Source organism: Ambystoma mexicanum, chromosome 2q (genome assembly GCF_040938575.1).
Source record: "Ambystoma mexicanum isolate Mex_15411 chromosome 2q, UKY_AmexF1_1, whole genome shotgun sequence".
Taxonomy (NCBI): Eukaryota; Metazoa; Chordata; class Amphibia; order Caudata; family Ambystomatidae; genus Ambystoma; species Ambystoma mexicanum.
The window spans coordinates 415930260-416002348 of NC_090924.1; the positions used below are offsets into that span (position 1 = coordinate 415930260).

Sequence of the window (72089 nt, forward strand, 5' to 3'; positions counted from 1 at the left end):
GTAGAGACAGTGAGTATGTTATCTCTTCTAGTTACTTTTAATTTTGGCAGATAAGGCACAATCATATAAAAGGATGTTACCACAATCACACATTTTAATTAAGTGGCGAAGATGGGATATTAGTGCAGTTGGCAATTTAGCTACTTGACCACATATTTGCATTCACTACTAACACTATTTTTAATATTAATATATTTTAATGCTTGGCTTTCAAGCATGCTTCTCAGTGAAACATTAAAACGTATTAAGGTCTCATCACAAACAATGGTGACTCCAGTGAATCATCACAAATAAAGAGAACCATTTACATTTTCTGTCATAAGAAAGGAAGTCTCCAGCATTTGTGAGGCCTCAGCAGCACACGCAGGGAGACTCTGCTGGGCCACAGTGATGGGGTAAAAGAGAGGTCTCCAGGATATCAGGGGCAAGTGGGGTCCAGCAAGGCTTCACAAGCGAGTAAGAAGGGCCTCACACTGACAAGCAGCCCTTCCCAAATAAGCTCTCACGGTTGTTCGTGTACGTATGGCAGCTGCAGCCTGCGTGATACACATCAAAACAGGGGCCTAAAGCTTCCCATGCATGGTGCCAGCCCTGTCCGGTTGCATTATCAAAAGCCATGGAAGGCATTTGACTTGATTGGTTGTACCGATGCTGCTTTGCAGCTGGGTAGCAGATGGGTGGTCCGTTTCTGCTCAACTCATGGAAATCTAAAAATGAATGAGAGTACTGGAGGGGCCTCGACACTCATGAGAGGGCGATTCTCTTCCAAGGGCTTAGGCAGAGGTGACACTATCTTTCTGTTAGTCACATACCTGGTTTGTCAGGCAAACTGCACATCTGCAGTGGCTATTACAAAGCATTCAAAACTAGGCTCTACCTGGTATCCGCCATTCAATTCGCCAGAAAGACTTTGCCAGCACTTACCTCGCCTGCATAATAAGCCATCAAAACATCACAAACATGGTGTAGGTTAAGCACATCACCAATATCATGTGGGTCTTCAGCTCCACTATGAACGAAATACTTTAACATCCAAAATAATGTGCACATTATGTCTATAATTAATTTGAAATAGTTGTCATTTAACCCTGTTGGGGTCCGTTTTAACGCAGATTTATCTTACAAATAATGAAAGCCCTATTGAGTTATGTGCCATTTGGATGCATAGGCCCAGCCATGATTTATTGAACCTGCACCCGTAATTGCATCGTTGCAAAAAGGTTACTGGTAACTTAGGTTATGTTATGGTATATTACATTATGTTCATTTATACCGCACACTGCTTCCATTTGCATGGTCTTCAGGTGCTCACATGGCTTTCCAAGGAAAGTGGGTAGGGTTGGTTAGTGAGGGAGTGAGGGATAGAAAAAGAGGTTGTGCTCATTTGTTGATGTGTGCAGAACCATCAGAAATTGATGTATGTGCTGGGGAGCTTTGTTATGTGCACTGGGATTGTTGTGTCCGGAAGGGTGGCGTACAGTTGTTTATTGTCTGCAGATATTGGGTTTGAAGCATGATTAGAGAGGGTTGTGGGATTGCGTGTTTTTGGTAGGTTGTTTCATTAGCCCTCTAGGATTGTGTAGCATGTGGGAGGTGTGAGGATGTGGAAAAGAAAAGTGGGGGTGGTCGGTTGGTTTCTGGTGATCTCTGGGTGTTGAGTAGTATTATTGTTGGTTCTTCATTATGTATTGTCCAATGTTTGCTTTGGTCCAGGTGTATGGTTTGTAATGTTGCGCGTCTATGTTTACCTCGGTGAGTTGAATAACCAGGTTTGTAGTAATTTTGTAAATGTTAGGTGGTCTTCCGTCATTCTTATTTCCTTCTGTATCGTGTTCCATAGTTTGGCTATCAGATAGGAGAAGGTGGTTTCTCCGAATTCCCTTTTCTCGTAAAGTATTTTTTTTATTTGCTCTATCTTCACTCTCTTCCTGGTTGGTAATGGTTGATTTTAGCTTGGAGAAATTCGGCTCATTGTCTGCTTAGTGATTTATGGGCATTGCAGAGGGATGTGAGGTTAATCTGTTTCTTTACTCGTAGACAGTGTAGACTTATCAGGGCTGGTGTGATGTGGTCTCTTCTATTTAATCTAAGAAGGAGTAGTATTGCTGCGGTATTCTGCCATTCCAAGGAAGAGACTATTTACGTAGTCTATGCTTGATAATACCAAGGAGATGGCTGTGTGGGTTCTGTGTAGGAAATTTAGGTAAGTGAGAATACCTCGTATTAATCACAGGAGGTAGGACATTTCTTTTGCTAATGTGTTGACTTGTGGTTTCAAAGAGCGGCCATTGTGCATGAGCATTCCCAGTTTTTTTATTAATGTTGATGTCTCTGGTTGGGTTCCCACGCTCGGTGGCCAAATCAGGTATACCTGTTTTGCATTGTCTTCCAGTGGGGAGAACTTTAATTCTTTTTTGGTTGGATTTAGCTTGAGAATGTTGTTTGTCATCCAGGTGTTTATGTCGGTGAGGCATTTGTTGAAGGTGTTGTCAGGGTCTCAGTCAGAAGTAATCTTGAAGATGAGTTGGGTGTTGTGTGCTTAGTTGTGGGCTGTCAGTCCATGGGTTTACTGGGTTTAAGATGCTAGAACTTAGTACATATTTAACAATGGCTAAGTCACCCAACAACGTGCAAGCAAATTCATGTCCTGAAATGAGTTTACACACTGGTTTTAGCAGCAATCACACATCCCCTGCCTCACTCCCCTTTCCTGGTGGTTATTTTGGTGGCATCTTTTACGTACTGGGTTTGTGCAACCTTCGACGATTATATGCGATCTTACCAACAGAAAATTCAGAGCGGGACATTTCATTGTGAAAAATATTTTTTTATTTTTTCCATTTGGGGGGTCCCCCTCCCAAGCACCTTGATTTTCTATCCTTATAATGCCACCCCAAACGCATCATGACCCATTTCAACCCCTTACCCAACTAACCTATAAATAAATATATATATATATATATATATATATATATATATATATATATATATGTATATATATATACATATATATATATATATATATATTTAATATATTCTGTATTTTTCAGTATTATGGTTTTCGGTGAAATGTACCACTCTGAATTATTTTCGGTAAATAGACTGGGTACCCCTTCGACTGTAATCCCTTGTTGAGACTGTCACTGAGGAGGTTTAGAGAAAGGAGGAAGGTAAGAACTTGGCAATGCCTTCCTTCTTTTAGTGGTCACTCCAATGCGGAAAGTCTAACCCTGGTGGCAACGTTGATCAGTGATCAAACACTGATGCAGGGCAGGGAGCTGTCTCAAAATCCTGTTGGCTATGCCCAGCTTCTGTCGATCAAAAAACAAAAATGGGCCCAATGACAAACCATTGGGGCAGCAGCATGCAAAATCCAGGTGGTGGTAGTGTTACACTCATTACCATTATCCTTGAGGACCTATAGTTTGAAAGATCAGATCATTTATTTAAAACAATACTTTTTAATCCTTCTATTTTGAGACATATGTATTCAAGTACATAGTCTTGGCACTTTTTTTCCACCATCTTCTTGGATGATTCCCAGGGACGTCATTTCACCAAAATACCAGGTGGAAGTGGAAGTGACATCACATGGCCCTTGACCTCAAATGACACCACAAGAAATGATATCATTTGATCCTACACCCAAGTTACATCAACGGAAGTGATGGCACACGATCTTCAGATGGGTCTAACACCTGTGTTTCCAGGCACTTTCATTTCAGCCAGATATAAGAACCGAGGAACAAAGGGAGGTAAGATTTGTGCATGATCACACATTTGGGGAATATCATTTTCCAGATTCGACGTGGAGCCTATATATAAAAGATACATAATGCAATACTTGTCACAGGGTAAACAAAATCTCTAGCGAAGTCTACAGCTAGAGTAGAAACATCTACAGATCAATGGACACCTAAGTACTCGTTACCTGTGGCATTGATGTGTTAAACAAGGCAAAAAAACACTGACCTTGGGAGGAGTGCACTGTCTGTTTACCCAGGAGAAAAATGTGGCACGAGCAAGGCCTGAAAATGAACTCATTCACCAGGATTTAGTATCAACAAAATTCCCTGGTTATGAATGCATCTATGAGTCAGCTAACACAGCTAACACTATGATAGAAGAAACCTATTGTGTGGGTGTAAGCTTTAGTCTGTGTGTTAATGTATCTTTAAGTTATGTGACAAGCAAGCACATGTTGTCACCCACAACCCAGAGCCAAACATAACACCTTAATGTCCTAGGCTTTAATGCATGACTCTTCTTCAATCTTTTTTAACAGGGTGAGGTGTGGGGAGGGAGGGCTGCACTTCCCTCAAGAGTGGGGCTCAATGCATCAAAGATTTTCAGAGCTCTATGTGTGAGGTGCGTTATTCAATGACTCCCCCAGGACCGGCCCATGAATGAAGTTTCCACAAAGCCCTTTCCAAGAAGGAGTTGGGGAGGGATGGCTCACTTCATGGCTCCCTCATTTCTGAGAGTCTGTGTCCAATGCTAATTTTCTTAAACAATGTTGCACCAGACCAGGATCCTGGTCGAGTTTGCGGCCCCTCTCAACCATTCACATCACACTTCAACGCATTCAAGGTGTGCAGAGCTCAATAAGTGGCATTGCACAACATTTGGAAGGCCCCCTGTGAGCCATGCTGAGGGGCCGCTCACCCACAAGCTCCCTAACAAAGCCCATACATTTCCATGCTGATTCCAACATGCTAGTATTCCCATATAAGAACGTACTCATTTCACTTTGAGATGTTTTTTATAGTATAATTACTGGCACTAGGAACAAAGCTGGCTCTCCCAATATATGCCAGTAATCCTATGTAAGAAACTACACCCATCATTTGGCCATTAAAAGTGACATGTCACAATAAGAAAACAAGTCCAAACTGGTTCTAATGTAAGCCAGTCCAGACCCATAAGAACACTTATCATCCTAGCTTTATTATAGATGCTCAGTTAAAAAAGTCAGGCTACAGTAAGAAATATACAGGCCGCTACACCAAAACCTCAGTCTAGCAAGGTAATACTACTTATCATGCTTGCCTTATCAAAGATGCTGAGTAATACACGTCATGTCACAGTAAGCAATGGCTAGACCAGCTGTACCAAAATGCCAGTCTAGCCAGGTAATGACACACATGAACTTGGCTTTGCCCGAAAATACCAGTAAAACATTCAAAATCAATAAAGGATATGTCAAAAATGTTCTATTGATCCCCGGTATCGTAGGGCCGTACACAAACAAATGCAGGCATCCCCTTTAGACCACCCATACATCTCCTCTCAGATTCATTCACACTGCATTCACCTGACAGGCATGCACCCACCCACTCAGAACATTCACACACTTGTTTACATTCATACTCATTCACCCACCAGTACTCACCCATATTCCTTCTCTCACAGACACTTACACTGGCACCCACACACTCAGAACCTTTACACACATGCACACACTCACATTTCTACTCACTCACCCACCATTCACTCACTCATAAACCTCTAACGTCTACATGCACTGCATTATCCACACAAGAATGCACCCACCCACCCAGAACATTCAAACATACACTATCACATTCCTACTCATTCACCCACCACTCACTTACCCATACACAATCTCTTGTGTCCAATCACACTGCATTCACCACACAGACACGTACCCATCCAGAACATTGAAACACAATATCACATTCATACACATTCACCCACCAGTCACTCACACATGCAGCTTCTCTTGCATCCACTCTCTCTGCACTATCTACACAGGCACACACCCACACACCCAGAACATTCAAACACACACACTATCACATTTCATCTCATTCACACACCACTCACTGACTCATAGCACATACGTACATCTGACACTCACTTAGCACATGCAAAATATGCATCACATTTCTTTTTAAAGAGCCTTCTTACTTGTTTTTTCAGCTTTGTCCCGTCACTCCAGGCCACCCTCGGCTCCTCTGTGCAGCTCACAAACAGGAACCAGGAGCTGGCAGAGCTTCCTGATTCCTGTATATGAGCCGTGAGGATGCTGGAGGAAAAGGGGTTAGATCTGAATGAGGCATGTGTCATGTGTCACATGTCAGCGTCAGCTCCAACCCCTACTGAGCGCTTCCTTCTCACGCTGCAAGCCCCGGCACAGCCTTCACCCTGATGGGTGAGGACTGCGCCGGGGCACGCCAAGACCAATTTTTCAAAGCCTTTTTTTCCTAAAATGTGTGCTCTAAAATGCACCATTTTAACCCATTATTTCAAAAATAATTCTCGGGGGGAGAACCCTGCCCAAACCCCCCTTTATTGATGCGGGTTCCCTCGCTACACTCGGTCGCTGTTGCATGTCTGGACATATATTTACACCTATCCAAACAATTCACCAGCTGCCACTGGACAAATATTAGTGTCAGGAGCACACTACCGACAGAAATGTATGCACAGGGGCTGTCCAGCACATCATTTGGCAAAATTGAAAACCAGACTAATACTAAACAAAAACTAACACAAATAAAGTGCAGAGGATGCACATTTTTCATTTGCATTATTTTGAGAAAATGCACTGCTCACCTTTTTCTAAGAGGTGATTTGCAAATTTCAGGGCAAAGGATGTGCCCTGAAATGTGAAAATCACCTTTATAAAAAAGGTGACCTGTACATTTCTGAAAATAATGCAAATAAATAATGTGCATCCTCTGCACTTTATTTGTGCTCGTTTTCGTGAATTTGCTTCTAAGAATTCTGAGAGCAGTGGTTCTTTGTCATGCTTCTTTTACTGCTGCTAGAAAATGAAAGAAGAGGAAATGTGTAATATATGTCATTATGTGATTGATAGAATCATGAATTTCCATCTTATATTCCTAAAACAATATCAGAACTCTGTTAGGTGTATGTTAAATAATGCTACATGCAGTGCACATTTTGCATTATAGTGCACATTTTCTCTGCAATTATGGTTTACGATCGAACACATGCCACCACAGAGAACAAACCCATTTATTTTAATATTTCATGGAAATGGAGTATGCGAAATGTAGGTTATTTGAATATGAAGGCATTGTTTAAAAATGTATAGTAAGGAATCATGAAACCATTAATGATTACAGTCTAAAACATGGTGTGCAACTGAAGTGGGAAGTAGGTAATGTCGTAGGCCAGATATAACGGACACAAGGACATGGTTCAATAATTAAAAGAATACCTTATCTGCCCTATTTCTATACCAGTCTTCCTTTTCTATGAAACTACAAATGGGTGCTTGTCAGGATGTCTTCCACAAAAAGAAATCATTGGGCCTCATTACAAGTTGGGAGGCAACGCTGAATTTTGTGTTCCTTGTTCCCACAAGGGGGATCACATGCGGAGGGACCCCGCTTACCTTAATCCCTATGGAAGGTATTGCCTAGCAGCAGGGCCGTTTCTAGCCAACTTGGAGCCCAGTGTGAAACACTAGAATGTGCCCCACCCTCCTCTGCACCTCCAGACTGGCACTTTTCACACCCAAACTACACCTCTCTGCCACGTGACAAAACCAAAACCCCTCCTTAATATCAATAACACATTGCTACAAAGGAAGCTGGTTTCAATACATTGTGATTTAAGTAATTTAGAGAAGTAATCTAATGTGAGAACACAGCTGTTGCTGCAGATGTTAATGGTTCTTCTGTCACCTGGTCTTAGAGAAGGCTTTGCCTGGATGCAGTTTCACACTGTCTGTAGTGGCACGCTGCAGTGTGACCAGCCTGCCGGGGTCTGAGGGCCCACTGGCCCTGTGTTGCATGAGTTCTGTTCATAACACCTCACTTGTATTTCACATGGGGAAATACTATACTAATGATATGAATTATTTTATGATAGAAAGCTATCAGGCTAAGATGCATAGTCTGGTACACTCCTTTTGTACTCGTTCAAAATACCTCTGTGAGAGTGGGAAAGGGGACACATATCGCCAATGGGTGTTCCTGCCTGCTTTTCATTAAATTACAGAGCATTTCAGGAGTATAACAATGATTACTAATCTCTATATTTGATAAACAAGTCTGTGATAAAAGGATTGTATGTGTGAATCTCTAAATACTTAATAGACACATGGCTTGGTGCTCATATCACGGTAAACAACACTCACCCTAACATTAAAATGTTTGTAACCATGAACCATACATGGTCATTTGGACAGCTCACGTTTTTGAGTATAAAATGGCTGTAACATCAGCCACTCAAATGGAGTACAAGGGCTCTATTGCTTTTTCTTTCCGGAGAATTTTAGACAAGGAAGGCTGGGTCTCGGTGTGTGCATGCCCAACCCCAATACAGAAACATCTTTAGGGAATTATATCTATAGGCAGGAAAGGATACCCTACAAGAGACACCCAATAAACAATGCACCAAAAGGAGAATTATTTTGAATGAATCTCCAAACAATGCCTTTAATATTTTAAGCTACATCCCTACAGAATGTCTCCTGCTGTGACCGCAGGTTTTAAGTATGTCAGGGAGGAGATTGGGCCTGGGGCAGACCGTTCAAAGTATAGTGTGAATCGAAGCAGACTCTATTTACCAGAACGTCTATGAGGCAGTGAGTGCAAGCAGTCTGAAAGGTCTTCATTTGTTAATAAAATCAATAGGGCTCCTGACTAAAAATATGGTGGCGGAGGGGTTAGAGACTGGCTCATTGATATACAGGAAGAGAGCACGTCTTAAAGTTAAATCTGCAAATTTAATTCAGCTGATCTTTTTTTTTATTAAAAGAAAGTGCAAAGGACAAATGAGCATTAATCACCACCCGAAAAATAACCCAAGAGAGAAGGTGTTCCTATAACGTTGCCAGCAAAGTATAAAAGGTGGGCACCTTTTAAACAATCTATATTGAAATATTCCCCGTAAAGAAAAATCCCAAATATAAGACATGCTTTGAAGACACTAGTCTTGTGTGTCTGCCCTGGGAATTTGAAGACATGAGATCAAATGCTAGCCAAAAACGAGCAAAGACATCTTTCTTTGAATGGGATGTGGGGTTTTGGCTGTTTCTATATTGAGAGCAATTTCATAATTTCCAGCTAAGTCTTCTGACGTCCTGGCTGCTCGTCATGAGAGCTCAGCTCGGGGGTCATGAGACCCCAACTCAGGAGGTTTCCTGGTCTAACCCTGAGCCTAGGGATGGAATATAGTTTCCGCAGTGCTGCGTTAAGACAAACTTTGTGGCAGCACCGCTCCCCCTAGCTCTGGCTCTTTTCCTACACAGGATCCACATAGCAGTTTAGGCGTCACACTAAAAAATACACATACTGCACTGCAAATGACACCATTACGGGGCCATGCTCAGTCCCACATACAGGCAAGCTGCCCCACTTCCATATTAATCACTGTTTAAACTACCCGTCAACACTGTGAAGGTGCGCCTTTTGTAGAAGTTACGCTACAGAAATACAGAAATAAACTGTATGGCATAGGATGCAAGCAACAGCTTGCACCACTTTTATACGGACCATCGAGCTGTCAATCCACTGTTGCGACGTCAGCAGTCCTTGCGCTGCTACCAATGGCAAGTTTATGAACGTTTTTGCGCTAAAATGTGGCAAACTACAATACTCTTGTTCAGAATGTGCCCAGGAGCCTCACTGGGATTATTTTCCAATAAGAACTAATTCCCCATTTGTGCAACCCAAAATTGCACGTTTATTCCAAGCATGGGTTTCTCTGCAGAGCATAATAAAATTCCCTAAATCAGTGTAATACAATCGCAGGATGCTTCCAGCAGATTTCCATGAACAGCTGTTTCGGTGGGGGCGTGGCTAACTGCCATGTAGGGAGGACGCACACTTGGCGAGCTCCGTACGATGTGACCAAGATACGCTGTTAAAATACGTTTTAATGATGACCAAAACATCTGTTTAATTGCTAAAAGTATTGCTGAAGACATTGTGTGGCTCTGTCCCGAGTTTCGTGATCCAGAGTCCCATTCGGTGTGTAACACCGTGTAACGCTGAGCCAGAGAGCCGGGCTGAAAATGGCGCCTGCTGCATGATAGATCGAGGCGGCGCTGCGCTGACTGACCCGAACCACTGGGCTGAATGCTGGCGAGCCCGGATGAGCAGGAGCGCGGATTGAGAACCCGACGCACTGTCTAGCAGCTGCAGAGATGGGCAGGTCGCTGAGAGGGAACAGCGGAGGTGGGAGTACGTATCAGGGCTGACCGGTGCCGGCAATCCCGGAGACCCTGCGTGAGGACCGTGACTTGAGGGGACCAAGAGAGCTGCACTGCGGAAGACGTGCTGGGAACCGATCGCTGCACACAGAGCCTGCGATGGAGAGAAGGAGCTTGGAGATGGTGGTGCTGGAGTGCAGCAGGCGGAAGCTAACCCCTGGAGAGCGGCTGCGGCGGCGCTGCGGCAGGAGGACCCAAACCACAGGAGGCCAGCAGAGGATGGCGGGACGCGAACTCCACGGGAGCAGTTAGAGGGGCCTGGCAGAGCAGCTGGCACAAGGTGAGGGGCTAGTGGTGAGGGGAGACCCAGCAAGATCACTACACCCTTGCACCCAGAAGGCAAAGCGAACCTCCCCCCGCTGGTCCTTGCTGGACTTAGTTGAAATAGAGACTTCGGCACCTAAGCTGCAAAGGGCCTGTAGAGGTAGCGACAGGGCATAAATAGTGGCTGAGAGGAACAGGCGCTGAGAGCTCGGAGAAGAGAGGAGCTGGAAAACAGGGGGTGAACTGGCGCTGGGACTGATGTGGGCCACCCCATAGTGCTGGCCAAGCTGAGAGCCTCGCTGAACCTGAGACTCCACCTTAGTTGGAACAGGGGGCTGTCCCATACATTAGCAGTGTGCGCAGCGGCATCTGAGCGCATGTGAACCAACAGTGCCCTGGCTGGGCGGTGATCCTAAGAGCCAAAGCAGATCATTCGCCCTAAAAGACACCATACAAACCAGGGAAATTCAATAACAACAAAAGAGATCCAGGGTACAACACAATTCAATCGAGGAGAAATACATAAGACAAAACCAAGCGCCCCAGGGCTACAAGGACATCACTGTTTGGTGCCTTCACTACGGTGATAACTGAGGAGGGCACAAAGAGACGACGCTGCCTCACGGCTGTGCAGCAGGCGCAGAAGACGCAGAGCCCCACTTGGGAATCCACAGAGCCCCTTGCCCTTGGTGTAATGTCCTCAAAGGGGGCGAAAGCCAAACAAAAACAGACCACCATGGAGACCTTCGCCACTGGAGGGACAACAAGACCTGGAACCAACATTAAAAATACTGTGGCGGTGCTGACTGAAACTCCTGAAACTATGATCGAACCGGGCAATTCACAGATCCTGGAGGCCATTACGATGCTCCAGACAATGATGGAGAACAAAATTGATGCAGTGGCCATAGACCTGGGCCTATTGCGACAAGATGTCCATGCCATTGCTAGCAGGACGGAAGCACTTCAAACCCAGGTTCGAGAAAATACAGAAATCAAAGCACTCCTTCTGAAAGATGTTAACGTACTGCCACAAAAAGTGAAACAACTAGAAGACTGGGCTGAAGAAGCGGAAGGGCACGCACACCGAAATAACATTAGAATTCTAGGCCTGTCGGAGGGAATTGAGGGGACTGACCCCACTGACTACGTAGAGAATCTTTTGATACAAGAGATCGGAGTGCAGAAACTCTCACAAGGCTTCACCATCAAAAGGGTCCATCGACAGATGGTCTGTTCCTAACATGAGGACAGACAAAGCGGACCTCCTCTGACCCCAGAAGTTATTTGGGTATAGTTAACCCGCCCGTAAGGCGCCAGGAGACCAGTACATGGTTGAAAGGTGCAGAAATGTGTGTCATAACGGGGGAAACCTTGCTGGACACGTTCTGGCACAGAGGAGTTTAAAGTTGGGGAAGGGTGGGTATAAGGGAGTTGTTATTGTGGTTGGGGAAATAAAAAGGGACAAGACAAGACCACCCAGAGCTCCAACGATCATCAAAACCAGCATAGACGCCACCAGACACGCCACCCACAAGAACACATGGGTTTCCATACATTATGGATGACAAGATCAGAATCCTGACGTGGAATGTCAGAGGAATGAACAGTTTTGTCAAGCAACGCAGAATCCACGCACATATAAAGCGAAATAAGGTTGGAATCGCCTTGCTACAAGAGATCCACCTGGATGCAGATAAGCTAGATGCTTTAGCCAAGACTTGGAGAGGGACATTGATAGGCTCCACATACTCTACCTATGCCAGGGGGGGTCCTGATCTGGATAGATCGAACCATTCCCATTAAAGTTATAACCACAAAAATAGATAACGAAGGTAGGATGGCCTTGATACATGAAACTATAGAAGGAAAGGAGGTCTGCTTAATCAACAATTACACCCCCAATCATGACGCCAGTTTTCTTCCATTCACTATACAAACAGCTAAGTCCTTTCAGAGATAGCACCCTGATATGGGGGGGAGATCATAATTGCACCATGGATCCCCGTAAAGACAGATCAGATAACAAACATACCTGCCCATCACCACCTGCCAAAATATTAGCTGCACTGACACAACAGCTCAAACTCAAAGACCTATGGAGGGAGCAGCATCCAGAAAATAGGGAGTACTCATTTTATTCTCCCTCGCATGCTGTCCACACTAGGTTAGACTATTTATTTGTAAGCGAAGAGCAACAAGCTATGTTCAAGGACACACAATACTTAGCCAGAGTCCTATCAGACCATGCCCGACTCATAGCCTCCTGGACGGTGTTTGCAACCAGACCCCCTGTACCTGTATGGAGGCTTAGAAGTGAGGCCTTGCTAGATGAGGCTTTTAGTGAACAGATTAGGAAAAACACACAGGACTTCTGGCAGATAAATGAAAAAAGCGTGCAACATATTGGCACAGTGTGGGAAGCATACAAGGTGGTCATGAGGGGAGAAATGATTTCTGCAATAGGGGGAACCCAGAGATCCATCGAAACCTCATTGGCACACACCGAAAGGGAACTAAGGAAACTAGAAGTGGAGGCCAACTCCAACCCTGAGCATTTGAAGAAAGAGGTTGAGTTTATACAAGCTTGTTTAACGCATTGGGAAAAATTGGGGAAATATAGCTACACGAGACACATTGAAAGACACCACGCCCATGGTGATAAACCAGGGAAATTACTGGCCTGGCTATACAAACGTGAGGCCCCTAGGATGCCCATATGCGGTGTCCGCAACCCGAGGGTGGGGTACTGCACACACAAACAGAAATAAACTTGTTGTTTGAGGTTTTACCAGGACCTCTATGCCTGCACCCCGTAGCCCACAGACATTGAAATAGAGGACATCCTAGACATCATTAAGCTGCCCAAATTAGATGCACAGTTGGCAGATGCTCTAGATGAACCCATTACCCCAGAAGAAGTACTGGTTACAATTAGTTCCCTACCAACCGGAAAAACCCCAGGAACTGATGGGCTCCCAGGAGAGTTATACAAAGCGTATGAAGATGTCCTAGCACCACTCCTAGACCAAGTGTATAATGCCGCGTATGACGCAGGCACCCTCCCAGAAACCATGAGGGAGGCTGTAATTATTCCACTACTAAAACCTGGGAGGGACGGAGAGGAGTGCGGTTCACATAGGCGCTTATCTATGTTAAATAAAGATAACAAGATTCTGACGGCACTTCAGGCGAATAGACTACGTAAAGTGATCCCTCTATTGATCCACCAAGATCAGACGGGTTACCTGCCAGGGCGGACCATTACTGAAAACTTGCGTAACCTACACCATGTCATATACAGCACTAACAACAGACCCGAGAAATGCGCAGTGGCGTCTCTAGACGCCACTAAAGATTTTGATTCAGTCAGGTGGGACTGGCTATATGCCACCATGACGAAAATGGGGATTGGACCAGCCTTCTTAAAGTGGACCAAACTCATGTGTATGGGCCCTATGGCTAGAGTGCGTATGGATAAAACATACTCTGACAAGTGGCATCTACACAGGGGCACAAGACAAGGATGCCCACTTTCCCCCATGTTATATATCATAGCCACCAAACCTGTAGCGGCTTACTTACGACAAGAAGACAGGGATGCGGGCATAGTAATAGACAGGGTAACTCATTTAGTGTCAATGTATGCAGATGACACACTACTTTACCTGAATAACCCTGAACACATACTACCATATATATTGGAGACACTGGATGGGTTCTATAGATACACAGGGATTCAAATCAATAAAGAAAAATCATGCCTCTTCCCCATTGCTGCCTTATGTGAGGACGGAATTGAGAGCCTCCTTGCTATGGCCTTCCAGTGGAGGACCGCCTCCTTCAAATACTTGGGAATTACCATCCACCATAATCCAAAAATTGAACACACTTTGAACACAGTGAAAGCCAAAGAGGGCCTAGAAAAATCAATAGACTTCTGGAGCAAGCTGCCGCTGTCGGTGGCAGGAAGGGCTCGACTTCTCAAAATGGTGGCGCTGCCCCGTCTACTACACTGTTTTAGGCACAGAGTAGCACTACAAGTACTACAGAGAGCCTATGAAAAGGAAGGCCTGAAAATCCCCAATTTCGAACTGTATTACTTGGCAGGTCAGCTGCGACATGTAGTGAAATGGATGGCAGAGTAGACTGTGACAGACACCCGACGTTTACAACCAGCTATCCCTCAAATGCTCCTTAGGGATCTGCTCTGGGCCCCTGCAGGCGCAACACAGAATTGACCCCATTTGGTGAAACTGGGGATCCTGATTTGGAAACGAGTCTGCAGAACGGTGAAAGTAAACGACCCAATTTCCCCCCAGATTCCTATAGCTGCAATAATGTCGAGCAGACCCTGGGGACAAAAATAGTTAAGAAATAGACGAGAACCCTGCGGTGTAGCTACAATGGGGCACCTAGTGAACGACCAGGGGATATTATCTTTTGCTGAATTGCACGAAATCACAGGACTGCCTACAGGACAGTTTCTGCTTTACAGAGCAGAGGTGCAAAAGCTAATGGACAGATGGCCTGACGTCAAGAATCTAGAAATAGAACTTGAGACAATAGAGAATATGCTGAATGTTGCTGAGGGTGGGCATAAAATCTCGAGGCTTTACAAAATATTGTTGGATAGTACAACAAAAGAAGAGCTCAAATGTAAGGCGAAATGGAGCACAACCTGGGCTTGGAATTCGAAGACATGGCATGGGGAACCATAACCCACTATCATAAGAAGGTCTCCAGGAACGCCTGATTACAGCGTATACAGTTCTATTTTACCAATAGAGAGTACCTTATGCCGGAGGTGGTTTCCAGGTTTAAGGGGGCGAGAACCAAAGAATGCCCCAAATGCAATTAACCCAGTGCAGATATGACACACATGTTTTGGGGATGCCGGGTAATACAATCCTTTCGGACACAGATACCTGAAAGGGTGGCGGAGGCAGATATTGCACTGGACGTACAAACTCTGATGGCATGCATCCTGGGTAGATATAAAAAGATCCGGAAGAACAAACCACTAAACAAGCTCAAGGATTTGATTACATACTGGGGAAAAGACGCATTGCTATGGGATGGAAAAACACTAAAGGCCCAAGTGTCGTACTGTGGTGGGAAGACCTTCATAAGTGGGTAACGGCAGAATCTGGGGCGTGGGAGCATGCACTTCGAGAACAGAAGCTGGACACCAGCGAAGACTTACATCAATGAGTGGCGCTCACAGTGCCACTATTCAACCCAAGGGAAGGCGATACTACCACGGATGAAACAAGCAGCTCGTAATCGGAGTCTGGCAACGGCAGAACTGAAAGACAATCAGTGGTCTTGGGAGGGAGAGAGGGGAGGGAAACGGGTTATATATATAAATGATAAATAACGCATTGATGATAATAACAGTTTGGTTGATGTTGCATAAAATCTAATAAATATATTTAGAAAAAAAAAAGACATGAACAGCTGTTTCATCACACAAAGCACTAATCAAACGTTCCAAAATATTACGTGCATAAGTTCCAAAAATGGTGACCCCGGTTCAGATAGTCTCGGACTCACTAATGTTAATTCAGTTCAGAATAGGTAGAGACAGCACCTGCTGCAGTTATTTTATTTTAATTTATTTTATTTTATTTTATTTTATTTTTTGAATTTGTAGAGCGCACTACAGCCCACGACCATCAAGGCACTATAAACAGAACATAAGAAGGTTTAATTCAGGGTTACAAGCCCCAGGGCAATTGTGACCCTCCCCCATCTCCCTGGGAAAATGCGTCCCCGGGGAAACTGCACCCCGGTCAGCTGCCTGATTCGCGTAGGAGGCTAACCTCTCAGGTCCAAAGAGTGTCAATCCCCCTCAGGAAGAAGGGACAAATTACCTTGATTTGTCATAGTAACTTTCTGATGATAAAAAGTTATTCAAATACCTGTCATTATCAGTTTTGTGCGCTATTTTGGAATATGAGTGCATGTTTCAAATTTTATGATGACACATCAGAAGTGAAAGATAGTACTAAGGTATTTAATTTCCAGAAAAACAAACTGTCTTCCATGTGCCTTTTGCTTGTGACGGCAGCACACTTAATACCGCAGACCAGTCTGTAAGGCAGACAGAAAGTCGAACCTCTGTTGCTCTGTGGTACCTTGCTTCTAAGACAAACGCATTGCCCCTGAGCTATCCTCCCATCATTGAGAATTGTCTGTTCTCCATACAAACTGCGGTCCATATTCTTTTGGGACCAATGACAATTCTGAACAAAATAGACAACATTCTGAAATGGGCACCTGCTCACCATCTTTTTTTTTTTTTACTTATTGTGATATAACCACATTTGGGTTTTTTTACACATTCCAATTCAATAAAAAAAAGAATATATATGTACATACACTATTACATTACAAACTGTATCAAATTGAATATTCTTTCATGTATCATTTAAAACCAAGTTCGTCACAGTCTTATAAATTTGACATAATTAAGATGAGAATCATCACATAAGTATCTAAAACATTCTCTATACAACAGTTTTACTCCTTAATTCAACAATTAATTAGCAATGTTCTGACAATATAAAACCTGTAAGATACAAAACCCTTAAAATGTTTAAAGTTAGTTTAGTTTCATGGCCCGCAATCATTCTTTCCCAAAATGCGTCAGAGGGGAAATGGGCACCTGCTCACCATCTGCCTGCCATGCTTAGAACAAAGGCAATGTGAACCCTTAATTTATTGCAGGTTAATATACTCACTATCCATCAAATAATCAATGAAATCCCTGTAATCATTAAGTTTGTTTAATGTATTCCCAACCAGCTGTCCAAGCATCTATATATTTAATCTTAGCAACTCCACTTTGAAAATACTCTGGTTGGCATGTCTGATTTTAGTGTAATACCTGTAATGGTGCTAAGAACAGCAAATACGTGTTTGGGATGACACCCTTTCCATAGCCATTAGTCCCCTCACCATTCTGCATGTTCGCTCCTTTTGGAGTAGTCCATAGCTTCGATGTACACATCTTACAAGAGGTAGTGAGTCCAATTCCTCCTGTGGACATATCCTATGCCTGATTCCCAATAAGCATAATAAGGAGACGCTGCCTGTCGAAACGTAATATGTTGCAGCTACGTCCACGCATCGAAATCTTTAAGAACAGAGGGTTGAACTCTTGTGGCAAGGCCCTCACAGCACAAGGCGACATTGTTGTGTGACGCAGCTGTTTGCGATGAAGGGGTAGCGGCACATAGTGTCAGTGCGTGGTACAGCCGTCGACCATCAGCGACTAAAACAGAAGTAAGGTGCAGAAAGTGGGAGCAGCCACTACTGTTCTCTACTAAAATCCCCAGCCTTGTGCGTACTTCCACCTAACCGTCTGACATAATCTTATTCCATCTCTGGACAATCCTCAGCTCCCCCCTCCAGCAGTGAGCTGTACTTCGTGTTTTGTGCCCTTTTTCTAGGTCCCCTCAGTTGCGGTTACTATTGCCTCACACTCTGACACAGCCCTCTCTTACCTGCATATTTCTATCTCCAACACTATGGACATCCTTGCCTCTGTCATGAGAATCCATCTGAAGCATACCTCCATGTGCAACTCTTGGTATGACTCTGAGCTCACCTCCCTGAAACACAAGTGTAGGGTGTCTGAGAGGAAGTGAAGGTCAGTGGATGCATCCTTCGCCGAGCTGGCCTGCAGCCTGCTCCAAAGGCAATAAAGACTCTCTGTCCTGTCCAAGAAGAAAGCCCACATCCAAGCCCATGTCTCTGCAGCCTCTAACAACATGGCCACACTATTTAAAATCTGCAAGGAGCTGGCCAGTCCTTCTGCAGTCTCCACCCCTCCTGTTCCCCCCTTCCCTGGCTTCTCACTTCACCACTAAAAATCAGGACATCATATCTTCTGTCTTGTCTTCCTCTCCCTCTATACACCTGACAAGGTTTCTAGACAAATCCAATCTATGAAAGTGTTGTTCAAACAGGTGCTCCACTGATCCACCAGAACCATCAAGGATCACATTGACACCCTTGCTGAAGCCTTGGAAAATTCATGCAATCACTCTTTTACCACTGGAACTTTCCCCTCTCTCCTCAAGCACTCCCTTGTGCACCCTCTCCTTCAAAAGCCTTTTGCTGATCCTACCTGTCTGGCAAACTACAGTCCGATCTCTATCACTCCTTTCCTGGGCAAACTTCTGGAAAAGCTGGCCATCTCCCAGCTTACACTCCGCACTGAATCTGTTAGTTGTCTCCATGTCCTTTAGTCTGGCTTCAGAGCAGCCAGAGGCATGGAAACTGCTCTCATGAACACCCCTGAAGATGTGGTCACAACTCTCGATTCAAGCCTTCCTTCTGTCCTCATCCCCATTGACCTTTCCTCTGCTTTTGACACAGTCAATCACGCCATCCTGATCAATTGACTCTGTGAAAATCTGGGCATTTACGGATCAGGCCCTGGAGTGGTTGTTGTCCTCCTTCCTTCTTCTCCGACCCTCCCAGGTCCAACCTGGGTCTTTTCTCTCCACCACCTCTCTCTCCACATGTGGTGTTCTCCAGGGCTCTGACCTCTCACCCTGGCTCTTCAATGTCTACTTGGCCCCTTTGGCCCACCTTATCTCTACCTTCTCCTCTAACTTTCAGTGTTATGCGGATGACATCTTTTTCAGGCTCCCCAAAGCCTCCTCTCATCTCTCGCTCATTCCTGACTGTCTATCTGTGATTCAGGATTGGCGCTCCACCAACAATCTCTGCCTTAATGCCAGTAAGACTGAGATCCTTCTCATTGGGAACCCTGCCCTGCTTTCCCTCTCTCATTCTGGCCATACTCCTTGGGCCCTCTTCCTTCGTCTTCCTGTGAGGCAAAAAACCTTCATGTCATCTTTGACTCCACTCTCTCCTTCACTCCTTACATCACGGACCTTGCCAAGAAGATCCACTACAAGCTGTACCTTTTCAGAGGTATCCTTCCTTTTCTCACTTTCCCCCAGAAGCTCACTGTCTCCAGAGCCCTGGTTCTCTCTAGGTTGGGCTACTGGAACAACTACTTTAACAATCTGCCTTCCTCAACTTTCTGCCCTCTGTAAATAATCCAGAACAGTACTGCAAGACTTGTCCTCAATCCCAGGGACCTTATCTCTCCAGCCCTGAAATCTCTCCACTAGCTCCCGGTGGCTGCAAGGATCAATTTCAAGACTCTCTGCATCGTCCACAAGGCTTTCTGGGGCTGGGGCACTACATCCAACTCTCTCTTCCAAAACACCTTCCTTCTTGAGCCCTTCACTCAGCCACCTCTAACTCTCTGAGGGTCAGACGCTTCTTGAAGCAGATAGTGGGGGGTAGATCTTTCTCCTCTGCAGGTGCCTGCCTCTGGAATGCCCTCCCTGCCCCTCTCAAACTTGAGCCAGACCACCTCAAGTTCCGGAAGAAGCTCAAGACCTTCCTTTTCTGCTATGCTTTCTTTCTCTCTCCCCTGCTCATCTAACTGTCTGCTGCAATGACTTGTGGCCTGGCTACCCTCAGAGTCTCCCAAACACCTCCATCCATTGCTGTTAACAGGTCTACAACATACCTGTTCTGCATGGTCATCAGTCGTAAGGCTCTGAGTTCCACTTTGATGACATTGAATCCTTCTTCTGTGTCGTTGGCCAGCAAGATGAGTTCCCATCTGGTGATCTGAAGCCATTTTGCATTTGCCCTCACCTGGATGCTGGGAACGAGGGACGCGAAGACTGTCTCGACAGAGCTGAACACACGAAATTGATCTGGGATCTGTGCCAAGAGTTCTGATGATTTGGTGGAGAGATATAGTTGGATGACCTTTTCTTTCTCCGCACTGTACTTTGTACATTTTCCTCAGCGATGGCATACACAGGAACTTCTTCAGGCAGTGTTGGAGATGGTTCAATTGGCGCTGCCATGTGTGTGTTTCCTCTTTGGATGTGGCTCTCTGGGATCACCATCAGGGCAGAATTAAGTGTTGCCAGGGAGCACGTGCCCCTCCATGATTGCGGGAGGTGCAAGTATGCTAGGTTTCCGCAAACCCAGTATGTATCCATCATTGCAGCTGTTCCTTTTTTCATGTCAGGTATTATGAGAGTTTTGCTGCAGTTTTTGTTTTCTCCCATGTTCTTTTTACCTTCCCCACGGAAGCAAAGTTTGTATGGAATGTCTTTTTGCAATTTGAAGGGTTTTTTCGATGGTAGTAACCCAAGTGAGTTTCGTTATATGTTCAGTCCATATGGGAGCGCACGTTCTCTGTACCCAGAAAAAGTTTTTCTTCAGACAGTCCTCGCAATGCTTCTGCCACAAGAAATCCCATTTACAGAGGCACAGGGTCTCCTTCATCTCGCATTATGTAGAATCAAAAATACTTTCCAAGCACACACAGTCTCATTCGAACCTTTGCAGAACGAGCGGACATGTTACTCCCGGCCGCACGGAGTCATTTGTTTAAAGGAGCCTTTTTTGGTGATAAAAGGAACACTACATTCAGACACGTGGCAAAATGAAGAAATATTGTGTAAAGCACGAAAAGTAGAAGTGTCTACAATTAAAATGTGTAATCACGAAAACCAAACGTGTATGCTTAACAAATGCTTACAATTCATTTATTAGGAGCTACATTGGGTATGGAAGAGAGACCCCAACGGCAAACGCCAATAGGGTAGATAGAAGTAGAAGTAGAGCGGGTAGTTAGCCTATCTACCGTAGGGGTTCCGAAGCGTGGAGTATTAGTGAGCAAACGTAACAATTTTCATTTGTTGTTCGTTTTGCCGTGTTGCTCATGTCAGTATACCATTTGTTTGTTTGGTGTGGGTGTCGAGGATCATCAATGGTATCAAGGCCAAAGTTATAATGCTCTTCCCATTTTTCTTGTTGCGTCCCTCTCTTTTTCCTTCTGTTGCCACCCTCATCATTGCCCTGGAGAACTTTCTCATTCCCTTAATCATCCCACTCGGCGTACAGTCTAAAATAGCTATCAACCATGTCTTTGTTATGATTGTTTTCTTCTCTAGTGGCTATATTATCCGGTGATGTGATCTCCGCAACTGGTATTGTGGTTGGATATGGGGGATTTTGTACCAACGTGAGTTCTAAGGGTGTTCTGTCATTCATTGAATAAACACTAAAATCGGATTCATTAAACTCATGGGGCTCTTGCGTGGCCTGCGGATTTGTATCATTGAAGTTAATTTTATCATTAGATTTGTTCCTGGGATGTCTGTGGGCCCACATCAACTTAAAGCCATTCCATATTAAATGGGTTCCTTGTTTGATTGACTTTATCCCAAAACCCCCCTTGCTCATATCAATTGAAATAAAAGTTATGGCCCAATATAAAACTAGGCCAAACATTGTTGTAAAGAATACTATTGCACATACAAACAACACACATTCATATGAATAGATAGGCTAACTACCCGCTCTACTTCTACTTCTATCTACCCTATTGTCGTTTGCCGTTGGGGTCTCTCTTCCATGCCCAATGTAGCTCCTAATAAATGAAATGTAAGCATTTGTTAAGCATACACGTTTGGTTTTCGTGATTACACATTTTAATTGTAGACACTTCTACTTTTAGTGCTTATTTTTGAAAAACAATACACGTCTCTATCTTGCGTCCTTCCTTTCTCCCTCCTCGTACTTTAAGCATGGGGAGGAAGAATTGAGGGAGGCAGACTACTCGCAATACAAACAAACAGGGGAGAAGAGTAAGACAGAGAAAAAGAGAGGGAGATAGAGAGAGAGAACATAGAGTACGTTCATTATTTTCATTATATAATTATTTACATTTTAACAGCACTTCTTCATTTTGCATACTGTACTTGACGTTTGTACTTATTAACGTCATTTAGCTTTACCAACAAACACTTTTTTTTAATCATCTCTCATGCATTATATTTGTACACTGTGTTAATTTCTACCATTTTTATGGTCTGCGCAGTCCGTGCTTTCGTGAGCCTTTCGGACATCTGTCAAATGTACCCAATACCTTAAGCCCTGCACTTTGACTGCTGTGGGTATGCAGTATATTAGCTTGTAGGGGCCGTGGAACCTGGGTCCATTCCACCTACACACAAAGCTTCTTACGTACACCATGTCACCTGTCATCAACTGGCAGTCTGGGATGTCTGTGGCTGTTTCTTGTGTGAGTGGGGGTGCTATTTGCTTTGCTATGGCACGTGCTGCTCTTGTAAGATTTCTGAGATACTTGTGGAACTCTTCTCCCAGTACTATGGCACTCTGGTGTGCATCTGGCTGTCTGTGCAATGGTGAGTGGGCTGTTTGCATTCTCCTGCCTGTCACGATCTCATGGGGGGACAGGTGGTGGTCCTTACTGGGCTGATTCCTCATCGCGAAGAAGGCTAAGGGTAAACAATATACCCAGTTCTTTTTGAGTGTATGACACAGTTTTGACAATCTGCTTTTAAACAGTCCATTCATTTTTTCAACAACTCTGTTTGATTGTGGATGATAAATCGTACAGGGCTTATGTGTTATTCCCAACATTGCTGTTATATGCTTAAACATGTCCTTTACAAAATGTGTCCCATTATCGGAACGTATGACATCACAAATACCCCACCGGGGGAACAACTCCCTCACCAAGAATTTGGTGGCACATCGTGCATCAGGATGAGCGCAAGGGCCAGCCTCCACTCACTGAGAGAAGGGACAGACTACAACAATTAAATACCGAGACCCATTACACCGCTCTCCCGAGTCTGCATAGTCTGTATGCAGCTCTCTGAATGGCCCTTCAGGCTTTGGCAATTTGCCTCTGAGTGCTCGCAATGTCATGCCGGAATTGTATGTTTGGCATGTGGTACATTCTATTATTCGCTTTGTAACTTGTTCCTGCAATCCCAGGGCGAACCAATCATTCTGTATGTCTGTGATAATGTGTTGTTTTGCATTGTGGGCGGGGAACTGCATTTGTTGGAATACTACCTCCAATACCTCCAATAAATTTGCAGGCATTACTACCTTAACGGTATTATTTTGTCTCCATAAAAGGTCAGTGGATGACTGGCTACCCTCTCTTCACCCACACTTCCTTTTCCTCACTTGGTGCATCTTGTTGAAGTTCAATAATTTGGGAAATTGGCAATGTGTTGAATCCTTCTGGGTGCTCTTCCTCAATTACCTTTTGTAGTATGTACTCACCTGTAGGGCTCTTTGGTAAATAAGGTGCTTCCTCGGCGGCTGCGTCTGCTGCCATGTTTCCCAATGAGATGACGTCATCACCTCGTGTGTGGGCCTGGCATTTTACGACAGCCACCTTGCATCCATGAATTCTCCTAACAGTGCTGCATGTTGGACTGGGGACCCATCTGCTCTTCGGAATCCCCTCCTACTCCATCTGGCCAATCCTCCATCTACAGTCATTGCCATGTAAGCAGAGTCCGTATAGATTGTCACTGTGCACCCTTTAGCTGTATGCAATGCTTCTATGAGCGCTACTAGCTCTGCTGCTTGGGCTGTGAAGTGAGGAGGTAATCTTTTTTGGACAGTAATTTCAAATTCCCTATCTTCCACCCAAACTACTGCTGCTGCCACATGCTTTTCTCCCGTTTCACTATCTATAGAAGCTGAACCATCAACAAACTAAATTTCTCCTTCTGTTAGTGCATTTTCATGTGCTGTAGGCGTATTGCCATCATCCCCTCTGTAGGTGGCACAATCATGCTGCTCTATGTCCTCTACAGTGCATGCTTCTGTGAGGAATGTGGCGGGGTTTACACTTTTACACTGCATTATATGTATGTCTGCGCTGGATATAATAATCTCGTATGCTGTTGCTCTTTGGGTGGTAAGGGTGCACTTTGAACTTTCCAGGATAGCAAATAGAGAGTGTTCCACATACAATGTGACGGAGCATCCCATCCCATCACAATCATAGAGCTTTTTTCGATCGCGAACGTGGCAGCTGCGAGAGCCTTTTCGAAAGCAAAATGTCCTTGCATTACAGCATCCAGTGTTCCACTATAGAACGCCAGGGGCTTGTGGCCTAGAGATGTTTTCTGTGTTAGCACAGCCGTCATGAGTGTGCTATTCCAGTGTGAGAACAGGTAGAACTCACAATCATAGTTGGGGCTTCCTTGAGTGCCTGTGATAGGGGTTTTGTGTAGGCTGCATAATCTAATATACAGGCTCGGCAGTAATTACACATGCCAAGGAACTCTTGCATCTCTTTAACTGTATTGGACTTTTTTAAACGTTGTTATTGCTGCTGCTCTGTCAGGTATTATTCTTTTGCCATCTTTGGATATTAGCTGACCTAAATATAACACTTCTGTCAGGCAACATTACAGTTTTTGGCTGTCTACTTTATATCCTTTGTGTGCTAACTGTGCTAGCAGGATGATGGAATCTTCCCTACACTCCTCTTCATTCTTGCTGCAAACAAACACATTGTCTACGTATTGAATGATTGGACTGGTCCTGTGTATGTTTCCATGGTCTTCATGCAAAATTCTGTTAAATATACTGTGACTCTCACAGTACCCTTGGGGCAATCGACAGTGTTCATACCTTTTCCCTCCCAGCGTGAACGCAGTTAGGTACCATGAATCTGGGTCAAGTGGGATTCAAAAGAATGCATTCTTCATATCTACCACAGTGAAATATGCGGCCTGTGCTGGGATACTACACAATATTGAAGCAGGATTTGGGACGAGAGGAATTTCTTTCTTTACTAAGTCATTAAGGGGAAGTAGGTCCTGGATCATCCTGCACGCCCCTCCCTTTGCTTTCTTAATCGGGTAAATGCAAGTGTTGCAGGGCGAGTTGGATGGCACTATTATTCCCTGTATCATTAATGCATATATTGTGTCTTTTATTCCATCTTTCGCTTCCGTAGATAAGGGATATTGTTTTACCTGGGGTAAAATTGCTCCGGGTTTGAGATTTATCTTTACAGGTGTTACTGTGTGTAGCAGTCCTACATCGTGCAGGCCTGTGGTCCACAACTGCTGCGGTACCTGAGACATATCTTCAAAGTAGGCTGGTGGGGCTTTGACGACCACTACGAGGGGTAGTGGCACTTCTCTTTTTTGAATTATTACTTCGCAGGGATTGCAATTTCCATCACTATTTCCCCATCATCATCTGAGTCACTGAAAAGGTCCTCATCTGAAAGATCCCGCAGGGCCATATTGGCATTAATGCACAGCACTGTTCTCCACTGGCATCCCTGCATATCCATCGCTATTACTGCTATTCTTTGCGACAACACCTGTATTGCATGTATGTCTAAGGACACCATTGAGCCTGGTACTATCTCTGGGTCTGTGATTGGGCAGAAAATAAACTCTGAGGGCACTCTCCACTTTTTATTTTTCAACTCTGGCACCACTCTTGCTAATATCCTCAGCAGTTGTATGAACATGTCTGGGTCTACAGGTACGCCACGTGTTTGTGGGAAATCTGCTTGAGTGTATATTACCAACATAGCACGGATTGCACATATTCCTGGTGTAGAGCACACTACACCTCTGTCGGTAAAGTATATGGTCATGTTAAGCTTGCTGAGAAGGTCACTTCCCAGCACGTTAATGGGTGAGTCTTGCTAATACAACAGGGGTGCTCGTACAATTTTTCCCCCCACTGTTAGGTCTAATTCTTTATATGGAAGTATATGGAACCTCGACCACCACCCCAGAGAATCCTTGCGTTTCCAAAGTCCAATTAGAAAACAGGAACCTGCCCTCTTTGAGACATGAGTTCTCCGCTCCCGAATCCACCATGAAGATGAACTGTTTGTTTCCTATCACTGCCCCTACCAGAAGTTCCTCTGCTGCGTTAAGGGTCATTGACAGTACTGGACACTCAAGTGTTCCTTGTGGGCTTTCATATGCTGAGTACCTTGGGTGTTCATCAGTATCAAAAACATTTCCCTTTACCACTGCCGTCCCTCTAAATCATGCAGGTGCTCCATTTGCCGTGGTAGCATAGGCACCTCTGCGGGTGGGGGCGGTGTGCTCATGACACTGGGTGTGTTGTGGTGCTTGTTGTGGGGGCGCTTGGCGCTCATTCGTGTACCTAGGGTTGGGCTGATTCTCCTTTGTATTCCCGCCAATTGGTAATCCATATGGGCTTCCAGGGTGGGGGTGTCCATACTGTTGCTCATGTGGGTATGAATTAGTGGGCCTGCTCTAACACTCTCTCATGAAATGTCCCCGCCTCCCGCAATTTCAACATTGCCCTTGTCCTCCTCCTCTGGGCCCTCTGTACCTGACACCTCCTCCCCTTGACCCTCTGAATCCTCCTCTGTTGCCCCGGCCACCCCTCAACGCCACTGTAGTCCCTCATACTGATGTTACCCTGGCCATGAGTCTTGATTATTACCTGCCCAGTTCCCTGCCATTTGCACCTGTATTCCCATCTGTCCTTCGTCCTCCTCCCGCTCTCTTCCTGCTCTGTTAGTTGCTACTTCCGCACTGACCTTCAATAGTTTGCTTTGTACTAATATAGCCTCGTCTGCCAACCGCCGCTGAGCTATCTCCTTTTCTTTTTCTTTGATCCTTTTGCAGTGGTGCACTATTATGCTTTGAATTTCTGGACATCCCTTGGCTTCTATCCCAGCTATTTTATAAAGGGCCTTCTGGACTTCCTTTGGGAGTCCTCTTTTTGTAATGAAATAAAATAGGGATGTCGATTGGTCCCAGGCCGTGCCCGTTTCTGCTCTCTACATGTCCTGCTTTCGGAGAATGAAAGACATTGCATCTTCATCATTTCCTGTTGTACACTGCATTACTGACTGTAAATCGGGTGTGTCTGGAAATGTCTCCCTCAGGGCGTGCCACACTCTCGCTCGTACTGTGTTGAACGAGGCCCCATCATGGCGGTCACAACCCAATGTTATTCCAGGAAACCCTGCCTTCGCCCAGACCCGGCTTGCCTGATCTCCGACTACAGATACTACCAAGCTTTTAACATCCCCCACTGCCAAGGGCACTCCAGCTGTGTGTGTTTTTGAATATGTATATCCACTTGCTGGCTCCTCCAGACAGTGGTGGTAATTGTTTGGCTTTGTCCAGTTGGGCCCATGGTATGTAATTCGGCCTTCCTACCCCCCGTGGATTAGTAGCAGCTGTAGGTTTTTCCCCCCTTTTCCGGTACTCATCTTTTTTCCTTTCTTCCTACTACCGCCATGCGTCCTGTTCTGTTCCTTAACCTCCCTCTCCATTCTTCCATGGGGGACAATCTGTCCCCAAATGAGGCCCCACCAGTAGCAGTTCCCAATCTTCTTCTTCTTCTTCCTCTATGTCACATCAATATTCCTCTTCCCTATCCGGTGCCATCCCCCCTTCCTCCACGTCACGTTCACTATTAGCTGTAGTTATTTCTATTATTCTTGTGGGGGGTGTCATTTATCTAAAATAGTATCTCTCCTTTTTTCCACCCGTCTTCCGCTGCCCTTTCACAAGGTTGAGGCGTCGCGTCCCGTTATGCCCTCGGGGTGGGTAGCCCCCTTGTTCTCCCAAGGCCCTCAGGCGGGACAGTTCTGTTCGAGCCATTGTTTATCGTGAATCTAAATCTTGTGTGAATTTCTCAATATCTATTGTGGGAGTACTCACCTGTCATGCCTTGGCTCTCGTATGGGGGTGGTGCAGGGGCAGATGGCTTTGGTGTGGATGGTGATGTGGATTGTGCTACGTATACTGGGTCACTTTATCCCTCTGAGGGCACTGGCTTTGTCAATAAGGGATATATTTGTGTAACCTCTATCTTATTCTCATTCTGCTCACTTGGTCCTTCACTGCCAGTTGTTGTCGGGGCAGATGCATTACACTCACCAATTTTACCTGGAGGGACTTCCTCAAACAGCCGCCACAAGTCCAATATTTCCCTCCTGTTCTGCAGGTGTTTCCCGTTGTATTTTATAAACAAACATGTGGCAACCATGTCTAGCACAGCTTTATCAAAGGACCCTCCTTGCGGCCATACTTGGGGCAAACCTTCTCCCTTCAATTCCGTGGCGCACTGATCGTGGTATTTCCTTATCTTGTCTGTGTACATTGGCAGAGTTTTACAGATATGAGTTAAGGGCATTTCTGCGCTCATTTTATCAGTCTGGAGTGGTTGTTCAACCAAAAACAAAAAAACCTTTCTCTACAATTCTTGCGCTTCCTACATGACCAGTTCAATATGCTTTACAACATTTCTCAAAACAAAATCGTTTTCTCACATTGGGTTATGCATGAACAATGTCAACTGAAATATTCTCCAACTCAATTCTTTCAACCGTTTTTCATTATCGCTTACCAAGAAAAACAATACCTTTACAAAAAACAACACCTTAAGACATAACACATACAACGAATGACACGAACAACACAAATTCTACCTCCACTTCCCTAATATACCCTGAATGTTCTGTCTCAATATCTTCCCTGTTTCCCCTGTCTTCTCTCCCTACACCCTGTCTACACCTTGTGGGAGTGAAGAAGAGTAAGAAAAGTAGGAAAAAAGCATTTCTAAATACTACTTCGGGTCTTCCTTCGAGACCCCTACGTTATTTTCTTCACCTTAGTTTTCCCATATCCATATATCCAGTGCAAGTCGACATAGCACTATGCAGCGTGCCTTCCACCCCCCAAAGAAAATAGGATCCCTTTATCCTCTTTTCACCTTGTTTTCCGTCACTGTCCTATTGGCCATATGCGATAGAAGGAGAACAGAATAGAATATAGAACAGACCCCAAATTCCCCCTGCTGTTAATGACCTCCCCTCTTATTTACCCCTGCTGGTATTTTACATCCCAAGCCTCCTAATCTGACTCTCACCATCCTTTCAATATCACCCGCGCTTGATACTCATGTGTCTGTGTTGATCCGAGACCCTCCGGACCCAATCGGTCAGGGCGCCGCCCCTCAGTCAAAGACCACGCCCGCCTCCAGCGAGTGGTACGGTGGGTTTTGTAAAAGGGGATCCCGTACCCTTTCACCCTATTGCGTGCGCACGTCTAGGTGTACCGGTTGCCGTTGGCGGGTAGCTCTTGAGGGAGCACGCTCCGGGTCGAAACAGGGAACGTCTCGTGCCAAAAGGACAAAAAGAACGCTATCGTGTCGGGGTCACCAATGAGAGTGAGAAGTCCCCAAAAATGCATTTAATTCTCCCAATAAGAGTCAAACAGGACACATCCCTGGAGGGAATAAGACCAAGACCAAGTGCTGGTGATATCAAAATCGTTTATCTAAAATAGGGCAAGCAGAATCTACTCTGCTCACGCGAGAGCGCTCTGCAGAAAACATGTTACAAATCATTTTTATACATCTTTTGCGTCATTCAAGAGAGTGGAGGTCTAGGGGGCACATGAGGAGTTGGGATTGGTCACTAGGGATGGGCACCTATAGGTGCCATAGGGTCGGAGTGCTGTGGTTGGACCAGGATCACGTGGCGCGATGATGATGCTCCCTGGGTCAATCGGTCAGCTGGGCTCATCGGATTGGCATGCAGTGTCAGTGACTTTTGCAGTGTTACATATTCAATAAGATACTTATTTGCCCTTGTGGCCATGCATTCCCATTCATCCAATATTACACTCTATCTTGTTCTTCATGTTTTAAGGCCTGTGAATCTTGACACCAAAGAAAAGACATTTCTCAAGTATAGGTTAACTATCATTGGGCACAAGTCATAGTGCAGTTCTTAAGTTCATTGTTAGATCTCTTACTGGGTGGTCTACGGTGTTAGTATAACACAAAATATATTGTTCAAGGGGCTAAGACTTTAAGATCACAGTGTGCTCTGGAATGTCCATCTGGTAAAATGAAGTGGCCACTGAATTTAAGGCCTAGATTATACATTAAAGGCATGGGTCACACAGGCACATACCACAATAGTCATAAATCCTATTGTGGGGGTTAAAGGCAGGTTGTTTAAAGATCATTAAATCTCTACTGATCTGTTTTGACACTATGAAGGGTGGAGGAGAATCAAAACACCTTTGCAGTGCAGTTCTGCTTTTCATGGAGAGACGGGACCTTCTGAATGGCGTTTTACATGCAGGCTTCTTTACACATGGCCGTTACATTATGATTGTAATTGACTAGAGCACGTTATCATTTCTCTGTGTGCTCTCGTTGTTATAAAATTCATAATAATGATTCGCATATGCACAGGTTATTTTCCATCCTAAATTAAGCAGTCCACTACTGAATTCTCTACATCCAGGCCCTAATGCATATTCTCGTACTGAAATTATACTGGTTACAACATTTGATTGTTAAATTGCTTTTACACGATATCATGCAGATATTTACATTGAACTTGGAAATGAGGTAGCTTTATGCTGGCATGTATAGTGTTATGTTCTGTTATGCATTCTGTTATTACAATCCATTTCTATTAAACTTCATACTACATGTTCATACACATCATACTTGTATAACTGGAACCTAACATTAGTGCTTTTGATTATACATATGTTATACAATGCACTGGTATGCTTATTGTTCTACTATGACCCTTTCATTGTTTTCACCTACAAGGGAAACAGTTTATGAGCAACTTATTTCGATTGCTTGCGGAAGAGAGACTTTAGTATTTCTCATATTAAGGCGCGAACAACATGACATACTCGAGGGTCGTTCTTAGTTATTTAACCATGTTCAAAGGATATCGGGTTGGTATTCTTTATGGCCTGGGTCTGCTTGGTGGGGGTAGGTTTATAGAGATGAATGGCTTTCTGCTGCCAAGCCTTGAGCTGGGCCGCGACAGGGTCAATGAGGTAAGATGGAAGACAGAAGATAGAGTGCAAAGATTGTTGCATTCGCGCAGCTAGACTCCCATGAGAACCGGGCGGCTGGCGAGATGACAGAATGGGCGAATAGCTTGTTCGCTGTGCACGTCTTACGGGGAGAGCTGCAGCCCTGCGCTCTAATTTCATGGCAGGCCTGCTAGTATGTGAAACAAAATGGAGTCGGTGGCCCACAAAATGGAGTCCAGTCAGACTCTGATCTGAACTGGTCTGAGGGGTCACAGTTCCTTGGGGTACTCCCGCACGGGTGCGCCAGGGCCCTGAACCCAGAGCAGCCGCAACTGGGCCTACCCAGGAAGTGTGCAAATGGAGGGGGGGTTCCGGGGTCCCCACCTCCCACTCAAACTCCCCCTTCTCCCTCCCTGCATTCTGCGTTTCACACTTGCACAATCTGAATGACACAATGCCTAGTAAGATTGTTTGTTTTGTCCTCCCTCTATCTTCCCTCCCTTGTCTTGTTGCACCTAGAAACACTTGTGTACAGGCACGTTATAAATTACTTATCATATCATATCAAGTCTGCTTCAACAAGCTTTTGAAGCATGAGCCAACCGAGAGCAAGGATTTCTAGGAGATAGGTGTTCTTAGGGTGTAATTATTTTGGGGTCGATGTGTTATGAGAGTTATCTGTTTTTTGGGGAGAGGAGGGAGGTCTAAATGATGTGAGCTGATTGTTTCAGGAAGAGTATCTTAATTTACTCCATGGTATTGTGAACGCTCTTTGTTGATTCGTTCAAAAGTGTTTTCCCTAACTGCTTTTTACACGGTCTGTCGCCATTATGAAGTGTGCAGGCTCAAGCAACAAATGCAGTTAAAAGAAGATTACAATAATATAGAAGTGAGAAGACAGTGGCCCTGATTTACAAACGTGTTTTTCAATGAGAATCCATATTATAAATTATGGCCTCAGTCTTGGGTGGCCTTTTTGCGGGGATGTTAGAAGGTTAAAGTAACTTTCGTTTGTTCTGTTGTTTCAGGAATTGTAGATTTTGGAAAGTCAAGTCTCAGGCTTGTAAACAGGGTGAAAACACAGAAGTAAAATAACAGAAGTGACTTGAAATGTGGAGAAATATCACAACAAACCAACCTGACAATACAGTGCAGCAGAAAGAGTAGGATTCTTGCTTTGTTTTCCACTTCCTCAATGGAATCCTACAATTGTCAGCATGCACATTAATGTAAGCCTAAAAAAGTTGCCTCTGAATCTAGAAAGAAACACAGTGAAAGAAAAAGCAACAGCTTTAGTCCTAGTATCTCACAGCATTAGGGCCTGATTGACAAAAATCTTTTAACATGTGAAAGCCCCATTGACATTTCTTTTGTATATAAAGCCATTCTTATTTTTATGCAACCACCCTATTTTTAATCACCAAGCATTTGCACCGATTAAGAAACAACAGCCGATCCTAGTCATTCTCTGCTGCTGTGTCTGCAGCCGTCTAACCCTAACTCACTTTTATGTGTTGAAGTAAAAAAATATTGCAAGCCAGAGCAGAGATCTTTTGTGCTCAGAAAGTCTCAGCAAGGACATGTGTCTGTTGTTTTTTGCCAGAATTAGGATCCATGGAGAATCTTTTTTTGACTGATTATGAATCTTGGAAATTCCGGCCCAATTCCAGCAACGGTGGGTCAATTTCTGACAAGCCAAAACAGTTCAACACTATCTTCGATAATTTTCAGAGTATGCTACACAAAGAAAGAATATAAAATAAGGTTTGAGGAAACTGTGTGTAGAGGTTGACTCGTTTAGAGATATTTTGAGGGAGAACAGAAATGAAAAACAGAATAGAAAGAATCAGAGGATACTATGCAATAAGGCGAAGACGAGGAAGTTTGGGGAAGCCGGAACAGACACAACACATGCTGGTGGGTGTAAATTGTCTATATAATGATGTCAGTCACCCAGGAAAGACATAAGAACAATAAGTGACTTAAACTCTAATATCTAATCTATGTGTTCATTGTACCATATGGTGACACGAACTGTAATTTACAGTATTACCTATTTTCAAACTGATTTCAACAATGATTGCATAGATCATCCTGGGCCACTTTGTCCTACCACTTTTCGGATGCTGAATGATCTTCCTTTCTGTATCATTCCTGCAGGTATACCACAAACACAACTAGAACTATGGCGCCTATGAATCAGACCTCTGTGACAGAATTTCTTATCATCGGCTACTCTGGAATCCCAGAGCTCCGCTCCCTGCTATTCGCCCTCTTCTTTTTGGTCTACTTCGTCACTCTTGTGGGCAATGCCACTGTGATGCTGGTCCTACACAAGGAGCCCACCCTCCACACCCCTATGTATTTCTTCCTGCGAAACTTGTCATTTCTGGAGCTATGTTACTCATCAGTTACAGTGCCCAAGATCTTGTCAAATCTCTTGGCAGAGAACAAGAGTATCTCATTTGCTGGCTGTGCAACCCAGATGTACTTTCTCCTCTGCCTGGGCACCACCGAGTGCTTCCTCTTGGCTGTGATGGCTTACGACAGGTACTCTGCCATATGCCACCCGTTGCAATACCCATTGATTATGAACAAAAGGTTGTGCCAAGGAATGGCTGCTGTGTGTTGGGCAAGTGGATCTTTGCTCTCCTTGGGCAACACAACATTCATCTTCACTTTGCCCTTCTGCGGCCCCAACGTCATTAACCACTTCTTCTGTGACATCCCACCTGTCCTGGAGCTGGCCTGTGCTGACACCTCTTTCAACGAAGTCACAACATTTGTAATCTGTGTGGTGATCCTTCTCACCCCCTTTGTTCTCACTCTCTCGTCGTATGCCCGCGTGGCCTCCACTGTTCTGAAAATGCGCTCTGTGGAAGGGCGGCGCCGGGCCTTTTCTACCTGTGCAGCCCACCTGACCTCTGTCAGCATTTTCTATGGCACTGCCTCATTCATGTATCTAAGGCCCAAGGCCAGCTATTCCCTTGAGGTGGACAAATTGCTGGCTCTGTTCTACAGCGTTATTACTCCCATGCTAAATCCCCTGATTTACAGCTTGCGGAACAAGGAAGTGATGGCCGCACTACGGAAGCTCGGTGGAAAGATGCGGTTCGCTCCGCAGCTATAAACAGGCCGATTTCCATTGATGCACTCGTACATGTGGACCTGCCACCAAAATAAGTCCCATAACTCAATTGGGCATACTCAGCCATAGCTAGTATACTTCAGAGCAGAACCGAAAAACAAAAATTTAGAGGATACAATTTTCCAAAGTAGAAAATGTATTTAATTAATTGTATTGAACGAATGAAGAATAAATCAAAGAGCAACAATTTAATGCAGGAAAATCACAACCAATTGTCTCTTAAAATTTACACTCATCATAACGCCTTAGTCTGAACAAGCATATCCATGTCTGCATTCCTTCATCCCATTCACACACATAAAAATTATATTTTTGAACATCATTGCAATTAATAAAAAATGTTCTTCTCTCTTACTGGGTTTGGGGAATACTATGAGTATGGCTTACCGAAATGATCCCTCAGCCCTGCCTTCTTGGATGAATTGAGAAAAGAGTTCATTAAGTTTAGGCACTAAAATGTCTGCCTTTTGTGAGTTCTTTGATGGTTTTATGAATTTTGCTAATGAATATGGGAGCATTAAGCGACTGAAGGTTGGCTAATGGATACATAGAATGAGGTGACTCATGAAGAACTTTCCAAATGTGCTCATTATTATGCGAGGTTTCTGAGGTATATAGTTTCTTATGGAAATCAGTGAAGATTTTGATCATTTCTTTATCCGAGAACATTCTATTGCCTATGCAATATTTGATGACTACAATTGTGCCTTTCCCTTTTTTAAGTTTCACGTAAGAAGCTAGGGATTTAATCTATTAGAAAGTTGGTAGATTTTAGCTGTGTACTTTAAAAGGTTATCACAGGAGTATTGAGTTACAATTTTCTTGCATTTAATTCTAAGTTTAATGATGGAATTTAAGATTATTTCAGAGTTGGTGCGTGAGTATTGAGATTCTAGGGCCTTAAGTTGTTTCAGAATGTTTTCAGACTCCTATTTGAGGAGCTTTTTTAAATTCGCTACAAAGGAAACAATGTGTCCCCGAAGGACCGCTTTGTAGCAGTCCCAGTTGTCAGTAACGGAAATGTCTTGGCTTACATTTTCTGAAAAGTAGTTATCGTGCTGTTGGGTTATGAAGCGAGTAAATGTCTCAGCTTTGAGGAGGGCTGAGTTAAATATTCATCTGTTAGAGTTTCTAAACTTTTGAGGAGAAGACAATTGAACATGAACGGGTTCGTGATCTGTTAATAATATACAGTCAATGTTGGTGTCCAAAAGGCAACTCGCAATGGGTTTAGAAATAAATATATAGTCCTAGGTAGAGTTTTGTGATGGCTGGAGCAGAACGCGGATTCAGAGTCAGAAGAATGAGTAATACGCCCGGTCTCTATAAGGCCTAATTTTGAAATAAATGTGGTGAATTGCATATGAGCCTTGGATAGGAAATCTAACGTTTGCTACAAAAATACCAAGAATGGGTCAATAATCTCATTGCAGTCCCCGCAAACAATAAGGTTGTTAGGATTAGCCATCTGCCTATATCATCGGATTCATTCGCCAATGCTTGATAATGAAATGTCTTGTTAATTAGAGTTATAACACTGCTTTTCTTTCCATTAGCAGCACTTGAGAAGACTTGACCAACCCAATGGCACTTGAGTTTAGCCACTTCTGCGTTATAAATATGATATTCCTGGATACAGGCAATGGAGGGTTTGGTTCTGTTAAAATGAGAAAACAATTTCTGCCTTTTACTAGGTTTATGTAACCATTTAACATCCCACGATATTACAGTGAACTCACTTCCTAACCTGCAAAACTGGACAAATGTTGGTAACTTGACATGATTACCTGTATGTTTCTGGAATGCTCCAATAGTTTGTCTGTGGTTTGGCCCACGATGCCTCTCATTGCAAAGCCCCACCTTGCTCGCACTCTTTTTTCCTCCCATCCTATCTTAATCGAAAGACAGAATGAGAATATGTATCTGTTTCCATGATCTCTACATTAAGAGTCCTCATGACTCCTAAGGCAGGGGTATCCCAAAGGTACACCATACTGTGTCAAAGAAGGTATCCTTTTTCTGTTATCTATGTGGATAGGCTAGTGGTGCTTGTTCACCTGTATAAATAGTCCCACATGACTGGGTCCTTTTTGTCCCCCTCTGCCAATCACCAAAATGGAGTTGGTTTTTGTTTACTTGAAAGACCTGATGGGTTGCATGACTATCCATTGTCCCTCTTGGTGTTAGAGGAAGTGGCCATCTTGGGCCACTGGATGTCTGTATCCCAGGACTGTGGTCTGTAGTCAAACTGAAATCTTTTCTGACTGCCATATGCAGATGGTTCTCTGGGATAATGTGGATTTATTCTTTTGTACAAAAGTATCACCCAGGATGCATGGGTCTGCTTGTGCTTGGAGAGATGGGTTGCCCTTGGTTGACCAACCTTCTGTTTGAAGGGTTTGTGTGGCTCGGTGCTGTGTTCACATACCGCATCCAGAAAGCAGAAAGAGAGACCCCTTTCCCATTCAACTTATCTACTACTGGAACTCTGTACCTGCATTCCCAGGAGGCCGGCAGCTCGGGGAAGGAACAAAGCTCTGCACCAGCATCCTTAAATGCCCCAATGAAATCAATGGTGAAACTTGATCAATTCCAAATGACTTGTAATTGGTGGATGTGTAATTGAATGAAAAAATAGGAACAACATTTATGCATAGTGGAATTAAGGCTAGGTGAGCTAAATGCAGCCTAGATATGATCAAAATAACTGATCAATTTGATTCTCTCATTTAAAGCAATTATATGACTGAGTTGTAAAAATCAGACGCTATTCTCATTTATGCAGTCTCTTCGAGATATTCACGTATTTTAAATGCAGAATTACAGTCCATTCAAAACTATTTTCATTGTAGTCCTCTGAAAAAAAGTGTTACCAATGGAGCGCTTGTATTACATGTTCTACTACAACTTCTTATCTTCTATGATGATTGTCTTCTCTGGAAGAGTAATCATCTCAATATATATTTTATTGCATGGGAACATGATCACGTACATCACCCAAGCTGTGTTACAATTACTAGACTTTCTGCTTCATGAGGTGTGTAAATATATACCAATTTCTACCAATCAGCTAGGGAATAGAGATACTGCGGAATTGCCACACAGTGATGTCAACAAACTCTTTGGAGACACTGTGTTTGTGTAACTGTAGTTTGTCTAATGACTTCATATTTGTTGCATCTGTTTTGATTAACTGCTACAGTAAAGATAAATCAGGGATTTATTGCACAATATTGTCTTGATCTGACCTGTGTCTCAGGTGCAGTTCAAAATGGTCGCTATATGTAGAACATCATCAGCATAAGTAGTTTTCCAGTCTGGCATCAGATTCTTTAATTTTGGATCAAGTTTGTGAACATGGATCAGTACAAGATCAGTGAATAGATCATCCTGATCTCTTTCAGATGTATCCTGAAACATTTGAAAATCAATATTGTCATAGATATACAATGTTCAGAATTATTGCAGAACACTCTAACCAGTGGTGAGTATCACACACATAGAACTATAAAGAATCACAAAGAACAGATTGCCTGCAGAACTCTCTTGATTTTTGCACAGCAGATGGTAAATCACAACATGTTTACCTCTATCCACTATTTCACTGGACAGTTTAAACACACTGATGCAAATCTGTTCCTGGTCTAACTTCAGCTCCTAGTGACTGAAGTTATGTGCATGTGTTCCTACATGCATTTAAGGTTTGCATTATCCAATAATAACCAGTGATAATCTTTCCCATATCCAAATGTGGACGATCAGATGATCATCCCTAACCACATATATAAATCATTTTGCAGTATTGTAGTCTGGATACACTAAATGGAACCAGATACAAGTTGAACCTCTTGAACATATCTAAGAACATCTGAAATACGGCATAGCCAAGAAAAGGTATCCAGTTTTGAACCAACTAAGTTCAGTGATGTTAACAGACTTGGAAGTGAGAAAGGAGTCTTGCAACCTACCATAACTACAGAAGTCAACCAAGTGATTAACCAAGAAGTCCTCATTGATGGGTGTGTGCTACTTAAATGCATGTAGATACCATCTATATAACATATATATATATAAAACACTATGTTACAATTTGTTTATTTTTTACTTATTCTCCAGATACAACATATATTATAATGAACTAGAAATAAAAGATATTTGCTTTTGAGAAAGGGCATAGCCCAAAACACATAGCGCTCATAATTGTATATTTATTGATTACAAATTTTGAAATACATAGCACCAGAACTTGTCTTTGTAGTGAAATGTTGATGATGAATAACCACTGTGAATAACTGATGTTCTATTTTCAGACAAACATACTATTAAGATTAAGCATGGGATACCAACAGACTTATTATTGACTGACTAGTTCAGATCCTCCCTAGGACAGTCCTTGTGTCCGAGGGTCGTGCATGACTGCCATTCAACAACCTATGGGTTATGATCACTCTCCAACTAATCATATATTTTGAATCCTTTAGCTTTGCAAAAGGAGAAACAGTCAACCATACAATAATCAATTATAGTTTTCCGTGAGCCTGCCTTATAAGTTGGCGTTGGTGGTACATCACCCATACATCTACCGTTCAATTCCACAACCAAATATATGTGAACAAACGCCACTTATTTATCTCTTTGGGATTCCACAAACTTGCACACCCTGAACTTATCTTGCATTGTTCACCTGTTCTGTCTCAGCTCTGCGTTAAAATCATCAATCAAAAAACATTTTCCGTGGCAGTGCCCTGTAAATAGATGGGAAGAAAAAAATCCTCTTTAAGATTCCCAATATGCTTAGATTTAGGAGGTACGTAAACGTTCATTACTGTTAAATTCTGATCCTTGGGGTATTTATTCCCACAGATTGATACTGCAAGCAAAATAATGATTTTAGAAATGCAGCCATCTAATGATGAGTTATACGATGTCTTCATCATTGTTGTCAGACCCCTATGCAATCTCCCCATTTATGATTGTGCTGCTTTTACAGCATAAATGTTAAAATCAGGAACATATTTTTCTAGGCTCGTCATGTCTGCCAACCATGTTTCATGTAAACATATCACATCACACATGCTAAGCCACTGTATCCAATCAACATTGTGCAATTTATTCTTTACACCAGCAATATCCTAACTTGTGAATTTTATTAGGAAGCCTACAAGGGCTGCAGGAGTGATGTGAGAACTATTTCTCATATATCTTGCATTAAACACGCTGCAGGGGTACACAGCAGACATGTTGATAAACACTTTCTTTTGCTTGCATGGAGATGGCAAGGTGGATGCACCCATTCATGGCATGTTGCCTATACCATGAGTTGCCTCCATATTATGCCCATCATTGCTAAATTTAGAACCTGTACAAGCCCGGAGACTGGCCTGGCAAAAAGGCACAGGCACAACAACGCTGGAATCCAGCCAAGAGCCATGCTGGAAGCATATGTTAAAATTCGAATCTGGGTCAAGTTGTATACCTCTATCTGCAGGTGGTTATTGGCAGTTAAATAAGCACTGTCTAAAACAGGAATAGGAATTGGGATTTGTTGACCAGGAGCAAACATTGACTCCTGGGTATCAGGCATAATCAGTGACGTAGGAGTTACCTCTGGGGAACCAGGAGCTAGTAGATAGGGCACTGCAAATCTAGCTTTCCACAAGATGCAAATTCTAACTTTTTGTCCATTTCATATTATCCAATGTGCTCGAAATGTCCACCAAGTTTGTTCTTTAGTCTCCTTTCTACATACATTCCCAAACATACACAGATAATACCACATAGCTAGGTTTGTATGGCATTGCTTGCCACACGAGTCAAAAGTAGCTCCCAGTAGCGGTTGGTTTCAAGCTGACCAGGCACCCCTTGGCTAGAACAGGGAGCCAAATATCTCCCAGCTCCTGGCAATTTTGAACCCTGCTAATATATGTATTTTCAAAACCAAAGCGAAGACTACAACCCCCACAATGCATACAGTCTGAACGTATACGACATGTAGTAAAAATCCTAAAGGAAAGGTCATCCGCCCCCAACATTTCAGCTATAGCCTTTATCAGAATTCTTTAATACATTTTCTTGTTACCGTTTATCCAACCTTTAAAGGTGCAAATTACACAACAAGACTGGCTTCAGCAGCTTGCAAGTTTTCCCTTGCACCATGCATTTCCAGACTTGCAAATGATGTTCCAGGAGAACACAATTGATCTAAAGTCAAACAAGATGTACCACAAGTTGGTTCCAACCTCGTAGAGAGGCCTCCACATTTGAGTATAGGGGGGCTCCAAAACAGGCTTCAGACTCCCTATAGAGCAACAACACGACTTAGACTGAGACACAGTTTCTTTTAATCCAGCTGTCAGGGGCATTGAATGACCCATTGACACCTTAGAGATAGTTTCCTTTAGGCTCGCTGCAGGAAGTTTGGCCTGTCCAGGTGGTGTATACGACTTTTGCAGAGAGCCAAACCTTCAGCTTCGTTTCTTTCTACCTGGTTCAATCGGTTATACAAGAGGGCTCACAAGGGGCAGCCCGTGGCATCGATAACAAAAGCTCCCTGTACAACAGTTTGACAAGCTTTATCCCAGGGACATCATTTGGGGGTCACAAGGGGTCGCAACCCCTGAGGTCTCCCTTGCTACCCCAGTCGTCTCCCTTGCTGCCCCTAAAAGAAAAGAAAAACAACATTTTTTCATGTATTTTTAGTGTAAGCTCATGGGCTGGCTGGTGTCAGTGCCATGTGGCTCTTTGTTTCTGGAGGGGTTGGCTTTCTTTTTCAGGCCCCTTAAAAAAATGTTTTTTTAAAAACAGGGGAGTGTAACACTTTGGGCAGTGACCCTAAAAAAGAAAGAATAGGAATAAGAAATAATTTGACTTTCTGGAATTCTTTACAATAATTGCTAGACTCATTAAAGATTTATTTCAGGCATAGATTCGGTGATACAGAATGTATATTTGTTCTACATAAAGCGCTTAAGCATAAGTGCTTTTTAATAACAGATCTTTATCATTTGGCCTTGGACCTCTGCTTGCATTCACAGTAATTTGGTAATATGGGCCTATGCACACTGATATTAATGATACGTATGGTGATCCATTCTTATATGAAATGTATATCACATTATAGTGATATTGTAACCATATTTTTCACTGGGTACTTAGGAGCAATGCTACGTGATGCCCCTTCCTGTTTTGTCAAGGAGGTCCTGTTCCATCGCATCCTGTGATGTCACTTCGGGGTTGGGTCAAATGACATCCCTTCCTGTGATGTCATCAGAGGTCAAGGGTCGTGTGATGTCACTTACGCTCCCCCTGGCATTTTGGTGAAATGACAGTGGGTAATGCACTGCTTTACCCACTGTCCTACCCAATGCTATTTGACTGTTTGATTGACAGCCACAAAATCTGCTGGAGCTTTTCATCAGACATTCCAAGATCTCAATGCACTTATACAGTCGAGTCAGATCTTTATTTCTTGCAACGTACTGTGCATTAAAGACCTCTATCATCCTTTCCAGATTTCTTGAAGATCCCCCATAAATAGAGATGGAAGAGAGCAGTACAGAGCCATCATTTCCCACTTGCTGCAGAGGAATACTAAGATCCTCTATTGTAGAACTCTCAGGGAGCCATGAGCTGGAATGAATGGATTGCCTCTCGTTGGCTGATTGAGATATTGGACAGGGTTCTGCCTCACTATGCTCAGCGAGCAGATTTTCTTCGATAGTTTCCAAGATTTCAGGTGGGGCGAGCCTGAAAATAGTTTGTACTAAACTATGGTTCGCCGGGTTCTCACATTCCACTTCCTTTGCTAGCCTCTTCTCACTTGGAACAACAGCATAATCTGGCATAGCAAGGAACTTCTGTAGATTCTCTCATTACGACTTCGCTTGTGGCAGTTTTCAGCGTATAAGTGGTCAATTCACTGTTCTAAAGCTTCAAGGATCACTCTGTCAGATGGTGTGACAATATTTAGACTGCCTACTTTATCAGCTGTAGGTTCATCACCATTCGGGTCACCAGCCACCTGCATATGTGCAGAGGGATGTACCATAGAATTGCCAATGTTTTGATTACCCTGGGATGCAGAGATAACTTTGCTCTTGTTGGTATACCCGAGCATGACGTCCTGAAAAAATTACAGGAATGGATTGTGAGCCTGATGTGGCTGAGCAGCCAGAGACAATGGGCCTCATTACGAGGTGCGCAGAATGGGTTTAACGGCACCGGTAATGGTGCTCGTGCCGGTAAACTCATTCTGCTCTATTACGAGGTTCCCTTGCGGGACCCGCTCAGAAAGTCTGGTCAGACCAGATGACCTTCTGCGGGTCCCGCAAGGGACCAGGGAGCTAATAACGGGCCCGTTATTAATGGGCCCGTTATTAGCTCCATCCCCATTTCCATTGAGCCCTATGGGGCTTCAATGGGAATGGGGATGTTTTTTTTGAATGAGGAATTACCGGGTCCTCCAAGGTTGGAATGAACCCGGACACGATTTTGGAGGCAGCCATGGCGCTAATAGCACCATGGCTACCTCCAAACTCGTAATGAGGCCCAATATCTATGTTAGTACTGCAGCCCCTGAACACAGTTCCAAGGGGGTATCCGGAAATGCCTTATTTAGGTTGCAAGACTGACTCTTCTGGCTACGAAGTGTCCATTTCATTGTTGACTGTGTAAATCCACTTATCCTGTAGGGCTTGAGATATGGGGACATACAGAAAGCTCTACACTCTGTACACACATTCGTATGATAGATCCTGAGGACAGTAATGTGGTGCTGCATATAAGGCCAGAGACGCATTAAGCCATGCCCTCTGATATCCCCAAGCAAGAACGGAAATTCAGAATGCAGAAGCTCTGGTAGTTTGGTCATTGTTGTTGGTGCAGTCACCATGTTGTTTTGTAGAATATTAATACAAGTCGGATAGAATTTGTTTTGCCACACTTCAGGAAGCTAGTTTTGCTGCACTCTAGGGAGGGTTAGGTTTCTGACTACACAGACAATATATGGAATGCACTGGATGGCGGTGTACATAGCTATATTCGAATATTATATGTGTTAAGAAGCAAGCAAGATTATCGCCATTGTTCAAACAAGGCACCAAGTTAGAATTACACAATATGCAACTTTAGATGGTTCAGTAGAAACATGCTGCCAATCATTTCTTAACATGGACAAGCCACGGAACTGACCACCAACCATCCATATTCATTACCTGAATGAGAGTTTCATGAAATAAACCTAATGCAGGGCTTCACATATTCTAAACCAATAGAAGGCAGGTCTCATGGCAAACTCCTCGTCGAATGGACACAGATCGCATTCCACATGGACAAGTGCAGTTGGGGCACCTTTCAGTAGTATTTGCAATCTTACTCCTAGTCGGTCTGCACATTTCCATGCCATTAAATGCAGCTGATTTAGCTTGCGCTTTGTAAACTTCAAGAACTGGGCAAACTGCTCCAGCACCCTGGGTGAATCATTCTTTTTTCAGGGATCCACAGTTTTTACCTAAGCTCACAGAAACCTTGTCTAGTTGCAGAGCCCATCCACCATTGGAGGCATAAGTAATACCAAGGTAGTCATACCAGGGGACCTGCACCAACTTTACTCATCCCACTTCAACGAACAAGGGTTTGCTTGATAAATTCTTTGGGGAAAACCTCAATGGCCTTTGTCTTGCCCACATTCAATCCAAGGCCCCAATCAACACATTTCCTTTGGGAGCATTACAAAGATGATTTCAAACAAGATGGAGTGGTAGAAAGGAGAACAGCGTCATCCGCAAAGAACAGTGCTGGAAACGTTTCCTTCTACAGCCATGGATAATGAAAGTTATTGCTGCACAGTTTGTCTACAATGATGTTGAAATAAATAGAGAATAGAAGGGCTAGATGACACCCCTGGCAAAACCTCTATACACAGGAAATGGAAGAGTTCTATCTCCAGCTAGACTCCATCGCACTGTTGCCAAGTTGGTGAAATCCAGCAATCGGATTGGCGTTAGCGGTGTCTCAGGGATGTTCTTGGTCACTAATATGTCCCAAAGTGACTTGTTCTGGACACTCTCAAGCACAGTTCTTAAATTGACAAACACTGCACACTATTTTGTTCTAGACAACAGCACGTGTATTTGAACAATCAGATGGAGTCGAAATCCCCGATCCATGGTACTCAGGACGGATCTAAAGCATGCTTGAAGATGGCTAAGCAGGGGTTCCCTATTTACTCATTCCTGCTGATTTTTTAAGAGGGCCTTCATAAACGTCTTCCCTGTTATGCTTAAGAGGCAAATCAGGTCTTCTTTTTTAACTAATGTTTGATGTTACATGATATATGTAGCTCTTGTTAAGAGTGTAGTAGGGGAAGATTTTTGTGTAGTGTGCAAGTATTTTTGTAGTATGTGTGTGTAAGTGTGAGATTTGAGTTGTTGTATGTGTATAAGCACTTTAGGGTATATAACAAAAGTGGGGTGTAATTTGGTTAAAAAGGACAAAGTGGGACGAGGTGAGAGATGCTGCTGAAACAGTCTCCACCAGATTGGTAAGTAAGTTATATTGCTTAGCATGATGGATACACCTTTGGTCCATATTTGTAAAACATTTCCAAAGGAGAAATTTCTAAACATCACAACAAATGGATACAGAAGACAGTCAGTAATATAGTCGAACTATGGCCCACTCTAAGGATGTATTGCAGCATGTATACACATACCAGCCTGCTACATATAAAGGAAAGAAGTGAAAAAGTAGATTAACCATTCTCAAGTTGTGGAAGATGTTTGAGGAGGAGGAAGGAAAATCTGATCTGCCACCTACAGCTCCTCATCTGCAGCAATTGTCTCCCAAATGTACCATGCCTGGACAGTATCCCTTACAGTATCCCTTACAGTCCAACACAAAATATACTAATCCCCGATTTGTAACCCCTGACGATGATAGTGAAAACGTGACAAGACATTTAAAAGATGACACAAGAAAATTGTTTTCGTTACAGGTGCAAAACAATGCGCAACAGGACCTACAAGCTCACGTATGAGAAGTGCAGGAGGAGCTACCGAGAGCAAGACAAGGGATGGGAGGGGGACAGAACAAAGGACAAATAATGTCCAAAATTGACAGCAGAGCTGTCTGTGACACCCAAGTGAGATCGCAAGAGAGTGCATGTGGATGATGAGAGGGTATGGGAAAATGAGGACAGAATTGAGGAGGAAAAGTTTGATGAACCTCAATTTGATGAACTGCAAATGGGCAAGCAAGTGGTAGAAGCGCCCCCAGTGTATGCAAGAATAGAATCGTTATGTAGAAACAGATTTCAACAGCTGCCAGGTCACATAGCCATGATGACGGGACAGAAAAAGGGAAAATATCTGTCTATATGACGCAGGGTATGCAGTTTCCTTTGTTACAAAAGGGTACAGGATTGCCTCAGTACGTTCCATGGCCCGATGGACAATTCCATGTACGTTCCATGGATTGATAAAGACAATTTGCCATCTCTTACAGCGGGTGCAGGCAGGTGAATTAAAGAATTAGAAAATAGAACAACAGGAATTACTTTAGCTGTGGGTGATATAAAAGGTTTATCTGCCTCAATATTGGGGGAGCAGGCAGATGATCTGAAGAGAGGCAGATGAACATGCCCATCATTGCATTAGCCCTCCCTTTGTTTCGATGATATAGGCACAAACGGTGCACCTCACTTATGGCACCTACTCCCTTACCAGAATTATACTGCTGATGCTAGAGGCATTATTCCTTGAGACAAACATACAGACCCCACCAAAATGGTATAACCAAAACAATAAACCTGCAGACGATGGAACCCATAAATGAGCTATAGGCACGAAGAAGACAAATGTTGGCATGGTTGAGGTCAACACACGTAAGCACATTAGACACGAAGCACATGCATCCAAGCATGAAGATATATGAACATTAGGTCAAACTGCATTTAGACATGAAGAACATACAATCACTAGGGTAGAAAACACACACACACACTCTCTTTCTCCTATACTGAAATGCAAGTTGCACAAGAATACCCATAACCGCTTGCTTACTGCAGAATGCAACTAAAATGAGTAGTCATGTGAAGCAAGATAGAGGACACCATCATGTTAGGTGAAGTGAAGCCATAAAACAGCAGGGAGACCCTGTCTTGCTGAACCAGCAGAAGAGCCAAGCCTGAACAGCAAGTTCACAGATTGACAAGATTAGTGGAGAAAGACACATTCAGACAGGCATTGGAAAAGTACAGAGAACGAGCAGATCCCAGACAACAGACACAACTCTACCCCAAGACTGACTGAAGACCCAAAGAAACAATGTAGCAGGAAGGTCAGGTTCTCATCAGGTCACACCTCACATGGAGGAGTAGGTAGCTTGAACAAGTCTCAAAAGGCCAAGGAGGTAATGAAACCCATAGCAAAAAGAGCAAAAATTCTCATAATCGACTGAGCAGGATAATTGGTACTACGGTCTACGCACACGTGATTTGCAGCTCACAGAGAATGCCTGTTCATTAGAGCCAGACATGGGCAGACAGCGACCTTTTTTCCCTTTGTTCCCCTTCCATCACTTTGGGACAAAAGATACAATACAGTGTAAGGTTTAAGAGGAATGTCCTGGTTTAGGGCCTAGGAAATCAGGGAATGGTAACTTTCATGGGACAAGCAGCACCTTGGGGCCATTCTCATCAGCTTCAATTGTTGATCATGTGCTGGTAACAGTCCAACCTGCCAAGGCTGAGAAAGCTATTCCTGACCAATCAGTATCTACCTTATGCGTTGACCTTAACAGTGTTACACCAACCACTCATAACTTGCCCTGATCACATGTTACCCATGTATCTTTTTATAGGAGGTCCTAGGTGGAGTTACTTGATGTTACTGGACCAATGATAATACTACACCCCATGTAGGATCCATACTCTACCATAATTCCCACTCAATCATATCCTCCCTGGGTGTGCTCAATATATCATTTGTTTGTGATGTAATTTTGATGTAAAACTATGTGGCAAGTCTGTACCAAGAAGAGAAGAAACTGGAGATCACCCATCATGACTAACAGTATTGTTTGCTTTGTACTTGAGTGAGAGGACATCCCCCAATAACTCAGCAAATGGTAGCAGAGGATGGACACCAAAACCCTCAGTGTCTATACCACCTTGTTCTCACCGCAAACCCGAAGGGCTGTGATGCACCCCATGAGGACTGGATTGAGAAACACAGATGAATACTTAGACGGTCGTCAGGAGCCCCCTTTGAGAAATTCCTGCCCGCTTCCCATGGAATGCTTTGCAGACTAGAGGGTGGAGTGGCAGATTGTGGGAAAAGGCGGTTCCAAAGATGTTGGCTGGCCAATGGATGCAAGTATGAGAACAGTAATCTGGCAAATGTAGGGGGGAAGGAGATATTGTACATATTGTGGGGGGGGAGATAGACACATTCCCTGTGGCAGGAAGCTTTGCTTAAGTTGTAGAAGGTGGCACGGTTTATAGTCAAAAAGTCGAATCCAATAATGTCGAAAGTCAAAAAGTCGAAAACAAAAAGTCGAAAACAAAAATGTCGAATTTTTTTTTTTGGTTGCTTTTTTTTCGAAATGGGGGGTCCCCCCCCCCAACCCCCCTTTTTTTAATTTTTTTTTTGTTTTACCCCTTTTTTTTTACCCCTGGAGCCCAAAAAAAATATATAAATAAAAAAAATAAAAATTCGACATTTTTGTTTTCGACTTTTTGGATTCGACATTTTTGTAGTTCGACATTATTGGTTCGACATTATGACTGGACACCAGGTGGCACCTTATAAGATATTACAGAAAAGAAAAAAGAAAAAGTATGGAAAAAACTGAAGAGATGATTCCCCGTGACTGATTGAGGCATGGAAGATGGCAGAATCGGGCTGTTATAAGTGATGATTCCCTTGGCATGAGTGGACAAGAAAATTTCAGTAGGTGGTAATGTGTTGTTTTATGAGTGCACTCATATTTTGTATGCATATAGTGGTTGTTGGTATAGATAAGTTGTAACTGCACTTAAACGAATCCCAGGAGGAGGTTGTTGGCCCAGGAGGAGAGACACTCTCACTGTCATAAATTGGTAGAGAAGATCTTGGTGTTTTACGATGAAAAGGGAGAAGGGAGTAGCCAAGAAGTGGGGAGCCGACTGAAGGGTTGTCCAGGATGTTAAGGGTGCGAAATAAAGATTCAAAGTTGGGGGCTTGAAGCCCTGAGGGAAGGTTGCTTTGACATTAGCACTGGCTCTAGGAGTACATGGAGATTTAGATTGGCCTTAAAGGCTCAGTTGGAAGAAGGAGCGGTGACTGTGGTGTGTGCTCAGAATTGGTGTTGGTGGAGCCAGAGAGGCTTGTGGGAAGGCTCAAGCAGTGTTGAAAATTGGAGAAAATACATTGTTGATTGATGAAGGATTGGGGAAAGTAAAGTGTGGATATTTGAGGTATAAAACAAAAGCCCATGTTGAGGTCACGCAAGTATCGTCAGTCAAAAGAGTGATGTGCCATCACGGGAGACTCTCCCCTAATTCATATGTCCAAGTCCCTCCTGCAGTATAAGGTCAAAATGTGCAAGTATAGTGTGGAATGGACTCGCAATACCGAAGGCAAGGTGATAAAATCTTGGCCCCAGGTGGGCAGTTTTTCAAAACCTGTGCTACAACACATGACCACATATTTACATGCTGCATATAAAGTCAAAATGTTACAAAACAGGATAGCGGTTGTAGAATTATGGATGGTGTTCCGGACGAGGCGGAAGACCCACCCAGGAGAGAGTGAATGCTGAATCAGCATGATGCTTTGGGGCGAAGTGCACATTGCTGCTCCTCCTCCCCAGAGCACTAACCCGCCAAACGAAGGACAGGGATTCTACCTATTGAAAGAATTAAAGGCGGCGGCAGAATACACCAACCCTGTGTATGCGTGTCCCACATATAGCAGCAAAGATACAATAAGCGGAACAAAGTTAAATAACCCCACGACACCACCCATGTGCGATGAGTATAAGGAGCACTGCGAATTACATGTGAAGCTAGCTGACAGTGGCAAGGGAGGGTTACCATATATAAGGATGAATGGTTGGAAGGACAGATTTTTTTAAAATTAGATGGACAGCATACAACTGACCCTAAGGACAAAGAAAGGGAAACTAAAGAAAGACTAGATAAAGAGTAAGAAGAAGTGGGATAGAAACAGGGCAGAGGAGGAGGAAAGAGAAGGAGTGATAGAAAAAGTGGAGAAAAGGGAGAAGAGAGAGAGAAGACGACAGGCAGGGAATTAGAGGTATAGAGGAGGAGATGGGAGGTTGACAGTCTTGCTCATATATGCAAGGACGAGGAAGAAAATAGATGGCAGGAGTGGGTGAGAGAGAGGAACTGGGAAGGATGAGTAAAGGGGTGGAGGAAATGAAGAAAAACCATACACTCCCAGAGGAAGATGAGAGAGAGGGGTTTTGGAGGAGGATTGTAACATTATATCGGGACAGGAGAGATGGTGGTGCCACCTCTAAGGCTGCAAGGCACACAGCAGGGTCTCCACGGGGAAGAGAGCCAAGATCATTAGATAGAGCTCTGAAGGGGACAAGGGGGAGTGGTATGCTCAAACGAATGATCTTCGAGAGTGACGACAACATGAGGAGCGATGATAGCTGTGGAACCATGGAATAGACAAGGAAAGAGTGGCAGGTGAGGATGGGGAGAAAGGAAGAGACCCATGACAGACCCCTCAGAAGAGGCAGCCTTAGACCGGGAAGTGCAGTGGTCCAAGGAGGAAGGGCCTGTACTTGAGATACACACTAAGTACCTTAAAGGCCCCTCACATAGTGTAGACAAAGTTACCCCATATGCTCAGAGGTTGGGGGGGCGTTACCAGGACAGAAGAGGGTGAGCCTGACTGGAGCATTTACAGTGACAAAGAGGCTGGACATGCACACAGATAACATGGAAATAACCCAATACCCACTGTTAGAGAAAGGGGGAATGACCACAATACATACAATGACCTCAGATTAATAAGTACAACTTAAGGTGCACATTTACCATTGTTGACTGCAGGGGCAGGAAAACGGATATATGAGATCAAGAAATTCACAGCAGGAATTACTTTAGCTTACTCTCTGCCATTGTTGGGGAGAGAGCGGATGACATTTGGAAATGAGCAGGGTGACCTGGGGTGACCGTACAGAGCAGATAACATGACAGTTTTCATTTTTACTACAGGCCATATGTTAGGCCACTCCTAGCAGCATTCAAGGAAACCCAGAGAGATAACAGTGAGATATTATGGACGAGTGAGAGGATAGAAGCCTTTGACAAATTGAAAAAAACAATATGTACCACTCCAGTTCTAGAAATCCCTGATTACAAAGAGGACTTTAACCCATTTTTCCACTCCACTGAAGTAGCGATGACAGCAGTGCTTAAACAGAAAACTCTGCTAGCACACAAACCACTGGCATACTACAGTGGGCTTTTAGATCCAGTGAAGAAGGGACATTACCCTTGTGAGCAAACATTGGCTGCAGCAGCCTTCACACTGGAGAAGTTAGCAAATATTATTATGGGCTGTGCACCGGCACTGTATGTGGAGTGTATATGTGGTATTAGACCACTCCCCGCTCAAACTGAATCCAGATAACATGATAGGCTGATAAATGGTTCTAGTATTGCAAAAACACAGAATTATAGTGCTTTTTGAAGGTAAAGAGTGCTTATTGAGCAACATCTATTTTTGGGGTCAGAATGACTCATGAAGTAAAGGGTTCCTCGGGTATTACATACACATCATGAATATGTAAAATATATTCTGGAAACTGGATAGAAAATTAGTTATGCTCAAACGTCAATAACAACGCACCATTGGTAGCTGAACATCCAGACTGAACAGACTGAAAAATGTTCTAAAATGGATGCCAAATACAAAATGCAGGTGTGCAAAGCCCTGACTCATGCAGATGATGTATAGTCTTTGGCAGCAGTTCACTGTAGATAAGCATATCTGGGATGTGTATTTAGAATTTTTGGGCAAGAAAAGCATACATGATTAATAGTAGATCAGATAAAGGCATGGAAGGCTACAAATAAGACAGAACAGCTGCTTACTTGGCAACAAATAAGATGGTTTCATTAGTTTTTTCACAGTATGAGCTGCCAATTACATTTGGCAGGACCTCAAGAAGCAGATAAGGTCTGTTTCTTGCCAGGAGTTGAAGGATAAGTAATTATGTTTAGGTGAGTCTACAATAAACTTACCGTCTATGTGTTAGTCATCCAGGGCTTGCCAAGAGTGATTAATCTGGGCTTGGTGACCAACAGACAAGCACCCAATCAAAAAGCTAGGGAGGGCTTTTCTCTAACTATATAAGAGGGGAAACCAGAATGTTGCTTTGTGCCTTCCAGTGTGTCTTTTTAAACTGTATTAAAGATGACTGAACTTGTACCCGGGCATCCGTTACTTTGTCCAGTCTCCAGTTTCAGAGTCCACAGATGTCCAAGCTGATGAGATGCAGCGGGTCCCTCTTTACACATGGCAACCAGGTGAAAGGGACCCTAAAGATCTTTCAGGGATAAGAACCCAGACTTATGCTGACAGAGATGGGGAGATGCCCAGGGAAAGTGACACGGTGTGCCCTCATTTTGCCATGGCTCTCAGCATGATGATGGCGCACTTTGACATCTGTGGATTATGGTATGTATTGTAAGGGGACAGAGGTAAAGGAAGAAAAATAGTAAGACATGTTATGCATATAATAAAAAGTAATCCGTAAGTAATCCGTGGTTTAAAAAGTAACATGGTAGTTTAGAAGAGCAATGGGGTAGTTAGAAAATTAACAGGTTGATTGTAAAAGTAAACGAAATGCCTTTAAGGTTAATTGAAGAGCGTTTTAAAGGCCTGGCGAGTCCTGCTCCGAGGGATTTCAGAAGAAGTCATCATACACTTCAATCGAAGACAGGTCCCTGTAAAATGATGCCTTAAATCCTGTTAGTAAGGGCGGGATGAAGACAAAGAATACCATGCTTTTAAATATAAACAAGTTGACTAGTCTGTCTGTCTATATGTCTGTTTTAAATTAAGTTGTTGAAGAGCGACAATGAGTTCTAAAAAGTTGAGAAAAAGTCAAGAAATTAGATTATTTATTTAAGAAAGGTGATTTATGCCAATCCAAAAATAGGCAGGGATCAGTGAAAAGGGTAGAGGTTTGAGCAAGCCATTGATGGAGAATGCTCACATTTGCTGTCTGAGATGTTATAGAGAAAAAAACATGGAAAATAATAAAATGCAGTCAAAATTGTGCCTGTATTTGCACCCTTTGAGGTGGGCAAGTGAAGGCAGATAGGGGGTTAAATTATATATATTTTTACAGATAAAAGTCTTAGCAAGCCAAAAAACCTTGTATGGTAGAAACCCACTAAGTGCATCATAGAACCAAAGACAGAAAGAAAAACTGCACCTGATTTTTTAACAACAGCATAGTTGGTAAAAGAGTAATTAAAATGAGATGTGGCTTTAAATCCAACAGTGGATTCCTTTCCTGCTCAGGCAAGGGAAGAGAATGTGATATATGACATGTTTTAAAAGTGAAACAACACAGAGAGATAAGCAATCTTGTATGGGGTGTGTGGTCCACAGCAGAAAGTTAAAAAAGCTAGCGTTGACAGTGCATGATGAAAATGTACGAACAAATCTGCGCTGTTGGAAGCAGCCAGGTCTTCTCTTCAAGGTTAGAGGTAAACGGTCGGCGGAGCCAAAAGGAATTATTAATGGTTGCAGGAAAAAACAGAGCTTTTGTACAGTTAGTAACAGTTATAGTCCTGTGAGTTAATGCAGTTGAAACAGCTTGCACAGAAGAAACAGCAATATGTTGTTGACAACATTTTTAGAAAATGCTAAAGCGAAGCTGTGGGTGAATTAGGAAAACATTTGTATGTGTGTTCACATTGAAAACAGGAAAAAAATGAATTAATATTTATGGAAATGTGATCACAATTAGTAGGGCTGAAGCTAATACACGTACTATGTGTTGTATGCAAGGAATATGCTTAGTGGTTAATTTGTGGAGTTTGGAAAAAATTCCTTTTTTTTGTATTACTGACCTGGACTCTTATGGAAATATACAGTTGAACCCGGACTCCTTAAATTACCTATATATATATATATATATATATATATATATAGTATGCGTTCTGTAGTAGGGACATTTAATTATGGGTTGATTTGGTTGACACCCACTGAGTAATTGACAAATGAGTACGTTTTGAGAAAACAGCATTTTTTCATGACATTAGTGCATAATTGTTGGAACCAGGTGCTGACGGGAGCACTGGGTTGGATTAATATGTTGTGGGGCAATTAAACCCCTGGTTGTTTGAATCAAGCAAGTGTGTATATTTTGAGGAATTGTTGATTTTTGACAGGGATATTTTGGGGGTAATTCATAGAATTCAGCGCACAAGTGGTGCACGTGGCTGGTGCACAGTGTGCGCGTGCGACAGTCTGCACCAGCCACGTGCGCCAAAATCCATTTCTGCGCACAGCGTATTCACGGATTTTAACATCCATTACCAGCCGTGGCGCAGAGTGGCGCAGCAACCCTGCAGCAGCGCCAGTTACGCCCCCAACCCCTCCCCGTGCACCATGCACAGCGCACAAATCCCGTACACGGTGCACAGGCCAGTGGACCAGCATACAGGCCCCCAACCATGAAAACGCCTGTAAAACTCCCCGCGCACCCCTCCGGATACACGTACACCCCTGCGTGTGGAGTTTCACATGCGATTGTCCCTGTGCGAGCAGGATACGTGTTTTTCGGGGGTGCGCGGGAAGTTTCACACGTGATTGGCCCTGTGCGAGCGGGGTACGTGTATTACTGGGGTGCGCGGGAAGTTTCACACACGATTGGCCCTGTGCGAGCGGGCTACGTGTATTACTGGGGTGCGCGGGAGGTTTCACACGCGAATGGCCCTGTGCGAGCGGGGTACGTGGATTTTGGGGGTGCGCTGGAAGTTTCACACGCGATTAGCCCTGTGCGAGCGGGGTACGTGTATTACTGGGGTGCGCGTGAAGTTTCACACGCGATTGGACCTGTGCGAGCGGAGTACGTGTATTACTGGGGTTCGCAGGAAGTTTCACATGCGATTGGTCCTGTGCGAGCGGGGTACGTGGAGTTCGGGGGTGCGTGGGAAGTTTCACACGCTATTGGCCCTGTGCGAGTGGGGTACGTGGATTTTGGGGGTGCGCGGGAAGTTTCCCACACGATTGGCCCTGTACGTGCGGGGTGGATTTCGGGGGTGCACGGGAAGTTTCACACGCGATTAGCCCTGTGCGAGCGGGGTACGTGTATTACTGGGGTGTGCATGAAGTTTCACACACGATTGGCCATGAGTGAGCGGGGTACGTGTATTACTGGGGTGCGCGGGAAGTTTCACATGCGATTGGCCCTGTGCGAGCGGGGTACGTGGATTTTGGGGGTGCGCGGGAAGTTTCACATGCGATTGGCCCTGTGCGAGCGGGGTATGTGGATTTCGGGGGTGCGCGGGAAGTTTCACACGCGATTGGCCCTGTGCGAGTGGGGTACGTGTATTACTGGGGTGCGCGTGAAGTTTCACACGTGATTGGCCCTGTGCGAGCGGGGTACATGTATTACTGGGGTGCGCGGGAAGTTTCACATGCGATTGGCCCTGTGTGAGCGGGGTACGTGGATTTCGGGGGTGCGTGGGAAGTTTCACACGCGATTGGCCCTGTGCCAGCGGGGTACATGTATTACTGGGGTGCGCGGGAAGTTTCACATTCGATTGGCCCTGTGTGAGGGGGTACGTGTATTACTGGGATGCGAGGGAAGTTTCACACGCGATTGGCCCTGTGCGAGCGGGTACATGGATTTTGGGGGTGCGCAGGAAGTTTCACACGCGATTGGCCCTGTGCAAGCGGGGTACATGGATTTCGGGGTGCGCGGGAAGTTTCACACGCGATTGGCCCTGTGCGAGCGGGGTACGTGGATTCCGGGGGTGCGCGGGAAGTTTCACACGCGATTGGCCCTCTGCGAGAGTGGTACGTGTATTTTGGGGGTGTGCGGGAAGTTTCACATGCGATTGGCCCTGTGTGAGCGGGGTACGTGGATTCTAGGGGTACATGGGAAGATTCACACGCGATTGGCCCTGTGCGAGCGGGGTACGTGGATTCCGGTGGTGCACGGGACGTTTCACACGCGATTGGCCCTGTGCGAGCGGGGTACGTGGATTCCGGGACGCACAGGATGTTTTACATATGAATTGGCAGTGTGGGTCCTCCCAGGTGTGCCCTCTACCCCCTCCACGGCCCCTGAAGGCAGCCCACACCACACGGGACTACCCTGCACCCCTGGTCATGTCCTGCAGGCAGCCCACCCACCATGGGCATGCCCCCCAGCCAGCCCACATGTCACCTTGCACTAGTGATCACCAACTCATGTCCCCCAGCACCCCCACCCCCCATCAGTGAGGGTCACCTGCCAGCAGGGCCCGACTCAGGTCCCCCAGCACCCCCAAATCCCATCAGTGAGGCTCACCTGCCAGCAGGGCCTGACTCATGTCCCCCAGCACCCCCACCCCCCATCAGTGAGGGTCACCTGCCAGCAGGGCCCGACTCATGTCCCCCAGCACCCCCATCCCCCATCAGTGAGGGTCACCTGCCAGCAGGGCCCGACTCATGTCCCCTTGCAACACGAAAGGAAGATGCACAATCATGGCCCTCATGTGCACCAAAATACCACTGCACGCCACCCAAGTCTTGACATGCAATAATTTCACCAATCCACCCCACACCGACATGCCTATGTCAGGACACAAATCAAAGGTCAACCATGTACATCAACACATGTCCGTCTCACACACACACACACTGTTTGCCATAGATTGTGTAAAACAACAATTTCACATGCATGAACCCAATGAGCGAATCCCACACATGGAATTAAAATATCACAATGTATTATTAACAAAATCAATGTAATGAAATGAAAGGCCAAAAAATCAAACAAACATGAAATGAAATGCATGTCCAAAAATATGAAAAATGAAATGTAGATGAAATCCAAAAAAACCTGAAGAAAAATGGTCCAAAATCATTGTCCACAAAATGAAATCCAAAGGAAACGTAAAATCAAAAATCCATTGCCCCATGGTGAAATCCAAATAAAATGCACACATAAATCCAAAGTCCAACTATGTACAATCAATTTTGAAAGGGTCCATGAGCCCATCGAAAGAAATGTAACCTATCTAAAATACTACCTAAGAAAAGAACTATATACAAAAGTGTGGGGCATAGTCCAATCACCCCAAAAGAAATGAAAACGAAAATGAAACCTAACACTAAAAACTATTTACAATGGTGGCAGGCTAGTCCCATGGCTCACTTTCCGATGTCCCGGGCCAGGGCATCATCAAACTCCTGCTCGATGTCCTGGAGGCGGTCCTCTTCCATGGCCCCGAGGGTTCGCAGGGACGATGCCATGTTGGACTCCAACTCCCTGCGAATGGCCTCGAGCCACTCGGCCTTCCTCAGTGCCCTCCGCATGGAGTTCTCCGCCCTGACCATCATGAGCCGTGCCTCTTCTGCCCGCCGCCGCTCAGCATCTATACGCCGGCCCAATCGCAGCCACACAGAAGACACACCCATTCCAGGGTTCTCCTGCCCTCTGGCCGATGCCTGCCCCTCTGTTGTCGATGGCCCTGAGCCATCATTGCTCCCACCTAGAGCCTGCTGCTGCTGCTGCTGTCCATGTGCCCTGTCTGATGATGCCTGCACATCCTCCATCAGCTGGTCTCTAGTTGTTGTGGTGTCCACCCCTGCTGGACCGCCGACTCCCGACTGTGGCAGGGATGGGATCTCCACCAAGCTGGCTGTGTTGGTCAGGCCAGGTCCACAGGGGGCCCTGGTGGAATCTGGGCCAGAAGACGGCAGGGAGAACGACTGGCGCATAGTCTCCACAGAGGAGGAGAGGTCCGCCAGAGTGAGCGACACATGTAGGAACCCACTGACCAGGGCCCCTCCCAACAGTGCCACGTTGTGACACTGCTGTTCGTGATGGCATGCGTGCTCTGCCCAGAAAGCACGCACGTTATCACGAATGTCACGCGTGCGCAACGCGACACCAACCAGGACGTAGCCCATACGGTCATGGCACCCCTCGTCCGCAGGTAGTGGAGAGGCAGATGACGTGGCACTCCCCCCTACCTGCGGACGGGCCTGGGACGGGGCATCCTTGCTGGTGCATGGTGGTGCAGTCACAGGATCAAGGACAGTGACATGCACAGGCCCCTCCGTGGTGACCTTTGCTGCCTCCTGACCCTGGCCCTGGACTGCACCACTTGAACCAGTGGTACTAACCCCACCAGGCCCCATGTGCGGCTCAGTAGCGGGCTCCTCCTCCTCTGTGGAGACCACCAACCTGGATGTCTCCACACCGTCTTCCGCCATTGCAAGCCCCTGTGGGGGCTCACCCGGCCCTTCCGCTACAGCCATAGTGGCAGACGCGGCACCAGGCCCCTCGCTCCCGGATGATGGCAATTCCCAGGGTGGCTGGGCTTTGCGTCGCAGCCCGGTGGAGGCATCCCCGCAGCTTGGCTCCACAGCGCCGTCTCCGCCCTCTTCTTCACTTGATGCTGCGTAGAGGGAGACATAGAACACAAGCATCAGGGTACAGTACAATATTCCCCTAGACAGTGTGAGGCTGGAAATGCATCGGAGGGACAGGGCCTCCGTATCCTTGTCCTTTACTGCTTTTTATCGTGTGTTCTGTCGTGTTTTCCACGCAGGAGTTCAGATGGGACTCCTGGCGGTGCAGCTCTCTCTTTTGGTTTGTTGAACGGACCCATGGGATACCCTTATGGCACCCATGGGTGGGGGTGCAACCCTGTGCCCCTAGTCTATGTTTTTGGGCACCTGTGGGTGGCCCACAGAGCAGGGTATGGGCTGGTGGCAGCTCCATGCTAAACTTGATATGTGCGCGGAGTATCCTCCATGGGATCCCCCGGCCCTGCCATTGGGATCAGTTGATTCCTGATGGAAAACAAGATGGCCCCTGTGGCCTCTTGATTTCTATTACCCATTACCGTGTTTTCCCAAAGTCCTGGGAAGCCCTGACTCTGTCCCTTCCCCCTGACTGGCTGTTGGGTGGAAATGCCACATATGGGCCCTCATTACAAGTCAGGCGTTAAGGGTACACCAGTATTCAACCAAGGAAAAAGCCACGGGGTATAGGGATTCTGTGAAGGCGAATGCACACACGACAGGTAAGCCTGCTTTGAAATCCATGCCACACTTGATTGTTGCTCAAAAACTTACAGGGTGTCTAATTGTACTCTCTGGTGCCTTTGTCTCCCACACAGAGCCATTCACTGACACGCGAGCTGTTTAAAATATCTAACCCAATATATAACAATGCAAGACAGCCTTGGGGATCATTATGGCCAAGTAAGTGTTACTCCCTGCCACTTAAATGTTTGAAAGAAACGTAAATCAGGTGAAACCTGTGAAATTGAAAGGCTTTTCGCATTTCTTTTAGATTCCATGATGCATTATGGGACATGTAGTATCCGGAATACCATAGAAACTCGATACACCACTGAAATTTTTCTGCAGGACTTGAAACAAAAATCCCTGCCTTACACATAAAGTGGTAAATATGATTGATTCATATATCAAAATGTAACTATTGTTGGTTCAATATGTTACTTGTTTCAACAAAAATCTAAATAAATGTACGTATTGATTTACAGCCTGAATTCTTAAGACGGACTGGTCTGCCGCCTCAATTAAATTGATTCATGCAATCGCTTTGCCCATCACACCAAAAGAAATCACTTTTAAGGTTAGCAACCTGGCTACTTGTTTTGTATGCACACAAACACCACCATCACCGTTTTTATCATGTTTGAGTAAAACCATTTTTATTTATCTTTTTAGGTCACTACACTGACAAATAGGCGCCATGTTGCCAGTGTAACGTGTTTCTTTAACCTATTGCGTCCTGAAGACGGGGCGTTGGACTTTACTGACGAGCTTTAAACTGCAACAGTGTTGTCCTTCTCCCTAGAAACATATTCAAATGTTGACGCTATTATACCATCTTGTTGTATAATTGAAAATGCGATCAAAATACACCATTACTAACATCACGCTTATTGTACATTGCAAATGTTTTGGTGTCTGCTTCTTCCGCCCATTTGTGTTTCTACAAATAACGAACGCTGGAAATAGGTTTTTTATGTTGTTTTACCATGTTGTTTGATATAATAATTAAAATATGCTAAACACATTTCTTTGTCTATGGTGGGAGATATAATCCTATGAAATTCCTACTGTGAGGTAAATTTCTGACAAGTAGCCACCTTTCGGTGTTTTAGAGGTGGGTAGCTAGTGGTATATGTACGTTTTTTTCTGACTGAGTAAGGGCCTGCTCACATTAATTTTTGGTCCCTGTTTGAATGTTGAACATGACTGTTGTGTTCTGTCATGTTGAAGTGACCAAACATTGATGTATTCATCTGCCTGCCATCAATGTATTATTGCACACTGGATGTGTTGCAGTGTGTGGCACATGCATATTTTGGCACACTATTTTGCATTTTTCTTCTCATCATGTCCATTTCACATGGATGGGTGACAGTACTCATTCATTGACATATGACTGTACTTGTCAAATGTACCATGGCTATGCTACGTGCCATCTGTGTGCTGGCATGTGCCATGTATGTGGATTGACCATGCCACTCACAGGCTAATATGTGATGACAGTGCTATCCAGCATGCAGCACATGTGTTCATTTTCCATCTTGGTGTCCTCAGTGTCTGCTTTTTGCCTCCCCTTCCAAATCATTGACAGTGCATGCATGCCAAGGTTATGGTCATGTGGGACATGTGTTGTTCATGTACTGGATCTCTGGCTTGTCAGGCCTATGTGTGTGCTATGGTGCTCATGCCTGTTTCCATTTGTTGTCTTTCATGTTTTTGCAGGTGATGACGCACTTGTTGCTGTAGAGGTGGAGGAGATGGTGCAGACCCAGGAGGACTCTCAGGCACGACCGGGCACCAGTGGAGGACGTGGTGTGGTGGTGGGTGAAAACCCAATCCTCCTGCAGACCATACTGTCCAGGGGTGTCTCTGGGTGCACCTCCCCAGACCTATATGATTCAGGTGCTGAATCGGATGATGAGGCTTATGTGCTGTCGCAGGTGAGTGTTTCTGGCAGGGATGCTGTTCTGTCCAACCCACCTGCACCAGGGGTAGACCCCTCTATGGGGATGTCAGTGTTGGTAACTCTGCCTTTGGCGGTTACGGGTGCAGGGTCACACTCCACAACATCTGATCCTGTTCCTGGGCCAGCAGATCAGAGGGGGAATGCAGTCCTGCAGCCTCAGGCAGTGCCAGCACAGCAAGGTGCAGATCGCCTTGCCCCAAACAGGTGTGGTGCCCGCCGACGCGGTGGCCGTGCGACACCTGGCAATACTGTATGGGAAAACTCCATGTACGGTATAGCAGCACAACAGGGAGCATCGGTTGAAATGGTGGCTCAGGCAATGGAGAGGGTGGCCACTTGCATTCTCCACCCTGAAAGGCAGATGGAGCTCCAACAGCAGGCAACAGAGTCCATTTGTCAATCACACAGGGAGGACATGTTGGCGTCCAACAGGGACCGACGGGCGGCACTGGAGACTCTGCATGAAGCCGTATCTGTAGAGTCCCAGGGCCACAGGGAAGCCCTGCGGTTAGAACTCCATTTCCTCAGGGGGAATCTGGTAGAACTTGAGGCTTCCCAAAATTTTAGGGCAGAACAGCAGCTGGAGCATCTCACACGTTCGCTCTCAGCTGAGCTGCAGGCAACTCGTGAGGAGATCCGGGCAACACGCGAGGTCATGCGTGCAGAAATGCAGGCAACCCATGAGGTGCTGCATGGGGATCTCCGTACTATCATCCTCCAGAACGAGACCTTCCACACCCGCATGCTTGCTGCCATGGAGGACCATACCAGGGCTTTGCGTGGGCTGCCTCCCATAGCACTGACACCTCCTGATGTAGCAGCAGAGGGTGGAGAGAGCGACATCAGTTCTCCCACACTGGCGTAGCCGTGCAGGCCATGAGCCCATGGAGGTATTTTTTTTTCTGCAACATCCACGCAGGTGGGTATTGGTGTGCACCCTTTCCCCGAACCTCCTGTGTGGCCTCCGCGCCCGGCCCACACATGGCCATTTTTTATTTCTTTTTTTGTTTTTTTTACAGTGTGTTGCCTTGTGTGGCTCCCATTGGCATCCACTGTGTATTCCAGCTGGGCACATGCAGGCTTGTCCTGTCTTTGGGTTAGATGCTTGGGTTCCTGACACACACATCCCTCCTGCTTCCCCTTTCCATGGGCTTGCAAAGGGTGTGACCAAGTGACAGTGACTTACACATTGACATTGGGCTCCCATGAGCTGTGTGGGCAGTCTGTGGTCAAAACTGTGTGGACATCCCTAGTGGGGATTGTTGTTGTATTGAACACTGCATGGTGTATTGATATGTACTTGTGCATCCATGTCTTCCTCCTTATTCACAGGTACCTTCTTCATGTCTTCACAAGGCCGTCTTCTTTGCAGATGCAGTTCATGTTGTATGCAGTACGCTGACACATTTGCCTGACAACAACCCTCTGCAGTTGGAAGGGGTCGATGTGCTGGCTTATTCAGGTTGTAAGACTTGCACTACTTTGATTTTGTACTGTCATATTTTGGCCCTGTTTCATCCTGTGTTGCTGTATTGTGTTGCTGGTAAGTATTTGTTCATGTGTGCTGTTTGTTATTGATTACTGGGAGCATATTGTCTGTGGCCTGTTTCCATTTGGGACAGTGCACTTTGTGACACTTGTGTCATGTGTTGTGCATTCATTTGTTTTGTTTCACATTGCATGACATGCCATGGTGTGTTGGGTAGCTGAGATGGGGAGGGGTTGGGTGACATGGCACTATTTACATGTTGTATTTTGCAAGTGGGTAGTCATTCATGCAGCATAAATGTGTACCTTTTTGTGACACAGCATTGGTTGTCTTTCAGTAGGTAGGGATGCACACAATGTAACACTTCCAGGTGACCAATCTCAGGCTGGTATGGTTGTGACAGTTGACTGTCCCTTATGTCATCATCATTGATTGACAGCTAGTATGTGCCAGGGCTGTGTGCACTCCACAGGGGTGTGATTTTAGGTGAAGTAATTAGCCACCAGCTGCGTACGGGCTGCCTCACCATGTGCCCTTTCCACTCCCATGCGCAGCGGGCGTGCATTTGGTTGGGGATGTGGGGGCACCACCATGTCTACCCGCAGGCCCCCGGCGTGTTGCAACGTTGTGCAGGACACATGCTGCCACTATGATCCTGCACACTACTGGGGGCGCGTATAGCAGCTGCCCACCAGAGCGGTCAAGGGAGCGAAAGCGTGACTTCAGCACTACGAATGTGCACTCCACTATGCCCCAGGTTGCAATATGGGCTGTGTTGTATCTTACATCGGGTGGTGTGGTGGGGTTCCGAATTGGCGTCATCATGTGGGTGCTCAGAGGGTAGGCACTGTCCCCTGGGGAGGTGATGATGGGTATCATTAGTGAGGTTGTGACATTACTCAGTATCTGACATGCATGCATGTGCAGAGGCATTTATACTCACCAAGCAGCCATGCTTCTAGGTCCCGGTTTAGGGGTGACATTCTGAAAATTAAACTGTCATGGGTGGACCCTGGATAGTTGGCATATACTGAGGTGGTGATTCCCTTGGCATCACATACTACCTGCACGTTGATGGAATGCCAGTGCTTGCAGTTTCTATAGATGTGCTCAGTTGCCCTGGGAGGACGTAGAGCCACATGGGTGATGGGTGCTATCAATGGGAAGTGTGCCACCCCGTAAAAGTCCTTGACGGCAGCCTGCCTTTCTGCAGGTGTTCTGGGCATGTATATGTGCCTGTGGACTGAAGAGCATGCAGTCATGATGGCCAACACCTGGAGTAGGCAGCGTGACTGCGTGGCCTGTGACACCCCCCCACTATGGCACTTGTCCGCTGAAATGAACTAGTGGCCAAGAAGTGCAGTACATTGAGCACCTTTTCCAAGGGGCTCAGTGCTTGGGAGCACAGGGTGGGTGATGTGATGTCATCCTCCCACTCACTCACCAGGTCGAGTATCATGTGTGGTGGGAACCTGTACCTCCCATACACCTGGTCATCAGGCATCCCAAAAAGGCTGGTCCTGGGTGTAAAAATTCTGGGCCTGGCTATCCTCCTCCTCCTGCGGTGCCCCACGACCACTGCTGCGAGGAATGATATATTCATTGTAGCGTCTGAGCTTGTTTGTGTTTTGTGCACACTTTTATGCTGTGCGGGGCCATGTACGCCTGCTTCCTGCTGGCATACGTGTTTCCGGATTAGCACGTCTTTTTTGGTGCACGCGTTTCCCCTGTTCGATTCCATGAATATGTGTTCTAGGCGTGCGTGTGGGCGTTCTGCACATTTGCCTCCTGTACATCCCCCGTAACGCCCACATTTTCACGCGTTGTTCCCCATTCCGCGTTCCGCCCCGTGTTCCGCCTGCTTTTGTTGTGTGCGCCGCGCTATGTGTGCTTTCGCTGTGCGCGTAGCACATGCCGTTTGATGATGTGTGCGCCTGCATGCGCCATGCAGGATTTTAGCGCACATCCCAGGATTTACACGCGCACGGACTTCCATGAATCGATGTGTGCGGCTCTCGCACGCTTGCGCTGCAATTTTCGCGCTGGTGCTGCGATTCTCACGCTTTCGCACACTTGCGCGGCGCACAATAATTCCATGAATCAGCCTGTATATGGTGTTGAACTTTATTTTTGAATATTTTACTTGGAATGAGAGGCTGCTCCCAGTTATTGTATATGTGTCAGCTGGGGAGACCCCATTGGGTTACTGTTTAGGGTCACACAGGTCACTTCCCATTTTAAGGGGGTTGGTTGTTCATTTAGTTGGGTTAGCGCTGGATGCTTTCTTTGTTGGGCACACATTGTATCACCCCCTATTTGTTGATTTTATGTTGGGCATATGGCCGTTTTGTTGTTGGTGATTGATGGGACATTTTTGAAAGAGTATAGTTTATAAGGCATGTATGGGCCAATTGCGCAGATGAGAAAAAGAGAGGAAAGGGGTGTTCATTAAGAGTTTTCAGTGCACTATAAAAAGAAAGGCAGATTGCAAATGAAAGCACAAGTGAGTGCTTTGGGTGACCAGAATGAGGAGAATATTGGTACATTGGGGACAGAGAGAAAGCATAGGATATGCACAACAATACAATGTAGAGCCATGCGATGTCATAGGTGAAGATTTAGGCATGTGCACACGGGCCAGAGCAGATTGGACAGGCGTCAAGAGGGGGGACAGTGTTTCCCCCACTACACAAGTATGACTACATAATATAGGGGCATTTGAAGAAGAAAGAGAGAAAATAGGCCCAGGATCACACAAGTTGTGAAACATAGTGCTGAGAGTAAACAGGCAATTATGAGTGCACATTACATTAACAAGTACATTAATGCAGTAATGAATGACAGATAAGCTAAGAACAGTGAATATATATGGGGGTAGCAAGAATAAATGAAACAAAAACACTTTTTGGGGAAAAATATTGCTAAGGCATGTTTTCATGCAGAAATGTGTGTTTAGAATGAGAAAGCAGTGTGTAATAAGGGGAAGTGCTCACAAAGTGCACTGGGACTAAGGTCACACACGATATGGACAAGGAGCATGATATGTTTAAATGTATTGAGAAAACATTAGGTTAAAAAAGTATTTTTTTATAGAAGCACACACCCTGATTGGCCTGACTTCTAAAAATAAGGAGTCCATTATTTAGGGTTTTTGCAGGGATTGTTAAATGAAAATGTATTTAGGAATAAGTAAATGCAGATTGAGCACAATATAAATTATTATTATGCATGATGAAGTGATTTAGGTCAAAATCTCTGTCATCGTATGCTTATAAGGCGAGGGGGAGCGATAAAGGTACAGGCATACACATGCTCACACACACACACACACACACATGATTTTGTGGAAGTGCAGACAATCAAAGGATTGCAGTCTCAATGCACACAAAACACACATACATACAGGATGTTTTCACTTTATATTTGGAGCACCAGTTAAGTATATTATGTTTTGCTAAAAAAATGATGTAAGAAAGTTAGATTTTCTTTTTTTATTAAAGAGGATGAGGATCCGCTTGCTTATATTCAGGAGCACTGAACTCTTGAAGCATGCGAGCCAAGGTGAAAAACAGTGGCAGCATTTTATCATATTTTATGTCAGGGGTTGTCTGGGCAGGTACAGAGGCACTTGAGAAGCAAGTAGCAATGGAAGCGAACCCTTAACCTAAGATACAGTTGACTATAGTACATTACTGTTGGCTGTTAGAAGGATAAAAAGAAAAACAATACTAGGAAAATTGAGGAAGCCAATTTAGTTCAGAATAAATTGTCAAAATATGCCATAGAAGGGGTGGTTTGACAAGTGGTGAAGGACTGGGAATACAGCAGGCAGTGTGTACATCACAGGCAAATAATCAGTGCCAGATGGGTCAAGGAGGGAATGGATTTGTGCCACAAGGCAGAAGAATGGGAAATAGAGGAAGGGGTGTTTTTTTCAGAATAATCAAAGCGGTTTTCAGAATGTATAGAATGAGAGTCAGAATATGCAAGGAGGGTTTAACCAGGGGGGACTAGGTAGACTGGGTCCTCCAGTGTATTGGATATGTTGGATGACAGGGCACATTGCGTGCACATGTGGGAGCCACGGACATGTACAAAATGGACAATTCTCAAGAGGGGGGACAGCTTATCCTCCAGCATATAGCTCACAAGCGAGGGATGGGTTCGCCCAGGATCAGACATTGTATCAGATGCTAGCGCTTAGAGTGTAACAGGTACAGCAGCTAGTGAAAGTGCAACAAGCCCCCATGCAAATTCAGCGATATGCAAACACAGGACAGGTAATGACACCCAGAATAGGAGATGACACTGTGGTAAGAGGAAATCCTTTCACAGGAGCAGGGGTATGCATGCACCCACAATAGGCCAGTTCACAGGATGACTTGATGTGTTCAGAATGTTAAGTGATATTAGACAAAACCTTTGCTTTGTTCAAACCTTTGGTAGGAGGCAAAACCTTTGCTTTGTTAGTGGACACTGGGACTGAATGTCCATGAATTAAGGAGGAAAAATTAAAATATCCAATAGTGCTGATTGCCATAAATAATTAAGTGTTCTTTGGAGCTACGAGTAGAGTTCCTTTTATTGATGAATTACCAGTCTCAATAGGAAAGTGTGACATGACCGATCCTTTGTTATATTTGCAAAAGACACTAACTAAATATTTTGTGAAGGAATTGGATGACAAAACTTAAAATGATGATTTTATTTATTGAACAAGGTATGATGTGTTCGACTTTTGGAATACACTATTTAAATGCAGCAAATTTATACTGGCACTCACAGGGCAAGTGGCTCTGTGAGATGTTCCAGGTGAGTTGGAGGTTTTTCTCTTTATGGGGTGAACAGATTATTAGCATGGCTATCTGACCTGAAGGAATGATTGATGAGGGAAGGGCATGGAGGACAGTAATAGCTCTTGAAGAAGGTCTAGGTTGACTGATGTCAATGATGATGACATATTTAGAGAGGACTCAACAGATGATGAAGTGGTGTTTATTATCAGCACCACATACTGGATAAAAATAAATAGAAGGGGAAAACTCACAGTGTATGGCAATAATGCGGCAGTGCTCAGCATATTTCCAGGAAGACATGGAGAGATTGCCAGTGTCCTGTGAACCACAGGCCCTTATGACATGGGTCTATTGAAACGAATAGGGGAACAAAGTAAAAGTACACACATGTAAAGGATTACAATATGCAACATATGAGGATTTGTGTTGTAATTAGAATAATTAATATAAGTAATCATAAACAGTTAAAGTTAAAAGCACAGAAGTAAGAAGTTCAAAACTAAAAGATTGGCGACGATTTAGGGGAATAAATAAATAAATAAAAAATGAATGAATTCATCGATATTAAATCAGCAAATGACAAAAGTGAAAAAAGGTGCAAATAAGGAATAAGGAGTAACGTTATGCGACAAGGGTGATGAAGGAAGGTGTCCAGATTTTCAAACTATGAGCACAATGGATTGTGCTGGATATAATTGAGTAGTGTAGTGTATTTTGATGAAAATGCAATATGATTAATGAAGGGCAATGGGGTGTGGATGGCCAAGGTTAATCTGATAATATAGGAGAAAACCTTTAACATACCTATAACAAAGAACATATGAGATAAAGTAACAAAAACTGTGTTTGTTTATATATGATGATGTTGATTTAGGTTTTACAGATGAAAATTAATGTCATTTCTAGCACGAGAGGAATGTCTACATGGCCTTAGCAGAGTATAGCAATATAATGAGAAAAGACATTATATTATGACAAAGGTAGGTATTAGTGGACAAGTAGAAAATGAAAAGGTAAGTATCAAGTTGACAAAGCAAGTGTGTGAACAAACTGTTGATCATTATTAGGAGTAAGGGGACCCAGGTGAGTACAAATGAAAGGCAGTAAGGGTTACCGTCTTTCAAATAGATAGCATTTTCACTAGAAAGGTGCGAACAGGTGTGAGCGTAGAATAGCATGCAGGATATACAAGTATGGCCATATCTAACGACGAGAATGAAGACGAATTTGGATAGATGGTGGTGTACCCTTTTTGTAATTCTGGTAACAGAAAAATGTTGAATAGGTGCATTTGGTAAACGCATAAAGTATTTAGGAAAAGGAAAATGATGTATGCCTATATGTTACACTCACATGCACTTAGTAAAATCAATGCTAGGTCCCCAATAACATGGGTAGGCAAGGTCAGTGTAGGTAGGACGACGAAAAATGTCAATTATGTCTCAACAGAATAAACACAGCAAAGAACAAAGAGACCACAGTCCCATGCCATCAGCAGGAGGACTTCAAAGGTACAGAGAAAATGTTCAGCATAGCAGGAAAGATTTAAACAAACAACACACATGGAAAGATCAAAGGACTTTAAACCTTTCTTTGGGGATGGAAAAGTAGGCCTACATTTCAATGGGCTGAGAGGGTCAAGAGATGACCTCAGTAAACATTTTTAATCAAAAGGAAAGAGCAAAGGTTCACCTTGAGGAAATAATTGATCGCTTTGTCAGCTAAAACATGACTGTATCTCTCTTTTGGTTTTCTACAGAGAGCAGGAACCAATACCTGTGTCGTCTTCTTCAGCTACGGATGCACCAAGAAGAAGGAAGCGGAGCAATTGAAGAAAACACATACTTTTCAAACAAATGTTTTGAATTTGTCATATTGCCGTTTATTATTTTATCATAAAAAAGGAGACTGCATGAACCTTTGGTTTGAGAATGTCAACCACAGAGGAAATGTTTCCTTTAGTGCACTATGCAGTTGTTGGAAAAAAATAAGGCCCATGAAAAATTTGGCAATGCCAGAAAAAGCAACAAAGAAAATGTATATATTTTATGACCGCAGATCATAGCTAAGTCCCGGTATCAGCCAGAATGTATTAAATATAAAGTGACACCAAAATGTGCGAAAAGAGAGAAAGAAGCAGCTATCCTATTAAATTAGAAAAAGAGAAAATGAGTAGAGATTGTTTAGAGGCAGGGGCGTTTAAGAGAAACACATTGGTATTTTAAGAGTTGGGTTTGAGGAGGAAGTACTGACTATAAAGATACACGTATTCTTCAAGGAACTCATTCAGTTTTGTATTACAGATGCACAAGATATACCTACACATCAGGTGATTGACGGTAACCAATCCTGCGAGCAGGGAGAAAAACCCAGTATGAAAAGGGTTTTGAGGGACCCAGCCAGATGCCTAGTTGCAAACACGTTTGTGAAAGTTTTACCAATGAGACACCCCCATCCTTGTGTTCCCCAGAAACAATTGAATGCCCCCCCTTTTCTGACTTCGAATCAGAGGACTGAGAGTTTGAGTACTCTGTGATGTAAAAAAACTGTGAAAATCAAAATTGCTAGCCTAGGGAAAGGGGCTGTGAACTTGCTGCAAAGCCGCCCAAAGGACCATAAAAACAAATGGACTAAAAATAAAGAAGGTCCGTGGACACGGAATAAGCTAAAACAAGATGAATCGAGTGAAAGATGTACTGATGGAAGAAAATGTGTATGGGGAGAGAGCGGAAAACAAGGAAATGTCATGAGGTGGGAGAAAGGGAAGAAGTGGATGTAAAACACTAAATGTTGCATGTGGACGGAACGGGAGAAAAATGGGCTTGTGGGTTCACTCAAGGAATGATTTCTCTCGATTCTCATGGTGGCCAAAAGGAAATCAGCTGTTGTGTATGTTATGTCTAGATTTAATTGGATAATGGGGGTGGGATCCAGATCCAGAACAAATAAAGTTATTCTTGAGGATTCGCACATAAAAGTTCAAAAAGGGCAAAACGTTGCAATAATATTTTGGCAAAAGGAGATACATATATGTTTTAGATTAAAGTGTACAAAATGATTGAAGGCACTGTTGATTCCATAGAAATGTTTTTATGATGCCTCCCATTTTGAGATGAAATCCCCATATTGAGGGGGGTGAGGGAGACAGGCATGTATAGGTACACTGCATATGGGGGATGGTGGACACTGGGTGAAGTGGTTGTGTATTGAATAGTTGTCTAAATACAGAACAGAAGGGGGGAGTGTATAAGAGGTACTAGACCCCTCCCCCTTCATACTGAATACAGATAACATGAAAGGCTGATGAATGGTTCCAGTATTTCAGAAAATAAGAAGTATAGTGTTTTTTGAAGATAAAGAGTGCATATGGGGCAGCATATAGTTTTGGGTTCATAATGACTCAGGAAGCAAAGGGTGCCTCATGTATTACACACACATCATGAATATGTAAAAAATATATTCTGGAAACTGGATAGAAAATGAGTTATACTCAAAATTAAATAACTCACTGTTGGTAGCTGAACACCTAGGCTGAACAGGTTGAGAACTGTGCTAAAATGGATGCCAAATACAAAATACAGTCATGAGGTCAGGTGTGCAAAGCTCTGACTCATGTAGATGATGAATATTCTTTGGCAGCAGTTCACTGTAGATAAGCACTCTGGGATGGTATATTTCCATTTTTTTGGCAAGAAAAGCATACATGATTGATAGCAGATCAGATAAAGGCATGGAAAGGCTACCAATTAGACAGAACAGCTGCTTATTAAGTTTTTCACGGTATGAGCTGCCAATTATATTTGGCAGGACCTCGAGAAGCAGATATGGGTTGTTTCTTGGCAGGAGTTGAAGGATAAGTAATTATGTTTAGGTAAGTCTAAAATAAGATTATCAGCCTATGTGCCAGTCAGCCAGGGCTTGCCAAGAGTGAATAATGTGGGCTTGGTGAGCGACAGACAAGCCACCCAATCAAAAAGCTAGGGAGGGCTTTTCTCTGACTATATAAGAGGGGAAGCCAGAATGTTTCTGTGTGCCTTTTGAAACTGTATTAAAGATGACTGTGAACTTGTACCCAGGCATCTGTTCCTTTGTCCAGTCTCCAGTGTCAGAGTCCACAGATGTCCAAAGCTAATGAGGTGCAGAGGGTCTCCCTTTACAGGAGCATGTTCTTTTTGCCATCCTTCAGAAGACCAAGAGCACACTGATGACACAGAGAGTGTCAGCTACGAAGTAATCATCTCAAACCCAGCAGTGAAAGTAGTGAGATGTAGAGTAGTGAACCTCGCAACATTCATAGCAAAGCCAGTTAAGGATGGGGACTATGAACACGACTGCGCCAAATACACAGTATACTATGATGACATATCCCACATGAGAGAAAACCACCTTTAAGGGGGGAAAAGATGTGCTTTTTTATTGACGGGTCCTCGACAATTGACAAGAACTCAGGGGATAGACGCACTGGGACACTATAGTTCCCAGCGGCCATTGCCATTTTTAAGTGTGCAGGCCACATAGAGTGTTGGACCTAATCTCCTGGGGAAATGAAGCTGAAGACATGGAGATCAAGAAAGCAACATATTTTCCCAAAGTCACTGAGTTTGACACCTTACTCAAGAAGCCCATGCAAACACATAACATGGTATGGAGGGAATGGTTTCATTGACTGCCCCTAATCCAAACCACAGAATTACAGGGGAGAGCTCCCCAGGAAGATAAGAAGGTGTGGAGGAAAAGGGGGTATTCAGTGTCCCCCACAGACACCTTATGGTGCCAGGAAAGCACCAGTAAACCAGTTATGCCCCTCACACTACTGCAGAAAGCATTAGAGCAACTTTCCCATCCAACCCATACAAGTAAGGAATGGCTTGCAGCACACATTGTGGAAGACTGGTTCACTCACAACTTACTTTCTTCTATGCACTTACTGTCCATGGACTTAGTATGATAGCAACATCATTTGTCTCCTCCCCCTTCCGTTTACTTGCCCCCACAGCACTATATGAAATGTCGTCAGACCTAGTACGATAGTCGCTTGTTTTGTTCCTCCCCTCCCTTTCTGCACCCCTTTCCCTCACCTTTTGTTTTCTCCGGCTCTACCAAAAATGTCCTCCAGGCTAGTATGGTAGTCTCCTGTCTGTTTCCATTTCCTTCCCACTCTCCCCCTCCCTTCCATATCTATGTCTTAGCTCTTGCACTATCTGAAATGTTGTCAGGC

The 72089-nt window shown here is 44.4% G+C and overlaps 1 protein-coding gene across 1 annotated transcript; it reads left to right on the forward strand.

Annotated features, from left to right (window-relative positions):
- The first annotated feature begins 33373 nt into the window (after nucleotides 1-33373).
- Nucleotides 33374-34318, forward strand: LOC138568727 (olfactory receptor 10C1-like). The gene has a single exon (XM_069646510.1). The coding sequence runs from the start codon at nucleotides 33374-33376 to the stop codon at nucleotides 34316-34318; it is 945 nt and encodes a 314-aa protein (XP_069502611.1).
- Nucleotides 34319-72089: the final 37771 nt, after the last annotated feature.

What these genes read in the sequence shown, in the direction of transcription:
- LOC138568727 (XM_069646510.1), top strand. Translation starts at nt 33,374, where the DNA reads ATGGCGCCTATGAATCAGACCTCTGTGACAGAATTTCTTATCATCGGC.